This window comes from Coregonus clupeaformis, unplaced genomic scaffold (genome assembly GCF_020615455.1).
Source record: "Coregonus clupeaformis isolate EN_2021a unplaced genomic scaffold, ASM2061545v1 scaf3113, whole genome shotgun sequence".
NCBI lineage: Eukaryota > Metazoa > Chordata > Actinopteri > Salmoniformes > Salmonidae > Coregonus > Coregonus clupeaformis.
In genome coordinates this window covers 1-55,597 of record NW_025536567.1, presented here as the reverse complement: position 1 = coordinate 55,597, position 55,597 = coordinate 1, and the positions used below count along the sequence as shown (strand labels likewise).

Below are 55,597 nucleotides of genomic sequence, written 5' to 3'. Positions count from 1 at the left end.
ACAGAAGCATGGAGCAGGAGGTGTATGGTGCTTTGTTTATAATACTGTCTGAAAAGACTTATGTAGAATTAAAGGCAATACTTAACCAGCATGGCTACCACAGCATTCTGCAGCGATACGCCATCCCATCTGGTTTGCGCGCTTAAAGTGGAACTGTCATTTGTTTTCAACAGTGACAATGACCTAACCACCTACCTGGTTTGTAAGGGCTGACCAAGAAGAGAGTGATGGAGTTCTGTATCCACGTCACCCTTGGTGAGATGGTTTTGGGATGAGTTGGACCGTGATAGTGAAGGAAAAGCAGCCAACAAGTGCTCCAGCATATGTGGGAACTCTTTCAAGACTGTTGGAAAAGCATTCCAGGTAAAGCTGATTGAGAGAATGTACAGAGTGTGCAAAGCTGTCATCAAGGCAAAGGGTGGCAACTTTGAAGAATTTGTTTAACACTTTTCTTGGTTACTGCTATGATTCCATATGTGTTATTTCATAGTTTTGATGTCTTCACTATTATTCCCAATGTGAAGCTAGTAAAAAATAAAGAAAAGCCCTTGAATGAGTAGGTGTGTCCAAACTTTTGACTGGTACTGTATATCTGTGTTTTTGCCTTATAAGAAGGATTCACTTTAAAGGTAGACTCGAAGCGAGACAAACTTTCTTGGTGCCATCGCATGAATATGAGATGAGCACGATGCAAGACAGCGGAGACGTTTATCCTCGCACTTCAACGCTCTTAGATGTTGCTGAAATTTACCTGATATTGTGTTTACTTTGTTCATGCAACATCTGCGCTGAGTCTGCTGATATTTACTGTTGCTTTTTCACAAAGTTGAACAGGAGGAGACTAAAGAAGACACTGTAGAAGATATTAAACCACAGCCTCTTTCTAAAACATCAGTCATCCTGGGTGACCCAGCAGGCTATCACATAGGTAAATCATGCTGATGTCCCCTCGCTGGGCCGGGCGGGAGGCCCTTCACGCCACGAGCAGGCACAAGTTTAGGCACTCGTCCTCCCTTCACACCAGGCTTCACATCTTTTGGGTCTTACCCTGGCAAACACAACAAAAACATAAATCATGGGGTAATTTCATCTTGCCAAAGATTTTTCGAAAATTGGATTTGTCCCTGCATTTACAAAGATTAATGGACATCCATATGGGCAGACTTCATGTCCCTGCAGGGAATGCATTTGTACATCAGAACGCCCCAAAAAATCAGAAAAACCAGTGTGATCAGCCAGTCAGGATTTTTCTTACTCACAAACACTGAGCTGGTGGCCGAGTTGTCTCAATCTCGCTGTCGGACAGTGTTCCCTGGAGAGGTTGAGTGGGGGGCTTGCCTGCCACCCAAGCCCTCCCCAGCCGGTGCTACTCAAGTCACTGTCAGCTCCCATGTCTCCCCTGAGCTGTTACTTATCTGGAGGGGTCAGGGGTCAAAGTGTCAGGAGACTAGTGAATACTCGGGCATACTAAGACACAGAGAACTCACACTAAAAGACACCACGGATGCATTAGACCAAGGCCAAAAGAGACCGTAGTTAGATCAGTAATCCTCAACCCTGCCCGGCAGAGCTGCCCACACTACAGGTTGTTTTGAGGATCACTGAGTTACACTGGTCTAAGAGGACACTGGGGATGAGGTAGGATTAGTATACACGTCACGGTTTTGGCAAGAGCCATTGTGCCAGGCTGAGACAAAGCAAGACAAGAGATGAGTAGGACTAGTTTAGCAAATACTAAAGGAAATTAATCAAGCTCGAATATAGTAAGATTAAGGAAGCAACCTGGTTTGGGATAAGTGTTACAGGATGTATGGCTTGAGCTTAAGTGAGTCTGTGTGGAACCTTGAGTTAAACCTTGTAAGACTAGGCTCAAGGATAAAAATTGCCTTTGGAGTAAGCGGGCCTTGGGATGACCACACTGAGGTAAGGTTGAGAAGGGTTTAGGATTGGGGTGAGATTGTTTCCTTCTGTGTTGGCTGCCCACCTACCACTGTGCTGGCCTCTGAGTCCTGGCTGGTGCTTCTGTTAAGAACTGGCGGTTCAGTGCTGGTCACGGACCTAGTGTCACCTCTTCTCCAAAGCAAGACCGACCGACTAGAAAGGTGAGCAGACAGAGGCATATAGAAACAGTGGAAATGAACTTCTTCTCAAGGGCAGTAGTGACTCCAGTGTTTGTAATCTCCTTAATACTAATTCACAAGTCCATGCCATCAATATCCAAAACCACTCAGTCTACAACCCTGGTTTCCCAGGTCTATATCAGACTCCAGATTAAAAATGCAAAACGAAACCAGCAGAGGTTATTGCTGACTCTCAAGCGCCAGAGTTGGGGGGATAACGATGTGGAAACAAGTGTCAGATTCCACGTGTGCATTCTTTGTTAGTTACAAGAGCTGGCTTCTTTGGAAAGAACAGACCTGGGATCCGGAGTTGACCTTGAGGAGTCACTGTCAGCACTGATCTGGGACTTCTTCTCCTCGTGTCCGTCCAGCTCAGGTGCTTTCTTAGCCCCTCCGGGCTCCTGCAGGATACATGTTGGTTGTCAGCACGGGTGCCATGCGCACTTCCACCTGCCCCCCTGCTGATGTGTCACACATGATTGCGCAAGAACTGGCAGAGAGGGGGGTGGGGAGATGGTGACCTAACTAAAAGGCTTACCTAAATCGCATTAATGTGGATTTAGCATTCTTTTTCCGATCTGACTGACTGACACTTTTCACCACGATCTCCATAACATTGTCTTTCGGTTCGCAAATTACGTTCAGAGGTGCAGGTACTAGCTGGGCCCAAACACTATGTGTGTTTGACCTCCTAACACCTAACTTTGGGATTGACCGGAAATACTGGCCCTACAACATTTAGGTGACCTTCCATTCAGCCGGAGATCTTGTTTTTTTATATTCAGGAAGCAAAAAAATAATCTGTCATGTTCAGTAGGCCAAAACAGAAAATGGCCCAAAACAGAGAGAGATACTATCTCAATTGTTTTCTGTTGCAAAATATTGCTACTTGTGCCCTAATGAACATGACCCAGCTGTCAGCTTTCAAAAGACATCAGCATGTGACTATTTAGAGGCCACTGGAGAGATTACAAAATCAGTAGGAATATTTGATGGATGTAAGATCAAACATGCACCCAGACAAAGGCAGATACCAATAAAAAGAGTAACAAAGATTGCCAAAATTGACACGACTCAGGCAGTTAGGCATGCAGACAAACTGAGGGACAAAGTCAAAATAGAGACCATTTTCTCACGGGTTTGCTTTTAGACAAGAAATGACCAACAGCGCTGTATGTTAATATACCAGTTCATTGTTGCAAACACTTTGTTGGTGACTCACATAATGCACCTCTAGGAAAATGTAATCTACAATTAAACAAATGCTAGCCTGCAATCTGCATTTTGAAGAGTCCAGGATATCAAACCTTTACATCGGAAGAAAGTACAGTCAATTATAATAGTTAAATGCAAATTGAACCATGACTTCTGTGATACATTTGGTGATGCAGCCAACGAACCTGCAATGGATGTTTGTACTCTACTATTGTTGTATTCATTCATGGCTCAGGTATCTTTTTTGGTAGTTTTTTTGTACTATGTACAATTTACCTTCTTGCCATGTAGTGATTTTCCAGAAACGCACATTTGCTAAATGAAATGCCACAACTGTAACCTTGATAGAACCTCAAGAGCCCAGGAAAAAGGGAACGTTCCCGGATTGGGTAAGGCCTGACAGACTGCGGTTCCAATGACTATTTCACAACTCAGGGAATAGGAATGGAACAAGTTGACAGACAAACATAATGTCAGAGTAACTATATGGAGAATAAGAGGAACTCACTATGTTATGACTCCTGATTTGAGATATGCAAGCATAACTCAGTTATTCCACTGATATCAAGACGATTCACCCAAAATGTACAGAACGTTACCACACACCTCAAATCAAGATATGGATCTATAGTCCTAGAATAATTATCCATGTCAACATGATCACTTATATTAACTTTTTTAATCATTTGTGACTAACAAACATGGTAGGTTGGGGAAAGGTGAGAGAAGGCATGGAAATGTTAAGAGCTGGCAGTTATGCAATACCCAGTCTTTTTTTGTGTGTGAGAAATATCTTACTCTGTTGTTTTCCATAGCTTTTTGCTTATCCTTTTCATGGTGCCTGCTCCACAATTCTACCCAAGATGCATTGCAAAGCAAGGGGAGAGAAAAAGACAGAGAGAGTGTCAGAGAGCTGGTTGAGTAGGCAGGTATGGAGGATGAGCATTAGATAAACCATAACATAAAACAAAATTAACATTAAAGAAATCTGTTATTTTAACAATTGAGGGGATGTTTTGTAACGTCTGAGAGTAGTCACATGTCAGCCCGGCAATATGGAACACTGCAATGACACCTAAAATTCTCTAATACGCAGAGTTCCATTGCCATTTACTGCTACTGAGGTGTAACATTACAACACACACCCAACACTCCTGGACCATGGTCCTGGGAGAACCTGTTGGGGAATACTGGGGTTCCTTTAAAAATGTATGTGACCGGGAAGTTGGGTTATTGGCTAGCAGTGTGGCTCTCCAGAACCAGGGTGACAGAGGGGCAGCAGGGCTTGGTGAAGGGCATGGAATGGGGGTGGAGTGGCCAGCTCCAGCTAGCCAGCAGGTGGAATGGAGCTGTTGCAGAAGCGGGGGTGCAAGTCTCAAAAAGACATTCCCGTAGAATTGAAGCTGCATCTTCCCAAAGAGAGAAAGGGGCTGGTGAAGTGAGGGTAGGTTGGTAGGTAGGAGATTGAGGGAGTTGGGTGAATCTGTCCCCTGTATACAGACCCAAAGTAACATTTGAGATAGTAGAATGGTGGTCGAAAGGAGAAGCAATGCTTCGCTCCTTTTCCACAATGTTCAGTGTTAATTAACCCTATCCCCAAGCCCTAAACGGCAACCGTGGCTTGCTAACAGTGAGCATGAAATTTGTCTCTTCCTTGGGCCTGTTTACTGGGGAGTGACGCTCCACCCTACCAGAAATGCTAGAGCTGAGAGGTGCTACTTGTACAGCACGCAACTTGAAGGAAACCTGCAGTAAAGGCAGACAGGTCTTCAGGACTCCTTAGCACAATACTGCCAGATTTGGAGTTTCGAGAAGACAACGGAAAACGAAGACATGCACAGTCAAGGTGCTGAAGGCAAACAAAGGAGGACTCCACAGAGGTGGCAAACAGGGGCGCTCAACATTCAGAGAAGGGTGGGGAGGGATACAACACATCCGGGCTGGTGGGGTGGGCTCAATGCAATATTTCACACACGCCACACCGCTCAAGCGCCAGATCTGGAATTCAAATGTGGTTATTTGTCAAATTTGGTTGGAGTTGCATGATGTGCAAATATTATGGCAAACCAGCATAATGTATTTTCTAAATATATTTCAGAGTTTTACAGCCACAAATGCTGACCATTGGCATCACTGGTGTACCGAAGGGTCAAAGTGAATGGAATATCATAAGGGGCTCTTTTTTCTAAGGAAGGGGAGGCATTCTCCTTGTTGCCTGGTTGGAAAAGAGGTGGGTCAAGGGTAGGGCAGGGAGTTTAGACTGGTGAGCAGGGGGGCAAGGGGTGCTCTCCAGAGCGCATGCAAGGGGGAATGGGGTGGGTACACACCAATGGAGGCAATAAAATTCTCCTCGTTCAGACTCCGGGTGTCAAAGTGGTGGGTGCCTTTGCCCCCCGAGGTGGGGTGCGGAAGTTGGAGACGGGGCACCAGGAGGAGCCCTTGGGGGCCTGGTGCCCTTTCATGCCGGGCAGACGGGCTCTCCTTGCCCCGGGCTGCCAGCGTCACTGGGGCTCGGCGCTTCTCTGGGTCTACTGGGGCTACCAAGGAGGAAAAAGGGGAGAAGAATAGGGAAGAAGGGAAAGAGATGGTAGCGAGAGAAGAAAGAAACAGTGTAGAGTTGCAGTGGGAGGTTTGAAAGTTAGAATAGATGGTTGTTTGTAGGGTGTGTGATTACGTTTAAAAATGCTAAAACGAAATCGGGATCCTTAACATTAAGAAAAATCCCAACCTGAAAAAAACATGTTTTGATGTTTTCCCCCACAAAATTAAAAATAAGCGCGTGCAGTTATCACAAAACATACTATTTTCCCGTGTTATAGCCTAACTAGAAAAGTTATGTAATTTAATTTAAATCAGAACTTTAGGCTACTTTGGTGAATTTGCAGGCGTGCAAGACAGATTACTAAGACATATAGATGGGTTAGCTGACAATGTCACAAAAACGCGATGCGCATACGTCAGAGTCCGTGAGTTGTGGATTCTGGATAGCCAGATAGCTACTAACTTACTGACAAGAAACTTTGCCATGTGGGGAATCGTAAGTGACTCATTTCAGCTAGTTCAATCTTGTTCTTGATACCATGTCTTGTTTTGAGTTATTTTGACTGATTTCATGTCAATGCTAATATGGCAAAAATTCACACACTAGCTAGCTAATCAACAACTGTAAAGATGTATTTGAGAGACAACAAGTGCTCTTGTCAAATGTACTTATGTTTTCAATAAACATTGAGACGAAATATAGTTTACATGTCAACAATGTAAGCCAACCCAGTCTGTTTGCCCCATAGTTGCACACGCCATTTTGCTAAACAACCAATCCGTCTATGCAACGTTTTTTTCTTGCCTGCCCTCCTCGCTCTCCATCACGCTGGCTCGCCTGGGGTGTATTCATTACGTCGATTCTGTTGCAAAACTGTTCTTAAACGGAACAAACAGGGAGGAACTACTTGCATTTGTCCAATAGAAACTTGTTTTAGTTGCAAAAGTTTTACAACTATTTGGACTAATTAGTACACACACCCCTGCTCTTTCTCTTCGCTAATGATGCAGTGTGTGTTCAGTCTTCGGTCTGTTGTGTGAGAATATCCTAGCTTATTCATTGATGATAGGCCCTGCTTTACTGAAGTTGCGAGACATTGTAAGCCAAGACATTTGGAGGATACAGCTTTTGATTGCCGATAGATAGGCCTAGTGCACGGTTCTGACTGTCTGCCTGGTGACAGACCTGTCTATACTATGACCCTCCCTCTCTCTCCGTCTCTCGCTTAGCTAGCTATGAAAGATGCGAGTGTTTGTATTCTCAGAAGTAGGGTAACCAGAAGTGGTCTAGTGCTAATTGTTTGTGTTTCTGTTGGGCAGAGGGAGAGGCGCTCAGAGTTAAACAAACGGGAAAGAATTGTGAATTGTTTCGCTCTCAAGAAAAGGGCGCCATTGAAAGGAGTGATTACTGGGGTAGCGGTAAATGTGAAACTGACCAACTGAAGGGGAAGATTCCCGGTGTTTGTGATGCTCGTCGTTTGGGTGCGATGTAAACAGGGTGGCGAGAGTGGGGAAACAGAAGAGTCATTGTCTGTTCTTTTGAGTTTTGATGTTGAGTCTTTGCCTGACAAAGTGAAGGTTAGGATATATAAAGTTATCCTGTACGAACTTATGTGCCGAAATCACATTACGATGTTACAGGTGTCAAACTTATGGGCATGTGGCAGCAGTATGTAGGAGGGAGGTTCCAAGGTGTGAGAAGTGTGCAGAAGGGCATGAAACAAAGGAATGTAGCATTGGGGAAAGTAGTGGTATGTGCTAATTGTAGGGGTGGCCATGGGGCTGGGGATCAGAAATGTCCCGTCTCTGAGAGAAGCAGGTTGAGGCTTCCAGGGTAAAAGTAGTGAAGAAGTTGTCATATGCTGAGGCAGTGAAGAAAGTAGAGAAAGAGGAGTTAAGGGGGAGTGGTGAGAGTAGTAGATTTGTACCAGTACCGAGGGATAGGCCAACAAGTGATATATGTTTCAGTAAGATTGGATTTTTAGCATTTATAGCAATGGTTATTAATTGTACTGCAGGGATGGAACGTAAGTCGAAGAAAATTGAGGGGTTGTGGTGGCAGCTGCAGAGAGGTATTTGGGTGTGCAGACTTGACATCAGAAGAGTTACAGGGAGTGTTAAGTGGTGATGTCCCATCATTTCAGGTTGAGGGCATGAGGTAGGAATGAATATATTTAAATAGTGGAGTAGGGTGGTGTTCATTATTAATAATAATTTTTGAATTTGTGAGTGTAGTGTTAGTAGATGGTAGGGTATTTCTTTATTTTATTTTTCAAGCAAAATATAAGGGAGTTGTACTCCAGTCTAGTAGGTGGTAATGCAACAAATTGGATGCCAACCGCCGTTAAACCTCATTGAAGAAGATGATTATTCTCGGAAGTACGGCAACTAATCAGTCTCTTCCGTTCCAAAAAATACTGAATCTTCTAGGAGTCGATTCCTAGCGGAATTTAATCTTAACACTTAGAAATGGGAGTCGACATGCAGGAGTCGAGGAATCAATTATTTTGGAGTCGACTCTCCACCACTACGACATCAAGTCGTTAACAGTTGGAAAAATGGCAGAAAGGCAAGCAACAGCAGCAAAGTCCTGTATTGCAATACTTTAAGAAGTTAAATGAGAAGGAAATGTAAACTTTGCAAGGTGGAATTGAGGTACAGTAATGGTAGTAGAGGCGCAATGCTTAAAGATCTGAAAGGGGTACGCACCGAGACCCAACCCGTTGCTGGCAGCAGCAGAAACTGTCATTGTGAATTTGAGTGGAATTGTTTAAATGTTCTTATCGTTTGTCACATCCCTAGTTGTTTCTCTTCTGCTCTTATGACCCAAATTCGCTCGGTGAATGCTTAATTAAACTGCAAAGTTACCTAAAAAATGAGGCATCGTTGGTGGTACTGACTCAGAGATTGAACCAGAACTCACTGCCTGTAAAAACATATTGCTTACTTTTCAAATGAGTTGATAAAAAAAAGTGACCCAGAAATTATCCAGATTGCACATCTTTCCTATCCGATACTTATGTTGCCTTTAAATAAGTGGAGTATAGAAACGCCTGTTAAGCACTTCTTTGTTTTCAAACAGAATCAAGCATCAGTACCTTTCATTTTCTCAGAGGAAATAGTTAAGTCATAGTTTTGGGAGGGGGACATGCATGCTGAATTGAATGTGTCCTTTGAGAGAAAATGTTGACACTTTCAGTGGAGTATGGTTTTCTGAACGTTACCTTTTGGTTTGGTAGTGGGGTGCGTGCTATTTCCAGCAGAACGAAGACGCTGGCCATGCCTCCAAGCCCGGCATTGGTGTACGAGTGTTCCAGACTAGAAAACGGTGCACTTCAGTATGTCTAACATGCCCTTGTACACCTTCCTGCTAATCTCCTGAAGAGTACACCACACACACACGCAATTTAATTGTAAGCTGTTATTCAGCTTTAATTCAAAACCAAGGTTAAAAACGCATAATTAAAATGTTATTTCTCCCCCTCGCTTGCCCCCGTTCCCTTTCTCCCCACCTGGGTGGGTGGAGCCACTCACCACATCACGGATGACCTCCTGCCTGATATCCTCCTCTGACTGGACGGTCCGGTTCAGCTTGCTCAGCACGAAGACCGCGCAGCTGCTCGTTCTCCAGCAGGCGGCGCACCTTCTTCATGTTGAGCCAGCCCACGCCTTGGCCCTCCAGCACACTCTGCACCACCTCCAGGAACTGCTGGTTCTCACTGGGACAGACACAGCTCTGGTTCAGTCACTCCGATCACACTCCCCTTTTTTGTATATGTCACCATTGGCTCTTAAGTTAGACAACCCTTCTCCTAAAGGGGGTTGATATATCACCTATCCAGGTCTGTCATTTGACATTATATTGGCAAGAAAGTTTATGACAACCAGCTTTTGTTTTGATGGCCAACATTATACCATGAAGACATTATGCCATGAAGGTGGTAAACTAATTCAAAGTACAATGTCGTCACATGAGTTGTCAAAGAATGCCATGACAGCAATGTCCTGGGTAATACAGTCTCATAGGGGTCTGTTACCTGGTGTTTACGACGCCTGGGGCCGAGGGGACTCTCTCTCTTGACCGTGGGACTGTGCTTAATGACTGACACTTCTGGTCAACGAGGGCCCTGGGGACCGCGGGCTCCTCCTGCAGGGAGCCATATCAGAACAGTGGGAGGTCTCTACAGTAAATACCATGGAAACACAGAAAGCCATAAGCCAACGACAAGTTCAGAGACATACAAACAGAAATACCAGTTGACTTGAGCAGGAGGCTTATACATTTCTACTACCGAAAGCCACCAATTACACATAGTCTACGATGTACTAATTAGATAACTACATCAAAGACCAATAGACAAAGAAGATGGCACACATCCTCTGCATACATGAAAAGACACACACACACATCAATTTTCGGTGGCAGGACACTAGCTAATGAACTAGCTGAGCTACAGGTTTCATATTCAGACACTTAAGGGGAGGGAGATCGGAAATGGGACGTCACAAGCAGAAAGAGTCAACATGGCGCTGTGTTTTTGGCATCACACATTAGCAGAGAACAGAGGTGAGGTCAGATTGGAGGCGGGATCTGCATGGCAACAAGACAGACAAGTTATGTGTCATGCAGAAAAAGAACGAAAAAAATTGGGGATGGGTCGACAATCACACACACCGGCTAACGGAAAGATACACTGTAGTGTTCATACTGTTAGTCACCTTGTACCACCAGTTAGACAGACACTCATAAACACACAGGTGCAATGGAATACAAAAGTGTGGTGGATCACTTGCAGGGTTTGGGCCTGTGAACAATATTATTATTCAAACTGATTATAATATTGTTGCGCTCTACATAAGCTTACCCACTGGGCAGACCTCTCAGTTCAACATCTATTTTGATTTACATTTGGTTTAGTTGTCAACTAACGTGAATTAAACGTGAAATCAACAGAACATTTGATTCCCTTACGTTGATGACTTTTTGCAAATCCAATCAGTTTTCCACATCACACCTTTTAATGACGTGGAAACAATGTTGATTCAACCAGTTTTTTTGCCCAGTGGGTAGCCAGTGGGTAGCCTGTTTGACACTTTGAACATTTAGGCTAAAGGTAATGTCTTGAAAGTGAGGATACAAATAAATACATCCACCAAAAATGTATTGGGTCCTTGTCATAAACAAATCGGCTGTCGGTATATCCGATTTTTGTAGCATTGCGTAAGGCTCTATGACCGCGATGTTACCAAAGACCTCACCTGACAACGATGCCATTTTTACCCCACATTTTCCAAAATATCATCCATTAGTTATTACAACATGCATCACAGCACTTCAAATAATTCCCTTCCATTCGATCACTGTGGTACTGGTACATATGCTCGACAGTAACCACAAGCCAACTAAGTGTCCAATGACAACTCCAATCCAAAACCGGTGACTATGAGTTTAGGAATTAAGACAGAACAGCACTCTTGGTGCTGCGAGACTGCTCTCCTTAATTCACATTATCAATGAAACAGTGTTTAAAACTCTAACTCACAGCACTGGAAGAATGATGTCTGCCTTACCTGCAGGGTAGCAGTTTTGATTGTGCTAAGGCATACCTCCACTGGCAAGGTGATGGGAGGTCTAGGTGTGTATGTGTGAGACCAAAGAGGTGGCCAAACAAGCAAATATAGCTTCTTGCTTGGCTTGGACAATAATGGAGCTGATGTTGACCAACTCGAGATCAACATCTTGTCAGGTCCATACAATACTGTGGAATGCAGAGACTTAGGTTTGCACCAAAAAAAAATGAATGGCATCACCTATGGCAATTGTTAATATGGGTTGCACAGCTTCTAACAAGCTAACTTCCCGAGGGCCCAACCCAAACTAATACAAAGATGTGTGGATGGGTGGAGTGACTCTGCAAAGGTTAGTGAATGGGGCAACAGTCACTGTGGATGGTGAAAGACAAGCAGGACAGACTCGATGTATGACGTATGAATGATCTCTCGATGGTGCATGTCCAGGTGACAGAGGAGGGTGAGCGAGGGAGGATCCTGGGAGATGTAGTTGACTGGCTAGGAGAAGCATGCAGCCCACCACAGTTTAAAAGGGCGGAACCCACCTTCTCCGCTCCCGGGCCGGCCTCTGTAATTATCTCCATTAGAGAATTTAGTCCAAATACTGGACACAAAACCCAGAATTAGTGCAGAGAAGTGGAAAGAGGACAGAGAGGACACCGGCCCAGACCTATGAACCAGTCTGAACATCAACCCACAACACACATGCACAGCAAACACACTGACCAGTGCACAAAGAGAGCAGAAAATAGAGACGGGAGAAAAGGAAAGAGTGAGGGAGACAGACCAAGGAAGGGGGCAGCACATTTTTGTTGTGACTTAACCTCAAAAGGTTATAGCCATGAAATGTCATAAGACCAATCTTACATGTGGTGATTTAGGCTACTTTTGTTAGGATCCCAATATATTTTAATTCCATCTAGGGGGTGGGAGAAAGCATTTGCCAATTTTAAGTGTCTATGTCCAGAAGAGCACAGTTTATGGGGCCCTCTGACCACACAGAGACCTCAGCCGGAGAACACACAAAACGATGGAGAGCCACCGATACAAGCGAGCAAGCAAGGCAACAGACTGCACAGAGCAAGGAGATCAGGTGTCATGTCAGTTTCATTTAAATTCCAGTTCACTTGGGTAATCAATTGTACTTCAATCGATAAAATGAAAAATCCTCATAGAAAGTGATAGGTAATTTGCCATCTCAGGAACTGGAAAGTCAATTCATCCTCAAATATTGAGTGGAATTGAAAACGGACTTGACCCCAACTCTGCCGGGAAACCATGAGAAAAACACCAAATTCCTGTGAAAATGCCACATGAAGGGGATAATATGTATGCAAATTAAGAGATCTGTCGTCTTATAAATGTGTGCATCATAGCGCATCACTCCCACCAAACAGAGCAGAACTAACAAGGAAACAAAAGGGAAGGGATATGGATATACATGAATGAAAATACAGATATATCTCCTAGTATGCAACCTGAGTAATATGGACTCAGATAGGTAGGGTCGAATATGAGTCAAAGATGGAGCTAGTTGTAAGGGTAAAACAAACTACCACACCAGACAATAACATACCCGGACTGTCTGGACCCGGGCCTACCCGGACTAGCCGGGCTGTCATCTGAACAGTCAAGACAAAACAAATCATCATCAAAGGAAAAAAAACAAACGTTGGTTTGCTATGGTCAGCTGTCCCAAACAGCGTGGGGCCATTGAGTTTAACACATGCATTTCTTATTTTCTCTCACAAATGTTCCCATAACATTCAGGCAACCATGTGGGATTGGGAACATTGGAAAACAGGGTACTCTTGAGAGAAAATGCTAACTTTTGTCAGGTCCTCAATATCCACCTAATGCCATACATCAACATGCAGTCAGAGGGGGACAACATACAACATTTAGAATGAAAGTCTATTCATTCTAAAAAATATTATAAAAATAAAGAATTCTACAAACCTTCCTCAATTTCCTCCTCTACGTCAAAATTAAAATATTCTATATTTTGTAAAATAAAAATAAAATAATTAAGAGGGGAAAAGGCAAAAAGGAAAGAAGGTAAAATATACAATATAAAGTTGAATAAATGTCTATACTGTGTAGCCTAAACTGGCTTGCCAGGACATTTCAGCATGACATACCGTCAATACTACTCCTGGCTGCTCTACTTAGTGCAAACAAAGCAACAGCCTCTGAGGAAGTAATATGCTGGACAGTTAAAGAAGTTCCCACACATGTCAGTCAGTCACACATCATTATGTCATCTACTCTCCTTCCTTCTCCACATCAGGTTAAAGATAGGCCTAACTGTCCAGTGAAAATCTTACTTTTAAAAGTAAATATTCTGTTAACTCATACCCAAATAATGTTGTTAACAAAGCATGTAAATTGGAGAAAAAAACACTTCAAAACCCCGACCCAAAAAGTCAAACATTTTCATAAATGCTTGCCGTTTCTAAAATAATGCTTTCTATTTCCTCATAGAACATGACATGTTGGCTCATTGGCTGAGCTGGCCGAATCAGCGGTCTAAGCGAGTTTTAATGACTGGTATACACCGACACCATTCTGTTGGGGTATGCCCACATAATTCAAACATGAAAAGCTGCTTTTGAACATACTTTAAAAAAAAATGGAATTAAAGCTATTTCCCTCATATTGTAATTAATTATAGGTCATATTTTAAAAATAAATCTGCAAACACTGGACAGTTACTTTAAATGATTAAGATGACTTCATATGGGAATAGCTTATGCTCAATGTGTCTTATCAAGATAAATAGCATAGTCATGACATACGGTGTATAAAATATTGACAGAAATTTGCACTCTGGTGATTTTGCACGCGAAATATTATAATTTTTATGCCCATGACAAACAAAAACATTTATACTTTATAACCACTGCAAGAGCTGTATGACAACCCTTTTGTACTTTGAAAGGGCATTGTTTTAGTAAGACAGCCTGCCCCTACTGCCTTCAACTGACAAACCTGACTGCAATCTGCTGTAGGGCACAAAAATTGAATACAGCCACAGCGAGTGAAATGGAGAAGGAGATGAGATGGATAAAGGTCAGAGAAAAAGAGAAATGAAGGATGAGTGAAGATAACGTGAAAGGTGGACAAAACAGGGCAAAGGGCTGCATTAGTACTGTACCTTTTAGATTGGGGAAGGGCCCAGTCCCAGCGTGCCTTCTCCCTCAGAGCCACCCTTGTTGGACAGACAGGTTGGAGAGGCTGAAGCTGGTTTGCACGTGGTTCTTGTATAGATTGCCTGCAGTGATTGTGAGAGAGAGTCGCTGATGACCGATGAAGTCTCGCAAAGAAACCAACATTTGACCATCCTATAGTCAATACCCATGATGATTTGCAGCCCAACGTCAACTTCCATTTCAATCTGTACATAGCTGGCAAATATTGTCAATTTCTGGTTGCTAAACTGTACATTTCTGGTTGTCTTCCTGATTGAGAAGACCAGCAACTAGTATTGCCTGCTGGGTAACCTTTCACATTCCCCCTTCAGTGTTCAAAGATCTCGTGAGACAGGATAGATGAACACAGAAGGGCAAAAACTCGCTTTGGAGGACAAGGTGTAACTGTCACCTATCCAGCCCTTTCAGATCTGTGATTATCATACAACTGAAATGACCCTGGTTTGAGAAGACTCACTAGCAAAGGACATGAGGCCCCCAAAGCCATCGCTGCTGTTGTTGGAGATTGGAGAACTGTTGCGGGAGTCGCCCTCTCCGTCCGACTCTCAGGCAGCTTTAGGCTGCTGGGCCTCAGGGGGCGTTGGGCTCTGTGGAGCAGAAAGGTGTTAGAGGTCTGGGGGAGTGTCACGTTCTGTTAGCGTGTTTCGACTGCTACACCAGAGGCATATCACAGATGCAGAATTCAGAAGCTGAGAGACTTAATTGGGTGTGTGTATGTTTATGAGTGTACAGTGAGGGGGGAAAAGTATTTGATCCCCTGCTGATTTTGTACGTTTGCCCACTGACAAAGACATGATCAGTCTATAATTTTTATGGTAGGTTTATTTGAACAGTGAGAGACAGAATAACAACAACAAAATCTAGAAAACGCATATCAAAATGTTATAAATTGATTTGCATTTTAATGAGGGAAATAAGTATTTGACCCCTCTGCAAAACATGACGTAGTATCTTGGTGGCAAAACCCTTGTTGGCAATCACAGAGGTCAGACGTTTCTTGTAGTTGGCCACCAGGTTTGCATACATCTCAGGAGGGAGTTTGTCCCACTCCCTCTTTTGCAGATCTTCTCCAAGTCATTAAGGTTTCGAGGCTGACGTTTGGCAACTCGAACCTTCAGATCCCTCCACAGATTTTCTATGGGATTAAGGTCTGGAGACTGGCTAGGCCACTCCAGGACCTTAATGTGTTTCTTCTTGAGCCACTCCCTTTGTTGCCTTGGCCATGTGTTTTGGGTCATTGTCATGCTGGAATACCCATCCATGACCCATTTTCAATGCCCTGGCTGAGGGAAGGAGGTTCTCACCCAAGCTTTGATGGTACATGGCCCCGTCCATCGTCCCTTTGACGCCGTGAAGTTGTCCTGTCCCCTTAGCAGAAAAACACCCCCCAAAGCATAATGTTTCCACCTCCATGTTTGACGGTGGGGATGGTGTTCTTGGGGTCATAGGCAACATCGGTGAGTTGAGTTGATGCGAAAGAGCTTGATTTTGGTCTCATCTGACCACAACACTTTCACCCAGTTCTCCTCTGAATCATTCAGATGTTCATTGGCAAACTTCAGACGGGCCTGTATATGTGCTTTCTTGAGCAGGGGGACCTTGCGGGCGCTGCAGGATTTCAGTCCTTCACCGGGCGTAGTGTGTTACCAATTGTTTTCTTGGTGACTATGTTCCCAGCTGCCTTGAGATCATTGACAAGATCCTCCTGTAGTTCTGGGCTGATTCCTCACCGTTCTCATGATCATTGCAACTCCACAAGGTGAGATCTTGTATGGAGCCCAGGCCGAGGGAGATTGACAGTCTTTTGTGTTTCTTCTCCATTTGCGAATAATCGCACCAACTGTTGTCACCTTTCCACCAAGCTGCTTGGCGATGGTCTTGTAGCCCATTCCAGCCTTGTGTAGGTCTACAATCTTGTCCCTTGAGCATCCTTGGAGAGCTCTTTGGTCTTGGCCATGGTGGAGAGTTTGGAATCTGATTGATTGATTGCTTCTGTGGACAGGTGTCTTTTATACAGGTAACAAACTGAGATTAGGGCACTCCCTTTAAGAGTGTGCTCTAATCTCAGCTCGTTACCTGTATAAAAGACCTGGGAGCCAGAAATCTTTCTGAATGAGAGGGGGTCAAATACTTATTTCCCTCATTAAAATGCAAATCAATTTATAAAATTTTTGACATGCGTTTTTCTGGATTTTGTTGTTGTATTCTGTCTCTCATTGTTCAAATAAACCTACCATTAAAATTATAGACTGATCATTTCTTTGTCAGTGGCCAAACGTACAAAATCAGCAGGGGATCAAATACTTTTTCCTCCTGTATACATCACTTTTTTTTGTTGACGTTTTCAGAATGTGTGGTTTATGATGCTTGTTTGTGTGTACAATGTTATGGCGTAGGTGTGTTGTAACATACTTCTTGCCATTGAGGTTCTGGTTGAACCGGGCGTGTACGTCTCCTCTTGGTCTTCTGCCTCAGTGTCCTCCTCAGCAGGAAGCCATACTGAGGCTCAAAGTAGGGGTTGTCGTACTCGCCCTTCTTATTGGCTTGTCCCACCGGTCAGGCGTCTGGGGAAGTCTGGAGAAGGGCGGCGCACCCAATCCCGGGACAGAGTTCTGTAGAGCTGCACTGGCCAACGCCTCCATTTCCACTGGTTCTGCCTGCTCCTGGGACACAATTAACATCAATCAGTGGTCACTAATGGTTGATACTAAATACACAAGATTGCCACTTTATGAGGAGGAAGAAGAAAAGGAAAATCTCAAGCAAAAATATAATTATTGCCATTATGTTCTCATGGTTAAGAGTTATGAACAAATTCAACGTCAGTTGCCAAAAATGTCAGTTGCTAACTTGTGTTAACTGCATAATTTTATACTCGTGTAAAATGAGCAGTTCACTGACATTGTTGACTCTGGATGATTGTGCTTGGGCTGGAGCTGGCGGTTGTGCTGGAGCTCGAGCGGAGGGCTTGTCCATCAAGAGGATTCAGGAGCTCCGTCGCCCCCTCGGGCAGTGCCTTCTCTTCGGGGAGGGGACCCTCTCCTCCCTTGAACTCCTGGAAGTCCTGGAACTCCCACCTCGCTGGCGTCTCCCAGTCAGCGTGGGTAGGGGGGGATCCAGGTCTACAACACCGGAAGACAGATATTAGTTGGTATTGATGACCAAAGGGTCACAAAACAAAATGTTTAGCTAGTGGCTGTTTCTGAAAGGAATTGGTCATTTTTTGGTTACCATTTGACAAGATAAACAATTGTCAGTTATTATAATACGGGGAACTGACAGTTTTGTCATAACAATAAGTATGTGTAAGCTGGGTGTTTCTTGGTTGCAAATTACACAGGCAGCCCAATTAGTTTTTTTGTGTTTTTTTGCAAATTGGTCAAATCAAAATCAGCTCTTTGCCAATAATTGGGCAACATATTAGAATTGGTTTCCTGCGTGTAAATGCAGCCCTGGTGAAATGGCACAGATACTTACTTCGGCGTGTCCCCTTGGATGTCACATTTGATCATTTCGCTCACCAAGTCTCCAAGTGACGAGTAGGATGAGCTGGAGTCATCGTAGCCAGCCTCGCTGTCACTGCCACAGAGACAAAACAGAGTGGCATTACCCGGACGCCATCTTGGTGACACCTTACACGTCTACAGAAGGCTAACTGAAAAAAGCTAAGTAAACCTTTATCTCAGACTCAAATTAACCTCAACTGATACATCATTTCTAGCAAGACTAGCAAGCTAACTATTGAGCTAACTAGCAAATATACTAGTTAATGTTTAGAGTTCGCCATCTAGTGGCTAATGTGTTGTCTATCTACATTCTATAGCCTACCATGCTGCTGCTTCTGCTGCAATGTCTCCGTCGGCCGCACTTGCACACACACAAACACACATGATGCACATACACAGAGAACTCACAGATCAGACACTGGAAAGGACCTCCCTTCAGATCTAGTTTTTATATGCAGCTAAATGGCGCACTAACATGCAACATTGCAAAAGTGCTTTTAGACCTTTGACAGTACCTGGCACTGAAAAAAATTCTTTAACTTAACATTTTGCCAATTATGTTATAGCAGTAGTATCAAGAACCAGTTATACCTTCCAACTGTGGAAGGGTCTGTGTTTTACCTGTCGTCTGTGGGGTCCGAGTCGTTGGCCTCATCCTCTAGGGGGTCCGCTCATAGCCTCGGCCAGCTGGGAGCTGCCGTCATACACGCGGTAGAACACTGGCTGCAGCTGGTGGGCGTACCACTTGCCCTTGTCTCCGATCAAAGATGGGTCATACACGTCTGCAGAACACAGAGGTACGCTCAGAAACACAACAAAACCTTCAAACTGCCTGTATCGCTCATAGAAATATACCAGCGTGCACAAAACATTAGGAACACCTGTTCTTTCCATGACAGGCTGACCAGTTGAATCCAGGTGAAAGCTATGATCCCTTATTGATGTCACCTGTTAAATCCACTTCAAGTCAGTGTAGATGAAGGGAAGGATAAAGGTTAAAGAAGGATTTTTAAGCCTTGAGACAATTGAGACAATTGAGACAATTGAGACATGGATTGTGTATGTGTGCCATTCAGAGAGTGAATGGGCAAGACAAAATATTTAAGTGCCTTTGAACGGGGTATGGTAGTAGGTGCCAGGCACACCGGTTTGTGTCAAGAACTGCAACGCTGCTGGATTTTCCACACTCAATAGTTTGCTGTGTGTATCAAGAATGGTCCACCACCCAAAGGACATCCAGCCAACTGTGGGGAGCATTTGAATCAACATGGGCCAGCATCCCTGTGGAACTCTTTGAATACCTTGTAGAGTCCATGCCCCGCAATTGAGGGCTGTTCTGAGGGCAAAGGGGGTGCAACTCAATATTAGGAAGGTGTTCCTAATGTTTTGTACACTGAGTGTATATTCACATTTGACCTAAAGAAAGGTGCATTAATTGATAGCATAAATCACTTTACTTATCCCTTTACACACGTGGGAAATTGGCCTATATGGATAGGGATAAATTGAAATGTTTCTCACAGAAGAAATTGAAAAGCATATACGTAACAATGGTAGCAATTGAAAGAGAACAGTTTGAGATAATTGGAAGATTATTAGACCAAAGGTGATTACACAACAGTTCACCTGACACAAGACTGAATCCAAACACTACACTGTTGATTTCATGTGCATTTTACATTTACTGTACTTTTGCTGCATTTGTAAATACTCTGGATACATTCAATAACATGATAAGACTATTCCTGGAAAATGTGGGGTGGGTGCAACATAACACAAAAAATGACATGGGTTTGAGTGAGAGGACACCTTTCTAAAGTTTGCACAGTTCCTAAGCAATTTCAATGCACTTTTATGACTCAAAAGAAGAGTCTTCAACTATAAAGGTACTTTTGAGCTCTCCTGCTGTGCCGTTGAGGAACTGTAGCAACAACACTTGTAGTCGTTTTGCTTGGAACACAACCCTGCAATTACACAATTACTGTTGCTGTTTACGCAATCCAAAAACAGTCCATTATAAATCGCAATCTGGGTCAGATGGGCATGATTTGAAAGCTGGTTCTATTGCCAACATGACTAGTTAAGTTATAAAATACAAATCTTACAGTGTTAGGCTTTCACAAGTCAATTCCGAGAAACAGATCATAATTTTGGTGGGCATAGAAAGGAGGCATTAGTGCATTCAGCTGCGTGTCCTAGCGGCAAATTTTCTTCACAATAAACAAACATATGCTCATTCTGATCAGAACAACCTAGGGTATGACGCCATGTTATCTCTGTAACTGTACACTCAAACAGTGACCATAAACATTGACACCCCTATATGAGTTTTATGATTTAGAAATGTGAAGTGCACATTTGGACTTGCTTTATGACATCAAAGCGGTATTTATTATAATCCTCAAACGTCACATCTTTCAAAATACATTGAGTGATCTTAATTTACAGCATTTCCCTCAGACAACTCAAAATGTGCCAAAGTTGCCTAATTACCAGGAGGGGGATGGGGGCAACTTCTAGTAGGCACGGTGCTCAAGTTCAGAACGTCTGTCAGTCAAAACCCAGTACAGTAGCTGTGAAGTGCAGAGCCAGAGCTTTAACGTCATGTACAGCATGTTACTGTTACAGCCACTACGTTCCAATTTAGACAATTAGTGCACAAATCTGCCATTTTCAACCCGGTATACAGTAGAGTGTAAAGGGCTACACTTTACTTCACCCTATAAATATCCAAGCTAGCACAGTATGGTTCGAGTCTAAACAGAAATACACCAATTGTCAGTCAGTGCATGGTATATGCAGTACAGCAGGTGTGTTAGGCTAGGGTAAGGGACTTACTGTTGTGGATCCTCTGAAAGGCCAGGTTGGTGGGGTTGAGGGCCCACTCGCCATAGTACTCCACGGCCTGGGTGTGCGACAGCTTCTCAGCGAGCCTGAGCGGCGGGGCCGCGGCCAGGAAGGACGTGGCCTGGAAATGCCACCACAGGCCGGGGAAGAGGCGCAGCGTGCGTGTGTGCATCTGGGAAACCCTGGAGCACGTTGGGGGAGTTGAAGAATCGAACCATGGCAACCCTGTTGGAGAAGGAAGGGAAGGTGAGTGTGTTAACGCTTCAATTAGTCATTAAATTCAGAAAAGCTTTCTTGTTTATCAGATGTACATACGAGATACATTTGTATTTGATATGAGGCTCAAATGAAACATTGTTTCATGACATTGTTGAGTCATATTCAATTCAGATTTTAGGAATTTCAAGTGGAAACGGGGTCAATCCATAAATTGTGCATATGTAAATAGCCCTTCATATCTATAAAATATCTAAAATATTCACAGACTAAATCAAATGGAGGAGTGTATAGGTCCTGACTGGATTATTCTGCTAGGCTCAAAGTAAAAAAATGTAACCAACCTCACAAATTGCCTTGCATGGATAATATGAGATCTACTTGCAAAAGGGACAGAGAAACATTGCTCAAGCCTTGCCTGGTGGCCACATCCACAGAGTCCACGTCGTTGCCGTAGATGAGGGGGTTGAACTCGGTGGAGGAGGGCGACGCCTTGTTCTGGCCGGGGGGGAGCAGAGGTAACTCCTGGCCCTCCTGGAACTTCTCCAGGTTCAGAATGGGCTGGGTGTTGAGACTCATGCTGGCCAGGGCCTGGAGCAGGTAGAGGTGACAAAGGTTTTAATCAACACACTGTCGTGGAGATGAGATGAGGGGTCACTCGGCCCCACTAGGGGGCACTCTCACCTCAGGCATCAGCTGAAGGGTAGTGCAACAGAATGGTCTCACTAGGACCAGTGTGGAACTGTCTGTTTGGGGTTCAAAACGGTGCAAGATACTAGTACAGGGTTCGGAGACCTCAAAAATTTGGTTAACCCCTTTATTTGTTAATACTTTTTATTTTTTGTATTTTATGTATTTTTTTATTGCTTTAATATTTTTTGTCTGTATGATATAAGTTCTCATTTGAGAATAATAATTAATAAAACAAGGACTAAGCTAAGAGGACTCACAATGTGATTATGTTATTAGCTGACAGGTGAGAGTGTGGGACAAAATGAAGCCTGTTTCCCAGCAAATTAATCTGAGGAGTGCATGTTTTTGCAGATGCCTGAAATGGGGAGCGTCATTTGGGAGGTTGAGGGGAGAAGTAACAGCAGAGGGAATTCACTAGCAACTCTGGGATTGCTGCTGACTCATTCAGGGTTTTGCACAATGTTAGCACAGTGGATCGTTTGATGGCCAGGTCAGTCAGCAAAATCTGCATATCCACTGTGTTTGCTTACAAGGACACTCACTGATGACAAGATAGATGTGCATACATTCAGGCATGCTCGCCAGAACTAAGCAGCCAGTGGTGGGTCTGCAAAAACGACCTATTACGAGATATCTCTCTATGCCACCAGTCTGTTACAACATCTCAACAATAGTGTATGACACTTGAGAAAACTGAAAAATAACAAGCAACAACAACAAAAATATTTAAGTTTGGTGAGGAAGAATATCCGTGCACAGGAGCATGGCACATTCCATAGAAGGAGAAATTAGAAACCTTATTGTCAGAGGAGAAGATCTGCTTTTGGGTGATCACGGTCAACCTAACCAGACACTAGGGAAGGGGAGGAGGACAAGAGATGCCAGGAAGAGGATCACATGAAAAGGGGCTGAGCTGACCAATTGCTGAGCAGAATTGAAACCACACATGACAAAAAGGGTCAAGATAGGGAGGCTATGTGTCCAATTCCCTTGAAATGGATTCCTTTCCTAATCTCCCTCTCAATCCTGACTACTAAACTGCTGAAAGGACAGGATGCTTGAAAGCAACGTGGGAACCTTGACTAGCCAATAAGTGGGCTAGTGGGGAGATGTAGATGCCTCCATGTTGCTTTCACATTCAGCCCTTTCAGCTAAGTGAAAGGTGCAGTTTCAGAGAATTGGGACATAGCCAGAGAACAAGAGAGAGAGAGAGAATGAAGTAGAGAGGACGAGAGAGAAGAGGAGGTGCAAGAGAGGAAGAAAAACAAACACATTTACAGAGATCAAACCATGACAGAGACAAGTGAGAGAGAGAGAGACACACAAACACACACAAAACAACACACAAAAAGGAACAGTAATGCACCACACCACACCCAACACAAGTTAGCCACTGAAGAGAGACGATCGATGGTTACCAACTGGGAGGATAACCAGTGGCTACGATGGAGAGGTGATACTGAGACACAGAAGGGAGCAGATCTCTTGACAATAACGAAAAATAATGTAAAATACTTTTGGCTTTTTGTTTACACTGTCCGTACACCCCCAACTCAAATTCTCCCATCTCTTTAACCTGTTAGATGCTGACATACACTGAGTGTACAAAACATTACAAACACCTGCTCTTTCCATGACAGACTGGCCAGGTGAATCCAGGTGAAAACTATGATCCCTTATTGATGTCACTTATTAAATCCACCTTCAAATCAGTGTAGATGAAGGGGAGGAGACAGGGTAAAGAAGGTTCTTTAAGCATTGAGACAATTGAGAAATGGATTGTGCATGTGTGCCAATCAGAGGGTAAATGGGCAAGATAAAATATTTAAGTGCCTTTGAACGGGGTATGGTAGTAGGTGCCAGGCGCACAGGTTTGAGTGTGTCAAGAACTGCAACGCTTCTGGGTTTTCCACGAATGGTCCACCACCCAAAAGATATCCAGCCAACTTGACACAACTGTGGAAGCATTGGAGTCAACATGGCCCAGCATCCCTGTGGAACACTTTCGACACTTGTAGAGTCCATGCCCCGATGAATTGAGGCTGTTCTGAGGGCAAAAGGGGGGTGCAACTCAATATTAGGAAGTGTACCTAATGTTTTGTACACTCAGTGTATACTAACCCATTCTCTGTGCAGGACTGCAAGGACCTACCAGCTACCACTTGTTTGTTACTTTTTTGGAGAGCTGAGGACTGCTTTAACCCTTAAAACAATAGAACCTATGAAAACTCACCTTTACCCATATCTTTTCCTCAAATGGGCTTGTCTACCACAACAGATTTTTGGCTCTGCCAACACACAGGTCTATCTTAATCAATCGCATGCACACTCTGGGATAGGGCCAAGTGTATCACACACAAATACTGCACTGGTTCTGATTCAAAGCATATCAACAACGTATGATATGCAGGGATTTTCAACATGATGAGGTATGATTGGGGATTCAAATTGGGGTTACTAGGTTTGGATTTGGTGACGAGTTGAGATGCATTTTAATGTTGATGATGAATTACGCCTAGCATGTTCAAATGTGGTGGATGTATATGTTTTGTTGTTCTTGTCATTTAACTTTTCTTCATAAAGCGTCTTGTGCTTAATATGCACTATAAAAATCAAATAAATTCAAAACTTAGATGATGACAATGTTGGTAGGAATAGTTAATGGCAAAATGTACTAATGATAGCTTGATGTCAAGATGGTGGGTGGGGGTTACTAGATGTTCACTGATAATTCAAGGTGGTAAACTGTGATGTGGTACTACAGCGAAATTTTTGATTGGCATTTCACAACATGAGGAAAGAGGTTTATGAATCAGAATCAGCTTCTAATCTACGTATTGTTATTTGAGGTTCTGGGCTTAGAGGATTTGGATAGTTATACTGCTACAGCTGTTACTGAGGTCCCAGGGAGTAAGACCTAGTATCTGCTTTCACCTCCAAGAGCTAGCGCATGCAAAGAAAAGACAGAAAACAAAAAAAAAACACTTTTTTCATTAGGACATTACAATGCTTAACTCAACAATGCTCCCACACTATATACATAGTTAGTACATACAACACGACAAGAGGACAAGGACACTGATGTGCCTGGCGCAATTCATCAAACCTCTCTTGAAACATACTAAAGCTGATAGAAGGTGTTCACTTGAAAACAAATAGTTAATAACACATACGTAATATTGCTGGTTTGTTTATGTAATAAAGCAATACAAGAGGTAGAAATAAACGGAGTTTAACTGTTGGCAGTGCTAACATACATGCTTAGTGAACAACAACTGAAAATAGTGCTATCGGGTATGTTGCACAGGCTATATTTACCTGTTTCAGGTGTTTCTTGAGTTCTGTGGATTCTGGCTCGGGAAGAGGGGGGTAGGTGCTTGCATTGGTGGGTGCTTTGACCTGTGGAGCAACAAAGCATGCTTAAATTGTAAAATTGTAGCAAAACAACCATGTACACTTCACACTCACAAGAGCACACAATACCCCTTCAAATGATGAAAGCATACATCAGTCACCATTTTTTTTTGGTCATTTAGCAAACGCTCTTATCCAGAGCGACTTACAGTTAGGGTGAGTGCATACATTTTTTCACACTGGCCCCCGTGAGAATCGAACCCACAACCCTGGCGTTGCAAGCGCCATGCTCTACCAACTGAGCTACAGGAGGCTATATGAGACGGAAGGTGTTTTCCCTAGAAAGACAGACTGGGATGTGGGTGGGTGTTTTAGCACTCTGAAAACACTGACGCTCTCTCTGTCTCATAGAGTGGGAGGACTTTTATGTTGAAGTCAGTTTCTGCACAAGTCTGAAATGAGGATGACAAGAGATAGGTTTTTTCCTCCTGCATAAAGTCGATATCTAGCCTAACACAATATCTGTCACAATGAGAGAACTGAACCCCAAAAAGGGATTTAGCAGTGAAAATAAAGACATCTCAAGCAAGTGTCTAGACTATGCTCTCCCAATCAGAGAGAATGCTGTATGGAACTCAAATGGAGTAGGGAACAGCATTGATCAGCAGATGAATAGCATAGATCTGCAGACGAATAGCATAGATCTGCGAAGGAATAGCATAGATATGCGAAGGAATAGCATAGATCAGCGAAAGAATAGCATAGATCTGTGAAGGAATAGCATAGATCTGCAGAGACCGTGGCAGGGACGCTGAAGCGCACCTCCATTTTGGGGCACTTACCTTGTTACAGTCCAGGTCCACGAGCCACACGTCGTCAGGCATTTTGAAATCTGATTTGTAGAGGAAGAAGCTGGCAGGCACACCTATGATGTAAGGGGTGGGGGCGAGAAGCTACAAAAGGAGAATGATGTCACAATCAGACAAAATCAAACCAGCACACAAGCAAGAACAGCTCCAATAGGAGGAGCTAGAACTTCACTAGGCATGGATTCAACTCCCAGGTAAAACTCCCAACATAATACAGGGACTAATCTCTTCTTCTACAACTACAATCACAAATGCCCTGACAATGGCCAATAACATTTGCTAAATGAATCAAATAAAAAATAGTGAAACTTTCAAAGGCAATCAATTAGGGTGCAGGAATTCCTTATATATATATATATATATATATTTTATTTTTTTTAAGTGTGTAGAAGTGCATCCCTTTAAAAGAAATCCATCCACAACCTCTGGTTCCAGCCCTCTATTTGTTATCCTAATAGTACTACAACTACCAGTACTGCAGTCATTGGTTTGATTGACATACCTGTTCAGCGGAGGCCATGCAGGTGGGCAGTAGGGGAATGACCGGGAACATGTACTCCAGGGGGTAGATCATGGCTACAAACGCCATGACACTCATGGTCAGGGCATTGTAGTCCCGCGACTGGAGGACTACCTGGAAGACACAAATCAAAACAAAAAATTTGAAGTGCATTTAAACATCTCAATTGTAAGTGGACAATAAATACATTAGAAGACTGTTAGGCACATGCCGTTTATTCCATACAAGATAGATTAAATTACATTCAATTACTTCACCATCCTAGAAAGTATCTTAAGATTTCTTCATTTTTCTCCCAAAGAGTTTTATTCCTTCACAATAACAGATGTAGCATTGACTAGTTGTGTGGTTGTTTCAACAGCCACATACACCCTAAAATATGGTGCTGTTTTCAGTGTACAACAGGGGCATGTTTCCAAGCGAACAGCGAAACAAGGTCCTTCAAGGGTAACCTGACACATTGTCCTTACAGTAAAAGGGAAGGGGTAGACTAGAGTGTAGTCACTGCAGGTGTTCAGACAGGGGACTGAATAAGGGAGCGTGATGATTAGAGTGGTGACTTTAACCCAAGGAGGGCTACAGCAGTGACTGTATGAGTGGGTGGGTGGGTTAAGAACCGTGACTGGATGAGAGTTGGGTTTAAAATAAGTTTACAGCACAGGATGTTAGTTTAGGAGTATAGAGTAGTATACTATATACTCCCTCAAACTCAACTCTGGACCTCGAAGCAAGTTCCACACTAATCAGGCACTGATTTAGATCTGGGACACAAGGTGGGTGCAATTAACTATCAGGTAGAACAGAAAAAATAGCAGGCTCCGGACCTGGTAGGGGAGTTGAATATCCCTGCTATATATAAAAATCAGTGTTTGGGTAGTGTGGGACTTGGTCTTCAATAATCCAGTGAGATTGTGAACAAAACTTTTGAGTTGGCCATTTGATTAAATATCAAGAGTTGGACATATAGTAGGGGTGAGAACGTTTAAACGATATTGGGTTCCTTAACGTTAAGAAAAAACCCTAACGGGAAACGTTTTTTATTTATTTATTTCACAAAAATGTAATCACAGTGCAGCTGGCTTGCCTAATATTTCTCTTCGCTAATGATGCGAGTGTGTGTTCAGTCTTCAGTCTGTTGTGTGTACAATATCCTAGCCTATTCATTGATGATAGGCCCTGCTTTACTGAAGTTGCGCGACATTACAAGCCAAGAAAATACAAAATACAGCATTCCATAAGCTTTGATTGCCGATAGATAGGCCTAGTGCACGGTTCTGACTCAGTCTGCCTGGTAGCCGACCTGCCTATATGGTGTCCCTCCCCTCTCTTTCCGTCCCTCGCTAGCTACAATAGTTATGAAAGATGCGAGTGTTTGTGTCCTCGGAAATATGCCAACTAATCAGTCTCCTTCGTTCCAACGATACTGGATTTTAGAGTCGATTCCTAGATGAAAATGTGTTTTTCTTTCTACTAAATGTCTCAGTAAGTCACGGTATTTAACAAACTTTAAAGTAATTTTTTAGGAGAGAGTGGTTTGTGCGCAGGCAGGCTGCACACAGGCAGCTCGAGATTATTTGATTGACAGTTCTAGTCGCCTAGTGATGGACGTTAGTCCCGTTTAAAAAACTGCATTACTTTACAGAGCAGTAAAATGCCCGTTCAGTGGTGCTTCGAAACTACCTTCAGCGAAGGTAGTGTCGCCATTCAAAAATCCCTAGTGTACCCTTACAGACAAACAAATATGCTGTAGCCGAGGCGCTTTCAAGGGTATTTGACTGCGGTAGATCCGGGTTTCCGTTGGGAAAATTTGGCGCCGGACAAGTGACCGTGAAGATAGAAATGTGAACACTAAATGCATCAGGCTTAGGCGTCAACTGTATGATATTTAAATGTAAAAATATATACACTACCAGTCAAAATGTGGACACACCTACTAATTCAAGGGTTTTTCTTTAGTTTTACTATTTTTACATTGTATAATAATAGTGAAGACATCAAAACAATGTTATTATGTAGTAACCAAAAAAGTGAGATTTGAGTAGACACCCTTCAAAGTAGACACCCCTTTGCCTTGATGACAGCTTTGCACACTATTGGCATTCTCTCAACCAGCTTCATGAGGTAGTCACCTGGAATGCATTTCAATGCCTTCTTAAAAGTTAATTTGTAGAATTTCTTTCCTTCTTTATGCGTTTGAGCCAATCAGTTGTGTTGTGACAAATTAGGGGGGTATACAGAAGATAACCCTATTTGGTAAAAGACCAAGTCCATATTATGGCAACAACAGCTCAAATAATCAAAGAGAAACGACAGTCCATCATTAATTACTTTAAGACATGAAGGTCAGTCAATACGGAACATTAAGAACTTTGAAAGTTTCTTCAAGTGCAGTTGCAAAAAATCATCAAGCGCTATGATGAAACTGGCTCTCACGAGGACCGCCACAGGAATGGAAGACCCAGAGTTACCAAATTTGAGATTTTTGGTTCCAACCGCGTGTCTTTGTGAGACGCGCTGTGGGTGAACGGATGATCTCTGCATGTGTAGTTCCCACCGTAAAGCATGGAGGAGGAGGTGTTATGGTGTGGGGGTGCTTTGCTGGTGACACTGTCAGTGATTTATTTAGAATTCAAGGCACACTTAACCACATGGCTACCACAGCATTCTGCAGCGATATGCCATCCCATCTGGTTTGGGCTTAGTGGGACTATCATTTGTTTTTCAACAGGACTATGACCCAACACACCTCCAGGCTGTGTAAGGGCTATTTGACCAAGAAGGAGAGTGATGGAGTGCTGCATCAGATGACCTGGCCTCCACAATCCCCCGAACTCAACCCAATTGATATGGTTTGGGATGAGTCGGACGGCACAGTGAAGGAAAAGCAGCCAACAAGTGCTAAGCATATGTGGGAACTCCTTCAAGACTGTTGGAAAAGCATTCCAGGTGAAACTGGTTGAGAGAATGCCAAGAGTGTGCAAAGCTGTCATCAAGGCAAAGGTGGCTATTTGAAGAATCTCAAATATAAAATATATTTTGATTTGTTTAACACTTTTTGGTTACTACATAATTCCATGTGTTATTTCATAGTTTTGATGTCCTCACTATTATTCTACAATGTAGAAAATAGTAAAAATAAAGAAAAATCCTTGAATGAGTAGGTGTGTCCAAACTTTTGACTGGTCCTGTATATAAAAAGGAAGAGAAGCCGGGTTAGCCCCAGAGAGAGAGAGAAATTAAAGCAATTGTACTACGAGAGGGCGTGCTAAACAAAAATGTTTACCACGGCTGTGCTGCAGTCATAGGTACGAGGAGGATCCAAGTACCGTAGATCACCACAGCTGTGCTAAAATAGTCGTTTTGCACAACCTCGAGTGTACAATTGCCTCTCACAATGGGTTACCAATTCAATAAAAAAACATTATTTTGATAAATGTATTCATAGGCTACTATTTCATCCCTCAGCGAAAATATAGGCCTAGTCCCGACACATCTATGGATGCTAGCCAAGCCAAGCCAGCTGGCCGTTCATTCTATCGGTTAGGTTGCCAGAGACGCGATCCAGTCGTTAAGTATTTTTGTTCTATATCTATGGACGAAACCCAGTCGTTCATTCTAAATGTTCCGTGGCAACGCTCTTATTCCTTGCTTGTAGCTGCATTTGCCGTTGGTTTTAAGATGATTGGGATACATCCATAACAATGAGCTAATGATGCGGATTTTGCCCTGGCATAGAACATGTGCTCTCTCGCCAGGACACTGTTCAGAGGAGCTAGCTAACTACACAACTAACGCAATCACTTCAAACTGAAGCTGGTAAGACAGCAAACTAGCTGCATTTCATGTCATTTGACCTGTTTTTCTATTGACATTTCTGTGTATATCCATAAGACTTTTGCTGATTCATGATTTTGACTGGCTGAGAAAAAGATGTCCGTCTCGTCCTGACACGTTCATTCTCAATAGGACAGTGGAGATCGAATTTCAATATTGAAACTATGTTGCAAATGTCAAAGAGACAGACAGCAACTTTTGTACAAACCCCCGTTGTTGCAAACCAAATGTTAGGCTAGAAGCAAGGGAAATAATGTCTAGATGCCTTTTACAGTGGAGATCAAGCTAATTAATTGGCTGGCTGGGCTGATGGGACAGAGAATGAGCAGGGATTTCTCAGATGTAACAAAAAACAAGTTTCCTATTTTTTGCATCATAGGCTTATACCCTTACTAAACAGGTTTTTTTAGTATGGCTTAGAACGCAGATCTCAACCAATCACAATGCTTGTTTTGACCAACCCATTGTAGAAAAATGCCGGCGGATGCTAAGACACTGACATGCATTTCATTATCCTTGTCAGATAGGATAGCCTACTGCGTCTGCTATATACTTTTCTGTAAAAATATTTTTTAGAAAGAAAAGCATTATATTGTAAGATTATAGGAGTAACTTTGGTAGGCCTAAAACATTCTTCCTCACCTCAAGTTCAACTGTCGGAGTCAGTTGGAGCATCGGTGCGCACTGCCTTCAAATCATAGGCCTGCAGTATAACAGGCTAATAGCCACACCAAACATTCACAAAAGTTTCTAAACTTTATTAGTGTAATACTGTATCAAAAGTAAGTCAAACTTTTATATGGAAAATACGAGCAGGATATTATATTGCAGCAAACAACATTAGTTGGAATTTAGTTTGGCCAAAGAAAATGACTCAGAATGAAACAAATCTCATAAAAGTTTAAAACAGCCTGTATTTCTGCAATTACCAAGAAAGGCTAGTGCCTACTGTACCCTAATTATATTTATTTTACAACAGGCCTAGTTATAACCTATCTTAAACTAAATACAGAGCACACAATTAAAAAGACAGATCAAACTTAATTTAGCCAACAAATGTCTCAACAGAATTAAACAAAACACGTTTTGCATATTTAAAGTACCGGTTTAGATTAATAAATATGCATTACAAAAACAACAATGATATACAGTAATAATAATGATAAGTATTATAAAAAATAAAAATTTAATCATAAGTGCAAGCACAGTAGCTTGCATTTGGCCCGTATAACGTTCTTCCCATCTTTGTCCATATGGAGGACATTCCCCTTGTAGGCTTTCATTATAGGCATAATCTCTATTACTTAAATGAAAAATGATTCCATCTTCGCAGGCTCCTTTCTCACTATTTCTCTCTCTCTCAGTAGCATGCACATAAGGCAACACGCAAGGAGTGAGAGAATGGTGCTGAATTGTAAAATCGGGATGTACGATGTGCAGCTCCGGACAATCTGGCCAGCTACGATCGGCTTCTAATACATTTGAACGGAAACCCTGCTGTAGATATAACTTCATTGCCCTGCCCTAGCGGTCATACATGCGTAATCTGAATATTATTCTGCATTGTGAATTGACGTGGAATTTTATGATTTGTAAAAATCATTTTAACGGAAAACTGATTTTTAAAATGACAGTATAAATGTTAAGCAAAATTGTCCATTGTTCACATCCCTAACATATAGCTGTTGAGGGCAGGGACACACACAACAGTACTCATTCCACTGACACACCTAGGAGGCAATGGGTTGATTTGTGACTGGGCAATAGCCTTATTCAAGGCAGATGCTGTGTTTGAGAGCATCAAAACCTTGATGTATCATGGGTTAATTGTGACTGACTGATCTACAAATAATATTTTATGTAGTTATTTATTTATGATGCAAGGTAATTTGTAGATCAGTCAGTCTAGACTTGCCTTTAAAGTCGGCTGTAATGTCGAACACGCCCAGAGTTGTTTGAGAGCATAAATTCTGCTGAGTCGCTGATCACCGACTGCACCAACTGACTGATTTACAAATCACTTTGCATCCTAAATAACTACTTACTATGATTTGTAGATCAGTCTGCTCAGTCACAGATTTAAAGCTCTCAAACACAGCCATAAAGTAGATCCCAGGGTAAACTCTATTCAAAACGTCAGCCCTTTCCCTCACCTTGTGCTCCAGCAGGATGCAGCTGAGCACCATGAGGCAGGCGTCCACACCCAGCAACTCCAGGGGCAGGTGCAGGGGGAAGTCCACCATGGAGAAGCGAGAGTTGTCGGGCAGGGGCGAAGGTGAGTGCCGGCTGCATCTCGTGGGGCAGCACCTCCACATCTACGCGACCGTTCAGCCGCCGCCACGGGCACCGGGAGCGCAGGAGGCGGTAGACCCAGGACTCGATCTCCCGCGAGGTCAGCCAGCAGCTGGCTGCCCCTTCTCCTCCACCAACAGGGCCCCCCGTGAACACGCGCCACATGGTGTCCCTGATGGGAGAATGACAAGTCAGTCAACAAACAGACAGTTTAGATACACATGGAGAGGCCTCTGTGACATGCAGAGGGAAATGGTGTCCCTGACAGGAGACAGTCAACAAATCCTATTACAATCATATTTCTCAACAGGCGATAAAAGCAAGCATATCCTGCAAGAAAATCCACCCAAACAAACCGTACATGAACTTCACCTGTTCACATAAATTATTAGAATATTAGGCGAGCGCTACATCATCAAAACCTTATAACTATATTTACACAGACAAAGCACCCTTCCTTCTGCATTCTACTGTACGTTGTGATTGTGCAATGAGCAAACAAGATGTAAGCAAAGGAGGTCCCTTGAGCCGCCCACATGTCGACAGCCCTCCACTCTGAACGTACACACCCTTTACACACACGGTGGCATTAAACCCTCTTTTCAGTTGCCTGCCGTCTGTTGGCAAGGGGAGGGAGGGAGATTAATCATTAGCTCGTCAGAGCTCGCCCTGGGCCACCGCCCACTGCAGCTGCTCCCTGAAGGCAGTCAGAAACCTCAATCTGTCAGCCAAGCGCTGTGTGTCATAGACTTATAGGCAGCGTGTAAGTGTGACTGTGTGCGTTTGTCTGTGCATGTGTGTGTGTCTGTCTGTATATGTGCGTGGTGTGTTTGTGTGTGCCTGCAGCAGCCCGCAACGCAGTAGCCCCTCACAGTGTTATGTAAACCAGCACGGCCAGGGTCTCTAAAGTGCGACCAATTTGGACGCATATACACCTAAATATTTTGCTGTACGACCTGAAGTTTTATTTTGGGAGCACCAGTGCGACTAAAATGAAATAAAAATGAATAAATGTGTAACAGTATTTCACCGCAACACTCTTCTCTACACTGCTCAAACAAGACAGGCTGCCTCCCACGTCTGCTTGCTTCCAGTTCCCGGACCACACACACCAAGCCCCGGCCCCCTGTCAATCAAGCAGAGAGCGCACAGTTCCTCCACAGAGTTACTGTCTTTGGTTCCTCCACAGCCGTTTATTCTCTCAGCATGGTGTCAATTCATACCCTCAACATATTCTCCTAAAACAAGAATGATGCTGCTTTCCAGGTTGTTTCTAAATATGAATTCACAGGTCTTCTCTATTATACTATTACTTTGTGTATCTTGCTCTCTGCAAAACGCAAGTTAGTCTAAGGAAGCTGGCATATGCCTAAAATAATGCTAATGCTGATCCTAACTAGCCAGCTAAATGCACAAGCTAGGGCAAAGCAAATGTTAGCTCTCATACAGGTTGTTACCAGTGGTGGTGTAGATCAGCATGTTGTTTGTACAACGACATGTTCTGAATCAGATAGCCTATTTTAAAATCTTTGTCCAAATGCAGCATCTATTCAAATGTGATTAGGGTCCCCTAGAAAACACTGACCAACACGTTGGTTCCCACCCTGTCAAAACTCCTAGCTTACTTTTTAATTTGTTGTCATGCCAAACACCAACCATAGAATTTTAATAGTAATTATATTTCCTATGAATCCAACAGTTCACCCAAGTGTGTTGATCTATATCGCAAGTCAAATTGCAAGATTTGGTTGAAAATAACAATTTTATTTCTTTTCCATATGGTGCAGCCCTACCTTAACAATATATGCAACTATTTGGTGGCACAGAAAGAAAGGAAAAGTGATATCTTTTTCAGCAGCTGTGCTTCAAATGTAAGTAGGATTCATATAGGCCCAATGCAGGCTATATCAATCAATTTACAAATCAATTTTCTGGTGCTCCTAAATTGTATGTGGTGCACAAGTGCTACCAACAAACATTTTTAAATTTAGAGCCCTGAGCACGACCCTTGGGTCTCTGTCTCTCGGTCTTCGTCACCGTGCCACACACAGACCAGGGAAAAATGTCAGGACAGTGAGTGAGGTCTTCATTAACCCGAGGCAGAAGCATCTTACAGCTCCATCTGTGCTTCATTCCCCCTCTGCTTCTGATAGGGTATTGTTGTTTACCAACATCTGCTACTACTACACACAGGGATTGGCTATGCTGTGCTTTTCATGGAGCTGAGGGACAATTGTTATGATTGTCTCGGCAGACAATTTATGGATCCATTGTGGTGTTGATTGTTATAGAGGAAAGGAGACAGGATTGTTTATTGAGGGACGAAAACTTCAATTGAAGCAAATAAATAAGTTACTTTAATAAGTTACAATTGCAGCCTTATTTTCAATATGCAGTACCAGTCAAAAGTTTGGACACACCTACTCATTCCAGGGGTTCTTTATTTTACTATTTTCTACAATTGTAGAATAATAGTGAAGACATCAAAACTATGAAATAACACATATGGAATCAAGTAGTAACCAAAAAGTGTTAAACAAATCAAAATATATTTTATATTTGAGATTCTTCAAATAGCCACCCTTTGCCTTGATGACAGCTTTGCACACTCTTGGCATTCTCTCAACCAGCTTCATGAGGTAGTCACCTGGAATGCATTTCAATTAACAGGTGTGCTTTGTAAAAAGTTAATTTGTGGAATTTCTTTCCTTCTTAATGCGTTTGAGCCAATCAGTTGTGTTGTGACAAGGTAGGGGTGATATACAGAAGATAGCCCTATTTGGTAAAAGACCAAGTCCATTATGGCAAGAACAGCTCAAATAAGAAAAGAGAAACGACAGCCCATCATTACTTTAAGACATGAAGGTCAGTCAATATGTGGAACATTTAAATAACTCTTTTCGAGTTTCTATGCAGTCGCAAAACCATCAAGCACTATGATGAAACTGGCTCTCATGAAGACCGCCACAGGAATGGAAGACTCAGGAGCTACCCAGAGATAAGTTCATTAGAGTTACCAGCCTCAGAAATTGCAGACCAATTCAAATGCTTCAGAGTTCAAGTAACAGACACATCTCAATATCAACCACTACTAAAGGACACCAATAAGAAGAAGAGACCTGCTCAGGCCCAAGAAACACGAGCAATGGACATTAGACCGGTGGAAATTTGTTTTTCAACAGGACACGACCCAACACAGCTCCAGGCTGTGTAAGGGCTATTTGACCAAGAAGGAGAGAGTGATGGAGTGCTGCATCAGATGACCTGGCCTCCACAATCCCCCGACCTCAACCCAATTGAGATGGTTTGGGATGAGTCGGACCGCAGAGTGAAGGAAAAGCAGCCAACAAGTGCTCAGCATATGTGGGAACTCCTTCATGACTGTTGGAAAAGTGTGCAAAGCTGTCATCAAGGCAAAGGGTGGCTATTTGAAGAATCTCAAATATAAAATGTATTTTGATTTGTTTAACACTTTTTTGTTTACTACATTCCATATGTGTTATTTAATAGTTGATGTCTTCACAATTATTCTACAATGTCAAAAATAGTTTAAAAAAAAAAATTAATGAGTCGGTGTGTCTAAAATTGACAGGTAGTGTATCTCTAAGAAAACATAATAGAACTTGTGTTAAAATAATAAAAACATTTTGCTTATTGCATGTAAAACGAAATGCTTTTGCATGGGAATGTCTCAATATCCTGAGTGCGTAAAGGTGCATGCACACAATGTTCTCGGTTCTTCATCAATTGCCTTGCATGAACACCAGCTGACAGCAGCATGATAGGCCATGTTCCGGTGTGTAGACACGAGACAGGGGAACCACGCATTTCCTGCAGTCATTTGTTAGGAAACTCCACAATAGGGGACAAGGCAAGGCCATGCTGACTCACTGATGACACTACACTACCCACAAGGTTCTCATTGTCCAGTGTCCATATCACCTCCAAGAATTGAAGGTCAAATTCTCTGGCCTTTCAATCAATCAATCAATTTTATTTTATATAGCCCTTCTTACATCAGCTAATATCTCGAAGTGCTGTACAGAAACCCAGCCTAAAACCCCAAACAGCTAGTAATGCAGGTGTAGAAGCACGGTGGCTAGGAAAACTCCCTAGAAAGGCGAAAACCTAGGGAAGAAACCTAGAGAGGAACCAGGCTATGAGGGGTGGCCAGTCCTCTTCTGGCTGTGCCGGGTGAAGATTATAACAGAACCATGCCAAGATGTTAAAAAAATGTTCATAAGTGACAAGCATGGTCAAATAATAATCAGAATAAATCTCAGTTGGCTTTTCATAGCCGATCATTAAGAGTTGAAAACAGCAGGTCTGGGACAGGTAGGGGTTCCATAACCGCAGGCAGAACAGTTGAAACTGGAATAGCAGCAAGGCCAGGCGGACTGGGGACAGCAAGGAGTCACCACGGCCGGTAGTCCCGACGTATGGTCCTAGGGCTCAGGTCTCTCAGTTGGCTTTTCATAGCCGATCATTAGGAGTTGAAAACAGCAGGTCTGGGACAGGTAGGGGGTTTCATAACCGAGCAGGCAGAACAGTTGAAACTGGAATAGCAGCAAGGCCAGGCGGACTGGGGACAGCAAGGTGTCATCATGCCCGGTAGTCCTGACGTATGGTCCTAGGGCTCAGGTTCTCAGAGAGAAAGAGAGAACGAGAGAATTAGAGAGAGCATACTTAAATTCACAGGACACTGGATAAGACAGGAGAAGTACTCCAGGTATAACCAACTAACCCCAGCCCCCGACACATAACCTACTGCAGCATAAATACTGGAGGCTGAGACAGGAGCGGTCCGGAGACACTGTGGCCCTATCCGGAGAAACCCCCGGACAGGGCCAAACAGGAAGGATATAACCCCACCCACTCTGCCAAAGCACAGCCCCCGCACCACTAGAGGGATATCCTCAACCACCAACTTACAATCCTGAGACAAGGCAGTATAGCCCACAGAGGTCTCCACCACAGCACAAACCAAGGGGGGCGCCAACCCAGACAGGAAGATCACGTCAGTAACTCAACCCACTCAAGTGACGCACCCCCTCCCAGGGACGGCATGAAAGAGCACCAGCAAGCCAGTGACTCAGCCCCTGCAACAGGGCTAGAGGCAGAGAACCCCAGTGGAGAGGGGAACCGGCCTGGCAGAGACAGCAAGGGCTGTTCGTTGCTCCAGAGCCTTTCCGTTCACCTTCACACTCCTGGGCCAGACTACACTCAATCATATGACCTACTGAAGAGATAAGTCTTCAGTAAAGACTTAAAGGTTGAGACCGAGTCTGCGTCTCTCACATGGGTAGGCAGACTGTTCCATAAAAATGGAGATCTATAGGAGAAAGCCCTGCCTCCCGCTGTTTGCTTAGAAATTCTAGGGACAATTAGGAGGCCTGCGTCTTGTGACCGTAGCGATACGTATTGGTCATGTACGGCAGGACCAACTCGGAAAGATAGGTAGGAGCAAGCCCATGTAACGCTTTATAGGTTAACAGTAAAACCTTGAAATCAGCCCTTGCCTTAACAGGAAGCCAGTGTAGGGAAGCTAGCACTGGAGTAATATGATCAAATTTCTTGGTTCTAGTCAGGATTCTAGCAGCCGTATTTAGCACTAACTGAAGTTTATTTAGTGCTTTATCCGGGTAGCCGGAAAATAGAGCATTGCAGTAGTCTAACCTAGAAGTAACAAATGCATGGATTAATTTTTCTGCATCATTTTGGACAGAAAATTTCTGATTTTTGCAATGTTCGTAGATGGAAAAAAAGCTGTCCTTGAAACAGTCTTGATATGTTCGTCAAAGAGAGATCTGGGTCAAGAGTAACGCCGAGGTCCTTCACAGTTTTATTTGAGACGACTTTACAACCATCAAGATGAATTGTCAGATTTAACAAAAGATCTCTTTGTTTCTTGGGACCTAGAACAAGCATCTCTGTTTTGTCCGAGTTTAAAAGTAAAAAGTTTTCAGCCATCCACTTCCTTATGTCTGAAACACAGGCTTCTAAGCGAGGGCAATTTTGGGGCTTCACCATGTTTCATTGAAATGTACAGCTGTGTGTTCATCCGCATAGCAGTGAAAGTTAACATTATGTTTTGAATAACATCCCCAAGAGGTAAAATATATAGTGAAAACAATAGTGGTCCTAAAACGGAACCTTGAGGAACACCGAAATGTACAGTTGATTTGTCGGAGGACAGACCATTCACAGAGACAAACTGATATCTTTCCGACAGGTAAGATCTAAACCAGGCCAGAACTTGTCCGTGTAGACCAATTTGGGTTTCCAGTCTCTCCAAAAGAATGTGGTGATCGATGGTGTCAAAGGCAGCACTAAGGTCTAGTAGCACGAGGACAGATGCAGAGCCTCGGTCTGACGCCATTAAAAGGTCATTTACCACCTTCACAAGTGCAGTCTCAGTGCTATGATGGGGTCTAAAACCAGACTGAAGCATTTCGTATACATTGTTTGTCTTCAGAAAGGCAGTGAGTTGCTGCGCAACAGCTTTTTCTAAAATTTTTGAGAGGAATGGAAGATTCGATATAGGCCGATAGTTTTTATATTTTCCGGGTCAAGGTTTGGCTTTTTCAAGAGAGGCTTTATCACTGCCACTTTTAGTGAGTTTGGTACACATCCGGTGGATAGAGAGCTGTTTATTATGTTCAACATAGGAGGGCCAGGCACAGGAAGCAGCTCCTTCAGCAGTTTAGTAGGAATAGGATCCAGTATGCAGCTTGAAGGTTTAGAGGCCATGATTATTTTCATCATTGTGTCAAGAGATATAGTACTAAAACACTTAAGTGTCTCTCTCCGATCCCAGGCCCTCGCAGTCCGCAGATCCAGGACAGCTAAGCCCTGGAGGAATACGCAGATTCAAAGAGGAGTCCGTAATTTGCTTTCTAATGGTCATGATCTTTTCCTCAAAGAGTTCATGAATTTATTACTGCTGAAGTGAAAGCCATCCTCTCTTGGGGAATGCTGCTTTTTAGTTAGCTTTGCAACAGTATCAAAAAGAAATTTTTGGATTATTCTTATTTTCCTCGATTAAGTTGGAAAAGTAGGATGATCGAGCAGCAGTGAGGGCTCTTCGGTACTGCACGTACTGTCTTTCCAAGCTAGTCGGAAGAGCTTCCAGTTTGGTGTGGCGCCATTTCCGTTCCAGATTTCCTGAAGCTTGCTTCAAAGCTCGGGTATTTTCTGTTCCAGGGAGCTAGATTTCTTATGACAAATGTTTTTCGTTTTTAGGAGTGCAACTGCATCTAGGGTATTGCGCAAGGTTAAATTGGAGTTCCCTCAGTTAAGTGGTTAACTGATTTTGTCCTCTGAACGTCCTTGGGTAGGCAGAAGGAGTCTGGAAGGGCATCAAGGAATTTTTGTGTTGTCTGAGAATTTATAGCACGACTTTTTGATGCTCCTTGGTTGGGAGTCTGAGCAGATTATTTGTTGCGATTGCAAACGTAATAAAATGGTGGTCCGATAGTCCAGGATTTTGTGGAAAAACATTAAGATCTACAACATTTATTCCATGGGACAAAACTAGGTCCAGAGTATGACTGTGGCAGTGAGTAGGTCCAGAGACATGTTGGACAAAACCCACTGAGTCGATGATGGCTCCGAAAGACTTTTGGAGTGGGTCTGTGGACTTCTCCATGTGAATATTAAAATCACCAAAAATTTGAATATGATCTGCTTGACTACAAGGTCTGATAGGAATTCAGAAACTCAGAGAGGAACGCTGTATATGGCCCAGGGAGGCCTGTAAACAGTAGCTATAAAAAGTGATTGAGTAGGCTGCATAGATTTCATGACTAGAAGCTCAAAAGATGAAAACGCCATTTTTTTTTTTTAAATTTAAATTTGCTATCGTAAATGTTAGCAACACCTCCGCCCATGCGGGATGCACGGGGAATATGGTCACTAGTGTAACCAGGAGGTGAGGCCTCATTTAACACAGCAAATTCATCAGGCTTAAGCCATGTTTCAGTCAGGCCAATCACATCAAGATTATGATCAGTGATTTTGTTCATTGACTATGACTGCCTTTGAAGTGAGGGATCTAACATTAAGTAACCCTATTTTGAGATGTGAGGTATCACGATCTCTTTCAATAATAGCAGGAATGGAGGAGGTCTTTATCCTAATAAGATTGCTAGGGGGTGGCTGAACACCACCATGTTTAGTTTTGCCCAACCTAGGTCGAGGCACAGACACAGTCTCAATGGGTATGGCTGAGCTGACTACACTGACTATGCTATTGGCAGACTCCACTAAGCTGGCAGGTTGGCTAACAGCCTGCTGCCTGGCCCTGCACCTATTTCACTGTGGGGCTAGAGGAGTTAGAGCCCTATCTATGTTGGTAGATAAGAGGAGAGCACCCCTCCAGCTAGGATACGGGAGTCCGTCACTCCTCAGCAGGTCAGGCTTGGTCCTGTTTGTGGGTGAGTCCCAGAAAGAGGGCCAATTATCCACAAATGTTATCTTTTTGGGAGGGCAGAAAACAGTTTTCAACCCAGCGATTGAGTGCTGAGACTCTGCTGTAGAGCTCGTCAGACCAGTGTTGTTTAAAAATGTAATGAGTGGGGCAATTCCATCTAGTCCATTAAATATCACGAGTGGGTTTAAAAGGCCATAAGAAATTGGTACATTGCCCATTACTGTATTTTCAATACGTTTTTATTCCCAATTCCTGGATTTCAAAGAGTATTCAGATCACCTTTATTTGAAAAAACAAGTAGTTGAATATTGGATTCTATTTGAAAAACTCAAATACATTCCCATGCATAATAATTGTTTTAATGAATACTTTCAAATACAATTTGGTAGACTATTTTTATTTTTTTATTTTTTTTTACAAATAATCATTCAAATACTCAAATAAAAATACTTGTTTTGGGCTGTGTACTATTACAACCAGATCAGACTGAATCTGTTCTGGACGTTGATTTGGATTTAAAATGTATCATACTGTGACCAGATCCCGAATATCAGCTCTGGATTTATAAACATAGGAATTTAGAACATTTTGCAAAATGATCTTCCAAGATAAGTGCTTACGACTAATACTAACCTCATTGTATGTCACTACCTCAACTTTTCTTGCTTTCAGATAGAGCTGGTCAATCACTTGTGGTTGCAACTGAGCTGGGTGGTTTCAAATAAAAACAGCCTAAATAAATGACCATTGACCACATACCTTTGAATCACATTTTTGGTAGGGATAGGCCTGCGGTTGGAAGTGTTCTGGCCTGGGTAGTTTTAGGATAGTTATTAGCAACACTGTGATTTTACTCAACTGAATATCCTGAAATAAATTATGGAAACCAGGGGGCTCCATCGTTTGATAAGCCTGGCACTTTGCATACCTCTGAGTTCCGCGTGGCAGGCCGGCACGCTGGGTCAACCTGTGGCTGCAGCAGTCCACCATTCTCTTGAGGATGTACAGGCACTCCCCTGAAGGTGGAGAAGAAGGGGTAGTGGCTGATCATGCACAGCGGTCAGCGTGCTGTCGCGGGTTCCGATTGACCATCTTGGCAGTGCTGCGTTTGTGCCGAGGACCTGCCAGCATTTGGCTCGCCACCGGGCGGTCCGGCTCCATCTTGCCGCAGATGTGGCTGTTGTGTCGGCACTGGCAGGTGTCGACAACGTGGAGGCAGTGGGGCAGCCACCGCTACCATCGAACTCTCGCTGGTCGCTTCCGCTGTCTGCGCCGCCGTTTCACCGCTACCCACCTTGTCACGGCGGTGCCCCCTCGCTGGAAGGAGCGGTAGAAGTTGACGCAGATACCGTGCGCGTGATGCCCGAGTCTTTGTCAGTGAGTCGCGAAGACGAAGGAGGCGTCGTCTCGCCAGGCTGACCCGAGCGCTGCGGATGCTCTGGCATCCCTCAGGCTGACAGAAGAAGACCACGTCCGGGGACAGAGGGAAGTCCGGGTGGTCCTCCAGCGGGTAGCGGCGGAGGAGCTGGGGGGTCTGGGACCCGCTGTCAGTGCTGGGCTGCCTGGAAGGTAGGATGGAGGAGAATGGGCATCAGAAACAGCATTGTATTTTTTTTTTTATCACAAAAACAAAGGCCTAACGATATAATGTGAGGTAGTGAGGACTCAGTTTGGGTTTGGACTGTTATCTCCCAACCAACCCTATGAAGTCCTCACCTGGCTCCGACCACCACCAGGTAGTCCAGCAGACGGGGCACATTTTCTTTTTCTCCATCTTTGATTGATGATCTCTTTAGGTCATGGCAACACAGACATATATCACCTCTCTGGTCAGTCAGCAGCTGTTCAATCACGAAGAGGCAGGGCTAGGTGTGGGAGGAGCATGCAGGACCTTAGTGGTCATTGTGGACATCTGAGAAAATAATGGGGAAACCTGTAAAACAAGAAAATGTAGCATGTTATGTCTACAGAGGTTTTCAGCTTTATTCGTTCACTAAAGTCTTGTTCACACTGGCAGTTTGAAGTGACTCAAATCAGTCTGTACTGCCAAAAAGCACATGGAATGGGATATTTCAAGCCGCATACAAATCTGATTCCTGCCCATGCGATTTATTTGCCCTCAAGTGGGTTTTTAGACTTATTTGGCATATGTTGTTGCTTTCTAGCTACTCTGTTGACAGTTTGACAAGAACATGTGGTAGCTAACTAGCTTGTTAATTGTTTACAAACAAAGTAGTGAATGTGCTAGGAAGCTGAACAGCTACCTAGCTAGCTAGTTGACTGCTGTGGTTAGCCCAAAGGACTCGTTTTGAAAGTTAGCTTAGTTTGCTACATAACGTCTGAGTGGTAGGAAGCACAAGCACCACCACCAATCAACCTACACCACTGCGCACACACCCGTCATTACTATGACAACTAGCATAGTCAGCAAATGCCTGCGTCTGAATACACACACAAATGCGATTTGGTCACTTGTAACTTACTGTTTGAACAGTCAGTATTCCAAAACGGATTTGAGCATTAAGGCCTGCAGTATAGACAAGGGCTTAAGTAGCTAGGCTAATTGTACATTTATATTGCCTAAAAATCGTCAGATTGAAAATGCAGCTAACCACACAAGGCTTATTTGTTTAACCATTTTTGTAACTCAAGCTTGTCTAGCTAATACTGCTATGACAATTTGAACAAGTTAGTTAAAAATTCCTCATTTGAGGTAGCGTGTGCTGTACACATGCACAGTTTCACGGACTCCACAGAAAGGAGAGTTCCCACCCCACCTCAGACAGTGCGGACAATTACTGTTGGTAATATGTCCACTCCGGGCACATATCTTAAGAATCTATGATCAGTTGTCTCTTTTTTTGTGACCAACTTTTTTAGTTAGTTAGCCTTTATGCATCATTATAATTACACCTTTAGTTTTGTTTGGGGCTGATGAAAGAAGCAGCCAGTTTGTACAAATGGTTCTCTATTCATTGTGAGTCCTTTTGAACCAGGTGTGTTTCTTGGAGCATTGCTATATCAAACCACGGTTTCTTACTAGGATATCAAGACAGCTGGAACATTTCATAGGAACGGTTTAGGCCTTTCAAATTCCAAGAGAGAATAGCTAGCATTGCCATTAGTTTAAAAAAAAGAATGTATTATTAATGATGTAATTGTTATCTTTAGTGGTAATAAGTGTTGAATCTCCCACCTCACAACTACTGCAAAATGTGACAATAAGCTCTCCTACAGGAAATGTCTATACTGAGCCTCCTTTCTGTTGGAGGCACTTGTAGGAGCTTAGGGAACGTTTCAATAGCAGCTCTCTGATGAGTAAGCAGCTTAGGGGTAAAGGGTCCCTGTGTGAGAGGTCTTCCGGGAATGTAAGCTCCCTCAGAGCTTGCACTATGGCCCAGCCATCCCTCTAATTCTAACAGGTACTGGCCAGGCTCAACAAACAGGAGTAACCATCCCCCACTGCTGAACCACTTAGAGTCCAGTGGATAAGAACCAAATACACCCAATATTGTGTATTTTATGATAATATTAGTGAGATGTATGGGACACAATACTAAGGCTACCATTACATATTATGCAAGCACTGTTTTGGAACATGTTTATATATCATTCTAATCCACAGATAAAGTATCAAACTATTTTGAAATCATTAGGAGCATGCTGAAATGTGATCCTGTCAATCGAGGGGATCAAAATATGAAAGTGTAGATGAAGTGGAGGAGACAGGTTAAAGAAGGATTTTAAGCCTTGAGACAATCGCAACATGGATTGTGTATTTCTGCCATTCAGAGGGTGAATGGGCAAGACAAAATATTTAAGTGCCTTTGACTGGTATGGTAGTAGGTGCCAAGCACAGTTTTTTCACACTCAAACAGTTTCCGTGTGTATCAAGAATGGCCCACCACCCAAAGGACATCCAGCCAACTTGACAACTGTGGGAAGCATTGAGTCAACATGGACCAGCATCAATGTGGGAATCGTCACTGTGGAATGCGTTCGACACCTTGTAGGACATTGTGGGTCCTCTATTCAACATGCAGTTCCAGATACAGCCTTTCCATTAGTTGAGGCAGCCAATCCAATACTTCATGAAAAAGTAGTCACTTCCTGAGATCTGTATAAAAATATATATTTTTTAAAGTATTCACTTTCTGACATCTGTAACTATTTGTCCAAACCATGTAAAAAAAAATACTAATAATAATAATAATAATGAAGATGATGATGATGATAATAATTTCCGGGATGGAAAAGTGCTTTCAGTGTAAACTTAAATGACTAAAACCAGATAGATATGTACAATAATGTACCTATATATTTTCAAATGATATAATCTTTGAGAACAAACAATGGTGACTGTTAGAGGCAAACTAACCAATAAAAAGGCAAGATTCTGTGGCTGTGTAATATCCTTGTATGACAGACCTGCACTGCTGTGTGTGTATGTCCTGAAGTTGCCCCCAAAGGTACACCACTGTTGGATAATCACCTCAGGAGTGCACAGCCAGTGCATCTGGCAAGACCCTTCAGAAGTGGATGAGGCATCAGCATTAGCCACTCAGTCGAAAAACATCAACTGGGCGGGTGCAATCAAGCCTGCAGGGGATTAGCCTTGCTCTAGAAACAAAGCAAGAGCACCAATATTCTATACTACCCTCAAAGTAAATTTCAGTTTCAAAACTATAATTCCTACAAACACCTGCCTAGTACATTTTAGAAAGGGAAGAACTTTTAAATAAAATATGTCACCAATTATTGTTCCAAAATGATTTTTTTAAATGATTTTGTTGTTGATCTTTTACCTAATGGTGGCGGTCTAAACATGCGCAAATTCACATAACAACACAGCCATTTTTTATATACAGGTGCCTTCAGAAAGTATTCACACCCCTTGACTTTTTCCACATTTTGTTGTTACAGCCTGAATTTAAAACTGATTAAATTGAGATTTGATGTCACTGGCCTACACACAATACCCTATAACGTCAAAGTGGAATTATGTTTTTAGAAATTTTTACAAATTCATAAAAATACAAAATCTGAAATGTCTTGAGTCAATAAGTTGAGGAGTAAAAATGTGCTTGACAAGTCAGACTCACTGTGAGTGCAATAGCTTTTAACATTATTTTTGAATGACTACCTCATCTCTGTACCCGGCACATTAACTCAGTAAAATAGAAACATCCACTCTCACTGTCAACTACGTATGAAGATTTGTGAAGTTATTTGGATTTTTACAAATTATCTTTGAAAGACAGGAGTCCTGAAAAAGGGGACGTTTCTTTTTTGCTGAGTTTACAATTATCTGTAAGGTCCCTCAGTTGAGCAGTGAATTTCAAACACAGATTCAACCAGCAAAGACCAGGGAGGTTTTCCAATGCCTCGCAAAGAAGGCACCTATTGCTAGATGGGTAAAATATTTAAAAAGCAGACACTGAATATCCCTTTGAGCATTTTGAAGTTATTAATTACACTGTGGATGGTGTATCAATACACCCCAGTCACTACAAACATACAGGGCATCCTTCCTAACTCAGTTGCCGGAGGGAAGGAAACCGCTCAGGGATTTCACCATGAGGCAATGTTGACTTTAAAACAGTTAGAGTTTAATGGCTGTGATAGGATCAAACTTCGGATTGATCAACAACATTGAAGTTACTCCACAATACTAACCTAAATAACAGAGTGAAAGGAAGGAAGCCTGTACATAGTACAAATATTCCAAAACATGCATCCTATTTGCAATAAGGAACTAAATTAAAACTGCAAAGAATGCTGACAAAGAAATTAACTTTATGTCCTCCAATACAAACGTTATATTTGGGGGCAAATCCAACGACACATCATTGAGTACCGGTCTTCATATTTTCAAGCATGGTGGTGGCTGCACTACATGTTATGAGTATGCTTGTCATCGACAAGGACTAGGCGTTTTTAGGATTTAAAAAAAACAACAGAGCTAAGCACAAGCAAAAACCTAGAGGAAAACCTGGTTCAGTCCTGCGTTTCCAACAGACACTGGGGAAGACAAATTCACCTTTCAGCAGGACATAACCTAAAACACAAGGCCAAAAAATACACCCTGGTTGCTTACGAAGACAACATTGAATGTTCCTGAGTGGCCTAGTTACAGTTTTGACTTAAATTGGCTTGAAAATCTATGGCAAGACTTGAAAAAGGTTGTCTAGCAATGATCAACAACCAACTTGACAGAGCTTGAAGAATTACAAAAATAATACATGTGCAAATATTGTGCAGATAGCAGATGTCCTTGAGTGGCCCCAGAAAGACTCACAGCTGTAATCGCTGCCAAAGGTGATTCTAACATGTATTGACTCAGGGGTGTGGAATTCTTATGTAAATAAGATATCTGTATTTCATTTTCAATACATTTGCAAACATTTTTTCACTTTCTCATTATGGGGTATTGTGTGTAGATGGGTGAGACAAATCTATTTAATCAATTCTGAATTCAGGCTGTAACTCAACAAAATGTGGAATAAGTCAAGGGGTATACATTTACATTTACATTTTTGTCATTTAGCAGACGCTCTTATCCAGAGTGACTTACAGTTAGTGAGTGCATACATTTATTTTTTTCATACTAGCCCCCCGTGGGAATCGAACCCAACAACCCTGGCGTTACAAACGCCATGCTCTACCAACTGAGCTACATCCCTGCCGGCCATTCCCTCCCCTACCCTGATGACGCTTGCCAATTGTGCGCCGCCCCATGGGTCTCCCGGTCGCGGCCGCTACGACAGAGCCTGGATTCTAACCAGGATCTCTAGTGGCACAGCTAGCACTACGATGCAGTGCCTTGAACCACTGCGCCACTCGGAGATGTATGGAATACTTTCTGTACATATGAGGAGAAAGCTGAAGTCTACCTATCCATTGTTGTAAATATAGTGGGGAAACAATTACGCACAATTTCCAAAGATTACAGTTCATATAAGGAATGTCGGTCAATTGAAATAAATTCATTAAGCCCCTAATCTATGGACTTCACATGACTGGGAATGACTGGGAATACAGATATGCATCTGTTGGTCACAGATACTGTACCGTGGAATGTTGTCCCACTCCTCTTCAATGGCTGTGCGAAGTTGCTGAACACTTCTTTCAGAATGACTGGCTAAAACGTATACAAAAGTACCAGAGAATCTCTTTAACTAATAATGTTGTTGACTCATCCTATACTTGTATGTGGGCAAAGCATAAATTGGAGATAATATATATATATATTTTACCACACAAACTTGCATCTCAAACAGACAGTTTCAAACATTCTTGCCATTTCCTCATAGAGGATGATGTCATCCTCCTGAAATTGCTTCTTCCAATTATTGATAAACATGAACCTGTTAGGAAACTATTATAGATTCTTCCAAAGTAGCCACCCTTTGCCTTGATGACAGCTTTGCACACTCTTGGCATTCTCTCAACCAGCTTCATGAGGTAGTCACCTGGAATGCATTTCAATTAACAGGTGTTTCTTGTTAAATTGTGGATTTGTATATACACACTGTATATATATATATATACACACACACACACACACACACACACACACACACACACACACACAGTGCCTGCGGAAAGTATTCAGACCCCTTGCCTTTTCCCACATTTTGTTACGTTACAGCCTTATTCAAAAAATGGATTAAAAATAAAATAAAAACTCAGCAATCTACACACAATACCTCATAATGACAAAGCGAAAACAGGTTTTTAGAAATTTTTGCAAATGTAAATTTTTTTTTTTAAATACCTTATTTACATAACTATTCAGAACCTTTGCTATGAGACTCAAAATTGAGCTCAGGTGTATCCTGTTTCCATTGATCATCCTTGATATGTTTCTACAGTGCAGGGGAAAAAGTATTTGATCCCCTGCTGATTTTGTACATTTGCCCACTGACAAAGACATGATCAGTCTAAAATTTTAATGGTAAGTTTATTTGAACAGTGAGAGACAGAATAACAACAAAAAAATCCAGAAAAACGCATGTCAAAAATGTTATAATTGATTTGCATTTTAATGAGGGAAATAAGTATTTGACCCCTCTGCAAAACATGACTTAGTACTTGGTGGCAAAAACCTTGTTGGCAATCACAGAGGTCAGACGTTTCTTGTAGTTGGCCACCAGGTTTGCACACATCTCAGGAGGGATTTTGTCCTACTCCTCTTTGTAGATCTTCTCCAAGTCATTAAGGTTTCGAGGCTGACGTTTGGCAACTCGAACCTTCAGCTCCCTCCACAGATGTTCTATGGGATTAAGGTCTGGAGACTGGCTAGGCCACTCCAGGACCTTAATGCTCTTCGTGAGCCACTCCTTTGTTGCCCTTGGCCGTGTGTTTTGGGTCATTGTCATGCTGGAATACCCATCCACGACCCATTTTCAATGCCCTGGCTGAGGAAGGAGGTTCTCACCCAAGATTTGACGGTACATGGCCCCGTCCATCGTCCCTTTGATGCCGGTGAAGTTGTCCTGTCTCCTTAGCAGAAAAAACACCCCCAAAGCATAATGTTTCCACCTCCATGTTTGACCGGTGGGGATGGTTTCTTGGGGTCATAGGCAGCATTCCTCCTCCTCAAAACACGGCCGAATTGAGTTGATGCCAAAGAGCTCCATTTTGGTCCTCATCTGACCACAACACTTTCACCCAGTTCTCCTCTGAATCATTCAGATGTTCATTGGCAAACTTCAAACAGGCATGTATATGTGCTTTCTTGAGCAGGGGGACCTTGCGGGCGCTGCAGGATTTCCAGTCCTTCATGGCCTAGTGTGTTACCAATTGTTTTCTTGGTGACTATGGTCCCAGCTGCCTTGAGATCATTGGACAAGATCCTCCCGTGTAGTTCTGGGCTGATTCTTCACCGTTCTCATGATCATTGCAACTCCACGAGGTGAGATCTTGCATGGAGCCCGGCCGAGGGAGATTGACAGGTCTTTGTGTTTCTTCCATTTGCGAATAATCACACCAACTGTTGTCACCTTCTCACCAAGCTGCTTGACGATGGTCTTGTAGCCCATTCCAGCCTTGTGTAGGTCTACAATCTTGTCCCTGACATCCTTGGAGAGCTCTTTGGTCTTGGCCATGGTGGAGAGTTTGGAATCTGATTGATTGATTGCTTCTGTGGACAGGTGTCTTTTATACAGGTAACAAGCTGCGATTAGGAGCACTCCCTTTAAGAGTGTGCTCCTAATCTCAGCTCGTTACCTGTATAAAAAGACACCTGGGAGCCAGAAATCTTTCTGATTGAGAGGGGTCAAATACTTATTTCCCTAATTAAAATGCAAATCAATTTATAACATTTTTGACATGTGTTTCTCTGGATTTTTTTGTTGTTATTCTGTCTCTCACTGTTCAAATAAACCTACCATTAAAATGATAGACTGTTCATTTTTTTGTCAGTGGGAAAACGTACAAAATCAGCAGGGGATCAAATACTTTTTTCCCCTCTGTGACGTCACGAGAGGCTACACAGCTTTCAGCGGGATTGCTCAAGTAGTGCAAGGAGACCAGGTTCAACCAAAACAAGGATTTTATTAAAGGTCTTGGGAAACTAACGAAAGTATAACACAATACTGTTCTCTGGTGGCTCTTTAGGGTTAACAGTTCAGGGGATGTCTCTTCCACATCCAAAATCATAACTCTCCCTCGCTCAAATAACTTTTCCCCAGTCTTACTGTCTTCCACGTTGCAGCTAGTGGCCAACCCAGCAAACGTCCTTCCAAATGTCCCACACGTATTTCCACAGGTGCATGTATCCAAAAGGTGAGTATTTCCCAAAGGTAAGTATCTCCAAATCCTTATATTCCTCATGGAAGTGGACGTGCAGCACTCTTGTCCTCCAGAGCCCCCCTTGGAGACTGTGTCTCTTCCCTTCCCAAACCTTCAGCTCATCAGCTCCTCATTTGTTTCAGCTGCGGAAGATTGGCCATAGAGGGGGTGGAGTTCCCGACCATACCAGCAGATGGAGCCATAGCTGTCTGGGTTTGCAGCCACCTCAGGGGATGCGTCCCTCCAGGACACAGCCTCTCGTGACATCACACATCCCCCTCCCTCGGGACCGACGTCCTCGTCGGGGTAAAGGCAGCGAAGAAGGCATCACGCCGGGAGAGGGCGTCCGCATTGCTGTGGTGCTTGCCAGACTGCTCTCTCTTCTAACTCCTCCAACTCTAGGACCAGGGACTCAGCCTCCTGTTGTCTCTCCTTGAGTTTCTTACTGAAGCCGATCAGCCTTGGTTTTTAGCAGAGTTTAGCTTCTGTTGAGCAGCTTTCAGTTCCTTCTCTCTCTCTGCCTCACGCATTCTTCATCTTGTTCTCCAACACCTTGTACTTCTCCTCTGCCTTCTTCTGGACCTCCTTACTACTGCGCAGGGTCTCCTCACACTCCTCGATGGTCCTGCGCAACCCCTCTCCAGCTCCTCCTGTTGCTTAGGGAAGGAGCTCTGTTGGAGGTTTAGCCTGGAGGATATCTAACTCTTCTGTCTTCATGTCTAACTGTTGCTTTAACAAACGATACCTCTCAGCGGTCCCCTTCCAGACCAGACAGTTCTTTGTCCAGATTCTGTAGCTCCGTCTCTGTGTCGGTCTGGGCACCTGCCATCCTTCTATCAGAGCCCGGGCGGGAGTGAGTAACTCGGAGGATTGCACCGGATGCCTTCCCAGGATGAGTCTTGCCTCTCTCGTTTCCGGGAGATACTCGGGTTATCCTCTCCTGAGACTCTCTCCAGAGTGGGTAAAGGCTGGGCAGTCTCGTCCAATTAGGACAGGGACGGGGGAGGGAATCAACCACCCCGCCGTCGTGTGTATGGTTCCCCGTGTGCTGGTCATTGTAAGTTCCAGTAATGGGGTATTCTCTGGTGTCCCCATGGACACAGGAGGAACTGGGAGGACTTCCCCGGGGTCAGACACGTTGGGCCCACCAAATCCTTACACACCAGGGTGGCCCGGCTACAGAATCCAGTAAGGCCTCCACATCATGGTGATTCACAGTTACCGGGCAGCTGGGGGTCGATCTGGGCCACCATCTCGACTCCCCAAGAGCGAGGCAACACGGTGTGTGGGTGCTGAGCTGGAGGGACTCGCCAGTGGGCATAGGTTCATCGGCTGGTTTCCCACACTGCCAGGAGATATGTCCCATCTCCCCCCACACTGTAACACTGTCGAGTTTCCCCCTCCTGGTGTACTCTTCTTTGGACCCTCCTGGTTTCTGGCTCCCCCCTGGAGCCGGGATAAGTCCTGGCGGCTGGCTGGAGTTCGAGACCTGGGGTCCTTTGGGACGGGTTCTTCCCATTTGTGGTGGGGGCCGCCCTCCTGGGGTCTTTTCGGAAGCATTCAGCATCTCCGCTGTGGCCTGGTACTTTTCCACAGCTTCCACGGTCAGATCAGCCGTGGTCAAGGCCTGTGACTGATGAACCGTTTTTGCCTCATAAGGCAGGGCCGTGAGTCAACGATCCACCACAACGGCCTCCACCACCGCCGCTGCTGTATTCCTCTTCGGATCCAGCCATTTCCTTGCGATTCGGACAAGTTCATGCATCTGCGCCCGAGGAGGTTGGTCTGGTTGGAAGGTCCAGCTGTGAAAGCGACTGGGCCATACCAAACTTTGTGAGTCCATATCTGCGAGGGATCTCTCCAGACTTCCAGGGCATCATAGTCGTAACCTGGTCAGGGCCCAGGTCCCGGACAGCATTCAGCGCTTCCCGGTTAGAAAGGGGGCTAACAGACCAACCCACTGTTGCTTGGGCCAGGCTTCCCTAGTGGCCGTGGCCTCAAATGCATGCAGGTATGCCTCAATGTCATCGGTAGCTCCCATCTTAGATATAAAGTCACTTGCCTTTATTGGGGCGGGTATTTTGGACCACCCTCTGTCTCTGCAACTGCAATTCCTCTGCCTTCAGAAGGTTGGCTTTCTTTTTGCTCCTCCAAGAGAGAGCCACGTTTGCTTGCATCTGGGCGTGCTGGCCAGCAACAAGGGCTTTCAATATGTCCCCTCCATTTCAGTCGGCTGTGGAAGCCTACCACAACTTGGAAAACTGGGTGATCAAACCTTCGGTATCCCCTCCTCTGACATGCACTATTAACGCTTGAGCGTGCCCTGTATTCTCCACCATCTGTGACGTCACGAGAGGCTACACAGCTTTCTGCGGGATTGCTCAAGTAATGCAAGCGAGACCAGGTTCAACAAAACAAGGATTTTATTAAAGGTCTTGGAAACTAACGAAAAGTATAACACAATACTGTTCTCTGGTGGCTCTTTAAGGGTTAACAGTTCAGGGATGTCTCTTCCACATCCAAAATCATAACTCTCCCTCGCTCAAATAACTTTTCCCCAGTCTTATTGTCTTCCACGTTGCAGCTAGTAGCCAACCCAGCAAAACGTCCTTCCAAATGTCCCACACGTATTTCCACAGGTGCATGTATCCAAAGGTGAGTATTTCCCAAAGGTAAGTATCTCCAAATCCTTATATTCCTCATGGGAAGTGGACTGCAGCACTCTTGTCCTCCAGAGAGCCCCCCTTGGAGACTGTGTCTCTTCCCTTCCCAAACCTTCAGCTCATCAGCTCCTCATTTGTTTCAGCTGCGTGGGAAGATTGGCCATAGAGGGGGTGGAGTTCCCGACCATACCAGCAGATGAGCCATAGCTGTCTGGGTTTGCAGCCACCTCAGGGGGATTAACGTCCCTCCAGACACAGCCTCTCGTACATCACACCTCACTGTACAACTTGGAGTCCACCTGTATAAATTAAATTGATTGACATGGTTTGGAAAGGAGCACACCTGTCTATATAAGGTCCCACAGTTGACAGTGCATGTCAGAGCAACCCCCTTTTTCCCGAGCTCCGAGACGGGATTGTGTCAAGGCACAGATCTGAGTGCCAAACATTTCTGCAGCATTGAAAGTCCCCAAGAACACAGTACTTCCATCATTCTTAAATGGAAGAAGTTTGGAACCACCTAGACTCTTCTACGGCTGGCCGCCCGGCCCAAAGCTGGGCAATCGGGAAGGGCCTTGGTCTGGGGGAGTACAAAAACCATTCACTCTACAAACTCTGAAGTTCCTCTGTGAATGGGTACCTTCCAAAACAACCATCTCTGCAGCACTTCCACCAATCGCCTTTATGTACAGTGGCCAAGAAGCCACTCTCCTCAGTAAAGGCACATGACAGCACCTTGAGTTTCCAAAAAGGCACCTAAAGACTCTCAGTTACCATGAGAAACAAATTAAAACAAGATTGAACTCTTTGGCCTGAATGCTAAAAAGGCGTCACATCTGGATTAAAAAAGCTGGCACCATCCCTACGGTGAAGCATAGTGGTGGCAGCATCATGTGAGGATGTTTTTCAGCTGCAGGGACTGGGAGACTAGTCAGGTTTAGGTAAAGATTAATGGAGCAAAGTACAGAGAGATCCTTGATAACCTCTCCAGAGTACTCAGGACCACTCAGACTGAGAGCAAGGGTTCACCTTCCAACAGGACAACGACCCTAAAGAACACAGCCAAGACAATGCAGGAGTGACTTCACTCTCTAATGTCCTTGAGTGGCCCAGCCAGAGCCGACTTGAACCCAATCAACATCTCTGAAACCTGAAAATAGCTGTTGCAGCAACTCTCCCCATCCAACCTGACAGAGCTTGAGGGGGATCTGCAGAGAAAGAATGGGAGAAATTCCCCAAATACGTGTACCAAGCTTGTAGTTTCATACCCAAAAGACTCAAGGCTGTAATCACTGCCAAAGTTGCTTCAACAAATTACTATAAGGTCTACCTATTAAATGTGATAACTAATTTATCAAATAATTCTTTTTTCTTTTTATTGTGGGTAGATTAGAAAAAACATTTAATCAATTTTTAAATAAGTCTGTAACCTAACAAAATGTTGAAAAAGTCAAGGGAGTCTGAATACTTTCCCAAGGCACATGTATATAGAAATGGTTACAACCTGTCTGAGTTCCGCCTGTCTGAGTGAGCTGATCCATTGTGGAGGGACGTGGGGGATGGCACAGTCCATCAGTCTAAACATGTGCTACTGAAATTGTATATGTTATATTACATAAAACATGGTCAACACTAATACAATAATATTATTTTATTACAAATCGCTTTCTCCAGCATTGGATAGTGGTCCTGTCCACAGTTCAAAACACATCCAGTGCGCTGTTGAATTGGTGCCTTTTCCTAACCATGTTGCTATGTGCATATAGCAAAGTTAACCAAGCATATTGGTGTTAAGAACATGCGCGGGCACAGCAGAATAGAGATGAAGAAAACAGTGCATGCCTTATTGTCCAAACATTTTACATTTTTTAATTTAGCAGACCCTCTTATCCAGAAGCGACTTAAGCAATACATGTGG

General features: G+C 43.4%; 1 pseudogene; it reads right to left on the bottom strand.

The window, feature by feature from the left end:
- Positions 1–5,863: 5,863 nt before the first annotated feature.
- LOC123489646 lies at positions 5,864–42,272 on the bottom strand (annotated as a pseudogene).
- Positions 42,273–55,597: the final 13,325 nt, after the last annotated feature.